The sequence below is a fragment of the Podarcis pityusensis genome (genome assembly GCF_964106645.2).
Source record: "Podarcis pityusensis genome assembly, chromosome: 3".
NCBI lineage: Eukaryota > Metazoa > Chordata > Lepidosauria > Squamata > Lacertidae > Podarcis > Podarcis pityusensis.
The window spans coordinates 98,942,426-99,003,373 of record NC_138026.1 but is presented as its reverse complement, the minus strand read 5'-3'; the positions used below and the strand labels follow the sequence as shown (position 1 = coordinate 99,003,373).

At 43.8% G+C, this 60,948-nt stretch overlaps 1 protein-coding gene across 1 annotated transcript; it reads left to right on the top strand.

Moving 5' to 3' along the window:
- The first annotated feature begins 5,583 nt into the window (after positions 1–5,583).
- Positions 5,584–34,112, top strand: SERTAD4 (SERTA domain containing 4). Its single transcript, XM_081000602.1, has 4 exons — positions 5,584–5,775; positions 19,937–20,192; positions 24,024–24,139; positions 29,901–34,112. The coding sequence occupies exons 2-4, from the start codon at positions 19,952–19,954 to the stop codon at positions 30,660–30,662; spliced, it is 1,119 nt and encodes a 372-aa protein (XP_080856728.1). The 5' UTR covers positions 5,584–5,775; positions 19,937–19,951; the 3' UTR covers positions 30,663–34,112.
- The last annotated feature ends 26,836 nt before the right edge of the window (positions 34,113–60,948 follow it).

Below are 60,948 nucleotides of genomic sequence, written 5' to 3'. Positions count from 1 at the left end.
GGTTCCCTACCTTCTTTCTGTCTTTATTAGTTTTATAATGCACATGGATAAGGTTCTGGAGAAAGGCATGTGTTGCATCTCCCATCATCGCAAGAACAGTGCTGTGCAATACAGGAAACTGGCAAGTGCTTAATTCACCCTTCATCTCCAGTCACTGCCTTGTCGTCTCTGAATGTTAATAAATAGTAAGAGGTGTGTTATTATCTAATAACTAGGGTGCCTTACACACACACCCGCCCAGGAATTGGAATTCATAAAGAACTCCTCAAATAATTCTCAGTGTCCTGGTGCTGAGGACAGCCTCCTGATTTACTGCAACATCCTGAAGAGCTTCTCCCTATGCCTCCCGCCTTGGAATTAATAATATTTGCACTCCAGTTTCTCTCTCTTTCCCTGCCTCCCTCTCTCCAGCTCTCTTGCAAGTGCCCACGCTGCATTGCAGCAAGATGTATTTGTGTTCTAACTTGCTTCTTCATCCCGGTTCAGTTCCCCACATGTCCTTCTGGCACCTGCCACTTTTTCTTCTCCATATTTGCCACTAGGGTCTTCCTGCCTCTCTATTTCTTATTAGTTTTAACCAGAGAATTGCCAGTCCATCTTAAATTATAGTGCTTATATGGTCCATCTTTTATTTCAATAAAAACCTGCATGTTATTCAATCTTTGTCTTTTAAGGTTTGGCCTGTTGTCCAGTTACTGGTATGTGTAATTTACCCCATGACTTTGAGCTGAAGACCCAACATATGTTTCTCTCATACATACACATTTCCCCAGCACATGTAAATGAGGACATGCAGCAGTAACCCCAAGGATCTGTGGTGGGACCTGTGTTATTTAATTTATAGGGGTCAGGGGTAAGCATTGGGGTGGCCAAGTCTGTGAATGACATCAAATGATTGAGGATGACGGAAACCAGTGAGCTGTGTAGAGCTCTGGAAGGGCCCTTCCCAAGTGGGTGGCTGCAGGAAATTGGGATTGTGGTAGATGAAACCCCGTGACCCAATGGGTAGCAGTGTCTCATAAGACAAACTCCATGCTGATCTTGAAAAAAGGCAAGGGACTGAAAATACGGCAGCTAAACTGTACACACTTGGGAGTGGGTCCTAGGGAATCTAACAGGACTTACTTCTGAGTAGACATTGAAAAACTGTACGGCAAAACAGCAAGCACAACAGTACCCCTATGCATGCTTATAACCATAATGTGACCACACTGAAATACTCTGTGCAACTCTGATCATTCCATCTCAAAATGCACATCACAGGGTTGTGAAATGTGCAGAAAAGGGAATCCCCAATGATCAAAGGATTGCAGCCTCTTTCCTGTGATGCAAGGTTAAGTGTCTGGGCCTGTTTGGCTTGGCGGGGGTGGGGGGGAGTATCTCAGGGAGTATCTAGCACAGATTTATTACACATCATATGGAGAAAGTTAATTTATTTCTTCGTCTCTCTGCTATATCAATGGAATCTTACTGCATCTCAGTAAAAATTAGATTTAGGACAGGCAATGGAATATATTTAGGATAGACAAAATAAAACATAGAATCATAGAACTGTAGTGTTGGAAGGGACCACAAGGGCCATCTAAGTCCAACCCCCTGCAACGCAGGAATCTTTCTGTCCAGCATGGGGCTCAAACACACAACCCTGCAGTTAAGAGTCTCCTGCTCTGCCAACCAAGCTGTCCAATACAGTGTATGGAATTCACTGCCGTTGGAGTTAGCAATGGGCACTGGCTTACAGAAGGCTTTAAAATGTGATTGGGCAAATTTAATGCCTATTAGCCAGAACTGCTAAATAGAACCTCCAGGTTCAGATGCGGCGTAGCAGTTGCCAGGAGAGACAAAGAACAGAGGATGCTCTTGCCTTGAATTCCTGGAAGCATCTGTCTGGTCACTTTAGGGGGAAAGGATGCTAGACTAAATGGCCTATTTGCCTCACCCATCAGGGTTCTTTTGTTGCTCTACTCTCATCTTTCTTGACTCAGGTGGTCAGCCTCATTTATTTCCCCTTTTCTCCAGGTAGAAGAGCAATGCCCTGCTGCAAATCCTTAATCTGCATGGAAAGTATATAAGCTGATTTGTGTATTATCCTCACTGTTTCAGTCATCCTGACCATGTCCAGAATACTCGTCATCCCAATATAGTGCAGCTGTTTTGAATAATCATCAGCCTGTTTCCTCGCATTCAGTGTTTTGTTTTGTTTTTATAGGTGAGCAGTAAGACTAAATTTCTGTTCTTTAAAGGGATTGTGTTGCAAAAGATATTTTACTTGAGACATCTGGAGCTATTTGCTCTGCAGGCAACTTACTTTAATGCGGTTGCTCTCTGTGTGAATTACACTGGATTACGTAGGTTGTTCTCTAGAAACTGGTGGCTCGATGGCTCTGCTCTGGGGCAGGGGGGATAGACTAAATGGTGTTTAGTCTATCCCAAGTGTACAGGTCTGAGAAGAAACACTTAGTCATGCTTCTCACTTAGAGGAAAATTGCATTATTAAAGATTGTAACTTGTTACAGTAGTGCAATTTTGGACTTGTATCTGTATGACAACATACACAACATGTCCATTTCAGTTGTGCAATTATAACTCTGAGCATAAATACGCACTGAACGGCAATACATCTTCCATTTTACGAAGACAACTGTCTAACACTAAAGGGAGATTCTTTTGAAATAAAATATGTTGAGAGATTCAGGGCAGACAAAACAAAGTACTACGCAGTGCATAGTTAAACAATGGAACTCACTCCCACTGGAGCCAGTGATGGCTGCCATCTTGGATGGCTTTAAAACATGGCTGGCCCAAGACATTTTGGCCCCTGAGGAGAACCACAAAATGGCACTCCCTCCTGCTACAATAGAAGAAGGGGGTGAAGCTCTACATCAGGAGCAAGCAGTGTGTGGGAGGATAAAGATCTTTATCAGGAGCAAGGGAGGAGGAATAAAATCATCCTTACCAGACAGCTGAAGTGGGGATCAAAGGCTGTCACGCGGGGGAAAGGGACCTGCTCTGAAGAACACTGGGTGGGTGCAGAGCCCAGGAGACCCCACAGAGCAGCCCCCACTATTTCCTCTCTTAAGTGTGGGAGGAGAGCAGCAATGTCTCCTATTCACTGAGGGGCTGCAATAGAGGTGGCATGGGGGGGGCTGCCAGGGAAGCGCCTCTAAGGAGTGAGCTGCAGCCATCGTTGCCACCTTGGTGGCAGCAGTGGACAATACATTCCTTTGCTGACTATGGATGCTGCCACCCGAGGTGGTCACCTCACCTCGTCCCATGGGTGGGCCAGTCCTGCTTTGAGAGAGGTTTAGACAAATTCATGGAGGGTAAAATCAAGTGGTGAAACTAATCCCTGATGCAAACTTTTATAATTCTATAAAATCAATGTACAAATGAGATAGGCATATTTGCAGATGCTAATTCCCCAAACTTGATATTTGCTCTGCTGTCTGATTTTTCCATCCTGTGTTTCAGACCCCTCCAGTGCCTGACTGAGCAGTACACTTGAGGCACTATATAAAAATGCATTGTTGCTAAATATTTCAAAACTTTAATTGTGACCTTGGAAAAATCCCTTACGTTTAACAACTCTAGGAACCCATCTATGCCAGAATGCTATAGTGGACTTTGGCAAGCTAGTCAATGTTTGCCTTTTTGATATTCATTTTCTTATTATTTTGTTATTGGTTTGTCTTCATGCTTGAAAAGCATAGTATAACCACATTTAAAGACCACATTTAAAGATACTAGATCATTGTATCTCCTTTCTCCTTATACTGTTGGCCCTATACTGTTGGTAAAACAGACTGAAAACTCACCTACTCTGTTGCATGATGTTATGATATATCTGATGCTATCATAGTTCAATGCATCTAAGAAAATGACTCCTAATCCTTAATATGCAGGAATCCTTAATGTGCTAATCTACATATTTTTGTAATGGGGTTGTGATATCATCATCATCATCAAATTAAATTTTTACACTACCTTTCATCAAAAGATCTCAGGGCAGTTCACAATTTTCATATAATTTACCCTTTGATTTAAATCAGTGTTTCCCAGAATTGGGTCTCCAACTGTTTTTGGACTTCAACTCCCATCAACCATAGCTAGCAAGACCAGTGGTCAGGGATGATGGGGACTGTAGTCTAAAAACAGCTGGAGACCCAAGTTTGGGAAACACTGGTTTAAAGTAATGAAACAAATGGTCTGCGAGTCATAATCACTATTGTATTAGCTGCAGTGCTTCATGCTTCTTGTTTTGTGGACTCCTGGATGATTTAGACTTGAGAAAACAAAGGTAGCTCAGAAATCAAACAGTTCAGTGACAAACCCCGGTGAAACCTTCCTTTGCGGGCCGAATATTTTGGAGATTTGTTGATCTTCCATATTTTTTTGGAACGGTTTTGGCTTGAAATATGTTTTAACCTGCCCAAAGCCCCCAGGATAAGAATTTTAAATTAGCACAACCTACACTGCGGGAAAATGCCTGTAGATTCCCCAGACTCGGAGCACATTTTGCCTCATCGTGCGTTCATTAGAGATGCAGCATGTATCAACGACGGCAATTAAACAGCAGGCAATCTGTGAAGTTCACCCTATAAATAACCAGAGTGAACTTCACCAGTTGCCCTTCACCCTAGTTTGCTATAATGGGCGGACCGCTTTCTGATAATAATGCAGCCCTACCTAGTAGCCTTCCCGCCAGAAAACCAAAAGGACCCACGTTGGGTTGGACCAGGCGTCGTCCTTCTTCTACCGCCTAACCCAGTGCCCAGTCTCCAGCAGGGAGCCGTGGCAATGGTGCAGGAAGCCGCCACGAGGTACAAAGCAGGGCATGAGGGTCTCCCTCAGCATCTGGCGTTGAAAGGTCTCCTGCTGCCTCACAGGCAGACGCAACGGCAGCCTCGAGCTCTCCTCCTCCTCCTCTCCAGATCGCGGCACCTGGCCTCCTCCTGCCTGGCCTCGCAGCAGCGCCTCATCTGTTTCCTATCAATGGCGCGCTGGCTCGGGGAGGATGAGAGGGCGGCAGGGCGGGAAACGCCAGGCTCTCCCCCTAAACAACAATGGCCTCCTTGAGGAGAGAGCAAATTAAGCCCTCAGCCCATGTGTGGCAGGAGGAGCCATTCAGCGGGGAAAGGGGGCGACAGAGGCTGACTGAGGGGGGATGGCGTGAGGGGGGGAGGGAAAGGTGGCTGCCCTTTCGCCTTAGCTGGACACGGAGCGGAGGAAGGCGAGAGAGAGAGAGAAAGAGGGTTTTATATTATATATTTTTTATTAAAGGTTTTCTTGAGGCGGGGAAAGGTTTCCTCACACTCTCACTCTCTCCCCGCTTTGCTTAGCCAGCCAGTTCCAGCGCCTCTCTCGCGTCTCTCCTATTCCTCTTCTAACCCTGGGGGCATCCTGAGGAGAGCACATAATATAGATATATATACGCGCGCGCGCACGCACAACATACAGTATAAGCGTGTATACACACACACACACATAATCTTTTACTATTCATTCAGGGGGGCATGAATGTGCAGAAACAGGACTGACTGGTTTCACGCGCTCCTTCGCTTTGGGAGCGAGCCTCTCTCTCTCTCTTCATTATCATCCACCACAACAGCCGCTTGCACACACTATAGCGAGGGCGGGAGGGAGGAGGCAGCCCTCGCACCCTCAGGAGCAGCAGCGGGCACTGAGGGCAAAGCCTGAGAGAGGCCGCCGGCGGGACCTGGAGCGAGGCAAGCGCAGCCGCAGCCGCTGCTCCCAAGCCACGCAAAGAGCCGCGGGGTAAGGAGAAGGTGTTGCGGTCTGGGTCGAGGGGTGAAGCGGCCGGCGTGGCCCCCGAAGCGCGTCTGGCGAGGAGGACGAGGAGGGGGGAAGGGGCTGGGGCGGCGGGGGACGCTGCTACTGCCGCCCAGGGTTAAAAGGGCGCCCCCGAGATGGACTCCGCTTTCGCTCCGGCGGCGCTGGCGCTCTCTCTCCCAGCGCAGGGATGGCTCTTCAGGCGCTGCCTTGGGCAGGGGGGAAGGAGATGGAGGAGGAGGAGGAGGCAGCTGAGGCGGGGAAGGCTGTGTGTGAGAGAAAGGGGGAGAGGGAGGGAGAGAGAGACCCTCCAAGCAGCTTGAGGAAGAGGAATAAGCTGAGGCTCAAAAGTGACCGCCTGAAGGAGGGACATGACGCAGCGGCTGTGGCTCTGGCGCCCTTTTCCTGAGGGGAAGGTGGGGCGGCCGGTGTGGGGGGGGAGGCAGATACTGAGGTGACCGGCGTGTGTTTGTGTGGGGTCTCCACCTTGGGAGGCGAGCTGCCTCTTCCCTGCAGCCAGCGCCGTGGCGACCTCTTCCCCAGCTTCTGCCCGGGGGGGGTGAGGGCGGGGAGAAAGGGGTGATGGTGGTGGTGGTGGAGGCGGCGGGAGCTAGCAACCTCTCGTCTTTTGAGGAAGGGTGAAAGTAGCGGGAAACCAGCCGCTCTCCTCCTCCTCCTCTGCCCTCGCAGCTCCCGCCCTCTCTCCCTCCTTCGCCGGAGCGCGCGCGCGCGCCGTGCCAAGCTCTCCATTAGGGAGAAGCTCCCGACTCTTTCCGCGGGGTTATAAATAACCGGGCCACTTGAGTTGTAATGACAAGGCGCCCCTTCGCCAGCCCTCCCTTGAAGCATCCTCCTCCTGATGGCTCTTTATGCTCCAGGGCGGATACAATGAGCAGGATCCCTTGGGGGGGGGTGGAGAGAGAGCTGCCGAGGAGTTGCTCCCCTCAGGCTCTCTGTGACTGGCTGGCAGAACCTCTCATGGCTAGAGGGGTAGGGGTGTGTGTGTGTGTGTGTGTGTGTGTGTCTGTGTGCAGTGATTAAGATACACGTGTATCTCGCCTCCCCGATGCACGTGTGAACACACAGCAATACCACAAACTGAATTCCTCCAGCAGGGATGTATGGAGGCGAACCCATTTTATGTGCTGGGTAAAACTCTTGGGCGGGGGGTGTCCACAGCCTTCAATGGGGTTTGGGGGGTGGGTAACAGTCGTGGCCAGGTGTGGGGAATGGTGGTCTGGTACAAATTTGCAGCTGGAATGCGCCGTTTGTGCAGGAAACCCATAGGGGGAAGAATAGCTGGCCAATGCAAACGCGCCAAGGGGCTGGATGTTTGCATTCAGAGGCGGATTTCTGAAGCAGACGACGGAAAAACAAGCAAGGCAGCGTACCGGAGGCGAAAGGCGCTGAGCTCATTTGGTCCACTTGCAAAAATGTGGACTGTATCAGCTGCCCGATCCCTTCCCCGTTTTCCCCTCCTCTAATGCAAGGAGCTCCAATACTGTGCCGTGTAAATAAATTCGGAGCGGAAGAAAACTCGGAAGCATCACTTTTCTTAATTCATCCCATGCGCAGCTATGCAAGGGTTATGGGTGTTTACCTGGTTTTTTACTTGAGCCCCCCTCCCCTGTCCACCTTTCGTCCTCGCCAATTTGAGGAGGTGTTTATCGGCAATATTTTGCTGCAGTGCTTCAGCGCAGGAAGATAAACGATCCCCATTTTCCCCGGTTGCCACAATGACTCAATCATTAAAAAAATTCCCAACTTGGAGCTGAAAACAGCAACTTAAGCAAAGACCCTGAGGTGGGGAGTTGGAGGGTGGGGAATACAGAAGTGGGAACATTAAAAAGTCACTTCAGCAGCTCCTATTTTCATTTGCAGTGCCTACTTTGAACTAGGAAGGGTTAGTGAGCTGCTGCAGACTTTTGCAAAGACTGGATTCAATTTTGGAAGCCTGTTGCCAATATTTGTGAGTCATTTCCTTGGAATCCTACCTTTGGTGTTTATTTCCCTTAGAAGGATTCTTGTAAAAGTATAATAATAGCTCTTAAACTTCATGGAAAGTAGCACAGGCTACAGTGAAGACAACTTGCTTTTTGCTTCAAAACACTTATTTTGGTTTTGTTTGCATTATTCAGTGGACAGAAGAGAAGGCGGCAATGTAATTAACCCATAAAACATCTAATTTATTGTACCAGTGACATTTGTGTACTGCTGCATTAGGGTTCAGAGTCAGTTGGAAAGGCAACCTTAATTGGTAGTTCTTTTTAAAAGAATAATTAAAGAATCAAGAGAACCATCTTGTGATTTTAGAGGTCTTTGTTAAGAGGAGTGGTTTGCTTTGTCAACCCACTCAGAGTTCCTTGACCCAATTTCTTTAAGTTTTATACCATTCCAGCACAATAACAATACGTATTAATTACAGCGATGTGAAAACTTAAGATGCACTATATAACGGCTAGAACTTTTCTCCCACTTGATATGCAGTTGTTTTGCAGGTTAGGTTATCTTAGGACTGTTTCCCACATAAATGTTCTGTGTTTTTATAGACTTCAAGCACATTGCTAGAAATACCTCCACGTGAAAATGTTACATGAAGATTAGTCATCCATGCAACTTTGGGTCCATGAAGTGTAGAAGCAGGGGGAATCTAGGATTATCTGGTCACAAATTAATCCAAGAACATGTAAGTGGTAAACAGAATGCTTTTAAAAATCTGAACTCAAAAGAGCATACTGAATCTAAAAAATATCAGCATTGCCATTAGTTTGGCTGTTAAAGTGAGGCAGTCAGCACTTGAGGCTTTGTTAACAGTCTTAGAGATCTATAAGCAACTTACTGTTCTCAAAGTACTGACAGGCTCTTGGCTAATATCTCACCATACCATAAACCAAATGGAGCCCAGCTTCCTAGATACAATGCATTTGCAAAAATCTTCATAATGTAAATTAATTCATGTTCCAAACTATCATAAAGAGGTGACTTTTCTATTCCACCTTCAGCAAGGAAGTAAATACTAGATACCAATGTTGTATTGAAAAACTAGAGTGATTTATAAAGAGCAATCTTCTTAATGCTTGCCCTGTCTCTCTTTCCTGATGTAAAACACACACACACACACACACACACACACACCCCTCAAATCTATTTCTTATGATTATTGATGTTATATCTTTTCCTAATGGTAGTTTGTAAGAAAACTGAATGGGAGTGATGCCAATTAGTTCAGCCCATTGCTTAATTATCACTTAATTAACCCCCCCAACATTTTAAAAAGAAAGTGCAGGAAATCAAGCTATTTAAAACAGCTGTTTCTAGGGATCCCAGAAGAGTAGTAATGAGATCCTGAGGCCATACTTTGGAATACTAGAAACACAAAATGCAGGTTCTTTTAAAAAAGAAAAAAAGAAAACCAAAAAAACACCCCAGAATGATTTGTTTTCTCAGTGAAACAAAATGATAGCCTCAAGAAAATAGTTTCAAGGCATCTATGGTATAAGATGAAAAAAGTAGTAGTGTATGTTTCACATGTGTGACCCCTCAGATCCAGTTCCTTTGATATCCAGAAAAAAATATGTAAGGGCTTGTATTTGAACCTGGAGAACACTGAAGGTAAAAGCAACATTGGCTGGACTCATAATGCAGTTCCATATATGGGGTGAGGTGGGGGGTAGGGGATCTGAGATATGCATATATTCAAAATAGAACAATATTTAGCCAGAAATGTGTTTTTGGTTGTTGTTGTTGTTTTTTTTGGGAAGCATAGCTGCTTTATCTGAATGAATGCTAGCACAGTACTTGTAAATTTAAAATATTAAGTAACATAATTTCATAAATAGCGAAAGATGGTGTTAAACACTTCTCTTCCAGAGAGGTTTATATGCTCATACAGCTCACTCACTGGCTTCATATTTTTTCTTGCACTAAAACCATCAACGGAACCAGTGAATCGTTTGTATTTCTTTTTTTGGGGTGGGGGAAATGAACAGCCGGGGGGGGGGCGGGGAACGAAGACAATGACACACTGGACTTCTTTAGAAGATCAGTAGTTTATTTTCTACTTCTTCTCCAGGATATTGAAGCATGAAGTTGTTGGCAACTAGATTGGTGATTCAATGTTCTAACTAGATTTTAACCCTCATGCTGGTTTTGGAACATAATACAAGTGTAATCCAGTCGTTATCTACATTTCCAGAGTAGTACTTAACAGGAATGAATTGAGTAATAATTATGTTGCCAGTCAGATCAGCACTGACATGGGAGAACTAAAGAACCTGTGTAACTTATCTTTCACATATGTCTACATTTGCCTTGCTTTCTTTCCTCTTTCACTTTACCATTTCCTCCATCTCTTTGTTCTTTTATCACCTCCTATTGGGCCATCTGCCACTAAAGGGTGAGCTTGCTCTTCTTCAGGCTGGCCTAGACAATGAAGTCACCTCTCACTTTTTAAAACTTGGACTAGTGCATAATAATACTGTACCTAGAGCTTTTAATTTTCCACCTTTCTCATATGAAACACATTTCTGTTGCAAAATGCACTTGGAGGGGCAACCTGCATTTTTTAATTATTGTTTTATAACTACTGTAAACACAAGGATTTGACAAACATTTCATATCCACTATTTCCCTCCCTTACCATGCTTTTGTTACTGCCACTCAACAACCATGGGGCTGTTCTAATGTGTCATTGGCTTAATGTTTCTTGTGGGTGACACTCTAGACATGGTGTTCTCAACTGGTTAGGAAGACTGGTGATCTGAAAATGGAAGATGTAATTGTCAGTTCACTTCCTGCTGACCATTCTCTTATACATGGATAGACCTATTAGGAGGGTCTGCCCCCAGAGATTGATGGATTCAGATCAATTGCTTAAAACCACCAGGGAGTTCCCAGTTAGCATGGCTGGTACTGTCAAAGCCTAACTCTCTCTGTGGGATATGGAGGTGACCCTGGCAATTGGCACAATCTTTCCTAAGCAATCTTTCTTGTCAAACAGAGCCTGTTCATCTTCCTGATTTATTCATCCCAATTTATTATTTATTACAAAGCAGTTTGGGGTGGGGGGTGGCTCGAATGCCAGCGACAGAAAATTTGAACTGGAGTCTGACCAAACACAGGTAAGAGCTCATTTTGAAGCTTGTTCTGTTGTGATGATAAAAGCCAAGAAGCAACACCTTTCAGCCTCCATTGCAGTGCCATCCAGTTGAGTTTTCCAAGTGGTTCAGGGCTTTTTCCACTTTGTATTGCAAAGTGATGTAAGTGGTCCCTCTGTGACTTCAAAGGTAAAAGTTGCTCATGTTCATCTTGACTTGGATGCTACTTTCCTGTAATCCATCCTATGGACATCTCCAGTACAGTGTATAGTCCTGATTTGTTGGATGAATTTATTGTTTAGGCCTGAAGATGGGGGGGGGGGAGGGGGAGGTACTTGGCCAATCACTTGTGTTCTCAACCTTTCCCTTACTGACTAGGTAAAAAAAGGTAAAGGACCCCTGGACGATTAAGTCCAGTCAAAGGAGACTATGGGGTTGCGGCACTCATCTCGCTTTCAGGCCGGGTCATGTGGCCAGAATGACTAAACTGCTTTCGGGTCAATGGAACACTGTGACAGAAGCCAGAGCACACAGAAATGCCGTTTACCTTCCCACCGCAGTGGTACCTATTTATCTACTTGCACTGGCGTGCTTTTGAACTGCTAGGTTGGCAGGAGCTGCGACAGAGCAACAGGAGCTCACTCTGTTCTGGGGATTCAAACCGCTGACCTTCTGATCGGAAAGCCCAAGAGGCTCAGTGGTTTAGACCACAGCTAACTAACATGTAGCAGGAGAGATCACTGGCTAAGTCTAGGAGGTAATTAATGACTTGTGTCTCCTTGAAAGAGGGGGTTACCTGGCTACCTTGAAGTGATTAGTGATGAGACCACTTCTAAATACCCCTACTTTGGACCTCAAGGATTTGAGTGACTTTTGGCTGTTAGCAAATCTTCTTTTCTCAGGCAATGTGCTTGAGTTGCCATACAATCCAGGCACTCAGATGAGACTGATTATCTGGATCCATTTCAGTCTGGCTTTGGGCCCACATTCTTCATCAAAACAGCCTTGGTCTCTCTGGTGGCTAATCTATGCCAGGAGTACAGGCAAAGTTTGATCTTGCTAATTCTCCTGAATAGGCTTCTGGACTGTGTCTGGGAAGAGGATTTGGGGCACAGAACTTCAGTGGTTCTGATTACCCCTCCTCACATTGGCTTCTTCTGACAATGAACCATGCATTGACCCCACGTTCTTCATCCTATCTCCAAAGATATAAATGGCAGATTTAAAAAACAAAACAAAAACTGAGATCCTCAGAAGGTGTGGTTCTGAAATCACTGCAAAATTCTACATTCATGTTGAATCGCATAATACATTGGATGTGAGATCAAGTAAAACCCTTGCCTGAAAGCAGTTTCCTGCAATGAATAGCCAAATTGATCATGTCTTTTTATTATTCATAGTGGATGCCACACCATGCCTGAAGTGCCTGAATTCAGGAGGAAATATAATAATACCAGGGTTCTCAGATTTCATACAGATTGTAAATAGTTACATCAGACACAGCTTCTTCCATTGTGATAGTACAGTGGTGCACAAGTAGAAATGGCAACCCAGGAAAGTGAGCTCAAGTACCTGCTAAAAGGAAATCAAGGTACCAAGAACAAACTAACATGAAAGATATAAGCATCCCTGGACTCTTGTGACACTTTAAAGACTAACAGATTTATTATGGCAAATGCCCGGTATACACTTTTTGGATAAAAGCCAACTTTACCACATGCAAGGTAAAAGTAAGGTACCCTTGACCGTTAGGTCCAGTCGTGGACGACTCTGGGGTTGTGGCGCTCATCTTGCTTTACTGGCCAAGGGAGCCAGCGTACAGCTTCTGGGTCATGTGGCCAGCATGACTAAGCTGCTGCTGGCGAACCAGAGCAGCGCATGGAAATGCCATTTACTTTCCCACTGGAGCAGTACCTATTTATCTACTTGCACTTCATGCTTTCAAACTGCTAGGTTGGCAGGAGCAGGGACCGAGCAACAGGAGCTCACCCTGTCGCAAGGATTCAAACCGCTGACCTTCTGACTGGCAAGCCCTAGGCTCTGTGGTTTAACCCACAGCGGTATGCCATAATAAATTCTGCTAGTCTTCAGGGTGCTAGAGTGTGTAAGTGTGTGTCTGGTGGACTGGGTGATGCAAGACAATTGTCTCCTTTCCTTTATGCCTAAAATAGAAGGCTGAAGCACCTACTAGTAACTAGCTTCAGTTTGTATCCATTCAGTACAGGCCCTGTGTCAGTTTAAGTGGCAGTCTGGAGTGCCCCCATGTAGATGGACAAAGGCACATAGATAGATACACTTTCCCATTGCTGCAGAATGTACCGTTTTGTGCAGCATCACAGTTTTGTACCTTATAGTGCTCCTCATTAGTCATGGTGTGTACTGTAAACATGCAAAAAATGAGAGGTCACATCCACACCACATGCTTAACGCAATTGGCATCTCTCAAAGAATACAGGGAACTGTAGTTAAGAATGCTTGGAATTATAGCTCTGTGGGGAATAAACTACTGTTCCCAGCATTCTCTTGGGGAAGCCATGTGTTTTAAATATATAGTGTGGATGTGATACCCAACCCCCCCCCCCCAACTCTAAATGAATTGAGAAGACCCTCCCTGCTTAAAAAACAACAACACCTACTGGTGCTCTTGACATATCCATAGTAATACATAGTTTTCAGAATTCAGCACAATTATCTTTGATTATTCAGTGACTAATCCCACAAACCCACATTTCTAATTATCCAGACATTGTGGATCATTTCCAGGCCACTTGGATGAGTAAGGTTATAATCCATCCTCAGTGTTAGAAACTGAGATATTCAAGCCAGGAGCTGAATGGCACCTTAAACCTAGGTTACAGACGCAACAATGGAATGTCTAGGCGTGCTTTTTTAAATAACAAGAATACAAAGCTGAAAATGAATGAACTGCAGCTAAAATATTATGTACATTTTTCACATGGTCCAGTCCATCCCCTGCCCACCCCCCTAATATTCTTAAGAGAGGCTCTTCTCCAGTCTTCAGAGAGTAGCTGGAAGTGGAGAGGCAGAAAAAGGTCCTCCTTTCCTTCCACTCTTCAATTTTATTCTGAAATCTTAGGCACAGTACTGTGCCCAGAACTCAGAAACTGCTCACGCTAATGAAACTCCCTGTCGCAAAATGCGCCTAGAACAATGGGAGTTTTGAATGCTGTCCATCTCTGCCTTTCTCTCACCAGCTTCTTATTTTGTGAAGACACTATCTCACATGGTACCCAACTGTATGTCACCTAATAAAATGATGCATCACCATTATGTTTTGTTGATCATATTTTAATGCATTTGAGTCTGCAGCTGGCTTTAGGGTCCTGGTGGGCTGGGAGGAAGATTATAAATTTAAAATAATATAAATTAATGGCTAGAACTGTCAAACTGTTACAAATAAATATTCTTCCATCCAGCTATGTAAATCTCATTGCATTTTCTTATAAGCACAGGTAAGCATAATGGCTTTATACAACTAAGAAATCAAAGAGTTTCAGAATTAGCAATACCACATGCTGTTTCCACAGAATATAGGGTAACTAATGAGGCCCTGCCAATACCAAGCATTGCTTCCACCTTTACTTTTTGGCCTTTAGGGATTTTAGTCAGATTTGCAGCATTATTGTAACAAGCATTTTAAATTTAACTTCTGTTTTAGTGGCATTCTGGAAATGCATAAAGACCCTTTTTCATTGACATTGTGAATGGCATCATTACAGTTCTCTCATTAGCATCATAATGACTCCAAAGGAATAGTGAGTGAAAATGGAGTAGTTGCTGAAGGAATAGTGAGCAAATGGAACAGTATAGCACTGCATAGTAGCCTCTTACAGAGCAGAGCTGCATAAATGCAAGAGGAGTCTGACATTTTAACCTTCAGGCTGCTTTGGATGCCTCAGGGTGTTCTCTTAATGCATGCATTCGGCTGGCAACAGGGAAAATCTGTGGTAGCCTAAGGATTAAGAGCTGGATTTAATAACAAATAAAAAAATAAAAATGGTCTGGTTTCCATACCACACAAAGCTTTGCAAACAGATTTTGAAGCCTGGATCTAGCCACAAATCAAGGCTTTATGTTACACTTTTTTGCAGAAAATATGTAGTGCACTGACTTCCCACCCCTTCATTACAAATAAGGATAGCGGTGCATTACCAGTAAATAACTAAATGTCAAGAACTATGGAGCTGATGTCTTATAACAACTTTCTATATGACACACTAATGGAAATCTTTAGGAGCAATAAGTAGCTTCCATCATTCTCTTTCTTTGTCACATGCCTAAAAGCCTAAAATTTAATCCCATGCTGCATCCCAACAAGAGACAGAATGTTGGTCACTGATTGGCAGATGAAGGGATTGGCTTAGTCTTCAAAGGTGTCTGCTGAATTCTACAGAACAAAGTATGTGGACTGTGATTGTCCCTAGGCATGGCTAAGAGGAAAAAGCTGCACCCCAGTTGCCCAACAGTATCTTTCAATGCACCCCTTTACGTTCTCAGTATACAGGTGCTGTGTTCAAATACACTTAATCATAATAATAGATGTTTTGGCAGTATATAATAATTACTGTGAATCTTATGGCTGAAAAACATCTCTATAGCTTAGTTGGTAGAGCGTGAGACTCTTAATTTGAGGGTCGTGGGTTTGAGCCTCAAGTTGAGCAGAAATATTCCTGCATTGCAGGGGTTGGTCTACATGACCCCCATGATACCTTCCAACTCTATGATTCTATAATCTGGTCAATTTCTTAGTTTAGATTCTGCTTCCTGGAAATACCTGGTGGACCATTGTGGCAACCTGGTCCTGGACCAAGTAAGCTCTTCATCTGATCCAGAAGGGTTCCGTGTGGGGTTTAACAAATCATGACACTTTACTACAATTATTTCATAAATATAGAATTTGATCCACCAGGCACAGTCTTGAGAAGACTTATTTGCAATAATGTATTAAATATGTTGCAATATGGTGGTTCAGGTTGCCTTCTGATTCCATGACACCTTGGTAACTTGAATGGTGCAAGCAGTGACTTGCGCTTCCAAAATTGCAATGTATTTGCAAATGGGACTGGGCCTTCAAGCTCTGCCATGTTTCCTGGGCAAAACCCCTTGCAGGCTTATTTTTAGGTAAGTTTGACATAAGGATCTAAGATCAGGTTCTGCTCACTGGTTTGGCACGCCAGCACTTGTTGCTGAAAAGCTTTTTGGAATAGCTGATCTATGGACAGTCTCTGGGACCTCTCCCTTTCTGGCACTAGCCAAACAAAGCAAGAGAATTTGTGCAGTGCAACTGAAGTATGTTAAATTGGGGGTTTTGCTAATCAGCCATGCAAAGAGCTGCTGCTGTTTCACTGCTCAGAAGACAGGTTAGAAAAACGTGTGGAGTTACCCTGGGAATCTAGTGCTCAATCTTTTGCATTTGTTTATGCAGCAGCCTTTAGCAGTGGGCAATTAAAATAATATTTTCTGGTGGTTTTTGTGTGTGAAATCAGTAGTGGTTGTAGACACTCCTGGAAATAAGAATTGGTTTCTTGGATGCACAACATTCTGTACCCTTAATTGGGAGGAAGTCCCAGTGAAATGAAAAGGCCTTGCTTGCTTATGAGTGAGCATGCATTGATTGCGATGTGAATTTTCTACCTAGTAGAAATTTAAGTAGTTCATGCTGGCTTCTAAAAACTCTTCCTTAGGAACAACATGGCACTCTGTGTAAGTTAGTATGATAAAGTGGGACAGTGTGCACAACAGCAAATTGATATGTGACAACAATCTGCAGACTGCAAAAAAATCACAACGAAGATAAATGTAACGAATTGAGCAAAGTTTGGCACTGAAGATTTCTCAGTGTTTACTTAGCAAAGAACTAAAAAGCCGGAAGCACTGGAGCAGCAGAGGTGTTCTAACATGTATAGATTCTGAAACTCTCCACTGTTTTGGATTAATCTATGTGTGCAAAAAGCTACTGTATGCAAAATGTTATTGTAACACCCACCCCCGGTATTTCTGAATACCACCTTTTGCAATCTTCCATAATATTTCTCTTTCACCTCCTCACTAAGGCTGCAGTACCATGCACATTTACTGGGAAGAAGTCCCATTGAATTCAGTAGGAGTGTGCCAAGTTACAGCAGCAATCAAACAATTTAGAGGAATGGAATCTCAGTGTGTTGCCTACAAAATGTGTGTGCTTGAGAGGTAAAAAAGGACCCCTGGATGGTTAAGTCCAGTCAAATTCAACTATGGAATGTAGCGCTCACCTCTACTTTCAGGCCAAGGGACAGCTTTTCTGGGTCATGTGGCCAGCATGACTGAACCGCTTCTGGTGCACGGAGCACCGTGATGAGTGCCAGAGCACATGGAAACACCATTTACCTTCCCGCTGCAGCTGGTATGCTTTCAAACTGCTAGTTGGCAGCCCGTCACTTGGATTTGAACTGCTGACCTTACGATCAGCAAGCCCAAGAGCCTCAGTGGTTTAGACCACAGCGCCATTCATGCCCTTTGTGCTAGAGAGCTGTAATGCAAGGCATAAGATCTTTATTAGGCCTGATGCAGCAAGGGCAACGCATGTATGAAGTAAAATAGGTCTCTATGCATTTATCCATCTGGACTCCACTCTTCTTTATGATGTTCACTATAGCTCAGTTGGTAGAGCATGAGACCCTTAATCTCGGGGTTGTGAGTTCAAGCCTCACATTGGGTGAAAGATTCCTGCATTGCCATGGGGTTGGACTAGATGATCCTCATGGTCCCTTCCAACTCTACAATTCTGCGATTCTGTGGTTTGTGTTTGAAAAGCCATACTGCTTTTATATTGTCAGTGTCAGCTTTGAAGACTGACCATCATGAAAAAACCTTTGCATTCAACAGCAGTGTTTTAGAGAGTGTGTGTGGATCTAGCCACTTCACAAATGGGGTCACATAGCAATAATTGGTTCAGTGAGGGAGATACAGCAGCTTCAAATGTGGTTGCCTCTGTTTTCACCATTAATGAATTGGCTCCCTTGTATGACTTTATTTAAAATTTACGTAAGACAAATAGTAAACCCCCCAAAATGTGGATCTCTCTTGCAGGAAATTTAGTGATACTTAAGTTCTATTGAAATCAGTGTGGATCAAGTTAGTGGTGAGTAGCTTAAGCCTCATCAATTTCAAAGGGGCTTAACTGTGACTAATTTGCTGGGGGTAGTTAGAGTGAGGATGGACTTCCCTAAGAAAGAAAGGAATATATTTCAGACGCATAGCTTCCAAATGCAGAGTTATGCAACAGAATCCATGGATAAATGACAATTTTGCAGTCTGCTAGACAACAGAATAGGTTAAGGAGCCCCGCTGCTAAATCCGGAGCACTTAAGTAGCCTTTCCACATTTTTCATCCAGAAGCCGGTGGAAATATTGCAAGGCTTGATCTGTTAACCATTTGGATCTGGGAATTTCAAAAAGGTGGTCCTTCGCTTTTGGCCCCAGCGCTATGTGCAACTGCAATTCCTCCTCTCACTCAGTTGAAACAGCAAGGGGCTTCTCCAACCAGTCTCGAATATTTTTTTGTTTCTTATTGTTCTAAGTCTTGACCTCCTGCTTCATCAATCCTGTCCAGACAGACTTTAATTTGTAACATGCTGCTGGCTATCCATTCCCTTTCCAACTTCTGCCTCCCCCACCCCCCACCCCCGAATTTGGAGGACCCTGTTATCTTCCTGCAGCGGTCCTGACTTGAGAAATATATGGAAAGAAAACAAAAATTCTTGTTTCTAGGAGAGCGCAGGGGAAGATGGGGGAGGCGCCTGGCTTTTGTGCCAAAGAGTAGGTGAATTAGTGTAGAAAGTGCATTGTGATGCGGTTTGCCTGCCTCTTTCAGAAAGTTCTCTCTCTCTTTCCCTCTTTCGCTCTCTCGCTGCTTTGGGACTGGATGGAGAGCTCACACAGCCTGGCTCCGGCCCCGGAGTCCCTGCTCCTGTTTAATATTCTACTTGCTCCACTGATGTTGTGCTTGGCTCCTGTGGGACTGCAACTCACGGCTTGAAACCGGAGCCAATTTTCTGTCTTAATCTCCGTGTTTTGACTGGAGGCAGATCCAGTTAAGCCCAATCGGGGCTGGTGGAAACAACTACCTAAGAGTCTCGCTCTGTTTCGCTTGGGGAAGGAAAAAAGAAGGGAGGAGGAGTAGGAGGAGTGGGGAAAGAAAGGGGGGGGGGAAATAAAGGAAGGGGGGGGGGAAGAAAAGCCAGCCTGCCTGCTTGCCTGCCACACATAAGAAACACATGCAGGCAATGTCGTTGGCGAGGTCGCTGTGTTTGCGCGAGTGAGACCGGCAGAGTATGCGGAGAGAATAAAGTGATCGTCTGGCAATCTGCGAGCATCCCTTGGATCGGTTTGTTGGCACTTTCTTCTTTCGGGAAAGGAAGAGGGGATCGCCGCTGAGCCGGAGCGCAGAGAGCAGCGGCGAAGGGATCTGGGGGGCAGCCAGTCAGCAAGCAAGCAAGAGGCGGCGGGGAGGGGTGGGGTGGGGAGAAGACTTGCCTTTCCGAGTGGAAGGGGCTGCGGCGGTGCTCCGAGCTCACTTACCTGGAAGTAAGGGCCCCCGGAATCCGCGGCACTTACTTCCAAGCAAGTGCGTTTGGAGAGGGGCGCGCGGAGAAGGTCAGCTCTTGGGTCTGGTGCCCCCCCCCCCCCGCGCGCTCCTTCAGCAGGAGCGTGTGTGGTCCCAGGGCAGCTGGGAGTGTGAGCCAGAATCCGTGCCAAGCGAAGACAAGGAAGGCGAAGGGGGAATGCTCCCGAGCGCGTGAAACCTGGAGCGCGTGAGTGCGAGAGGGCAAAACCTGGGTGAGAAAAGGCAAAGCAAGAGGCTGGGGTGGAGAGAGAGAGAGGATCCCTCGGTGGCAGCGGCAGATGCCAGGCAGACTGCGGGGCGCAGGCACGCAATGGCCGCTGCTGCCGCTCGGGCAAGGCAGGGCAGGGCAGGGCAAGGGGCGGGCGGCTGCTTGCCTGCCTGCCTGACCTGACGGGTCGCGCTCTACCTTTGTCTCCACTTGCAGATCGGAGGCGCCGCGATGACTCTGGTGCTGCCCCTGAGCAGCTTCTGCGAGCCCATTGTCTCCTCCGAAGGAGCCGCCGAGTTCCAGCCGCTGTGGGAGTCGCGCTGTTGCAGCAAGAGCAGCCCCGCCTCGGATGCGGCCGCCGCCGCCAGCAGCAGCAGCAGCAACAACAGCAGCCCGGGCCAAGCGCAGCCGCTGTCGCCGCCGCCGCCGAGCAACGACAGCAGGGCAGCGGCTGGGCAGCCCCCGGCGCCAGGTAAGGAGGTGGCTCAGGGCTTGCAGTCGGTTGCATCAGCATCAAACCACCATCTCCGGCTTCTTTCTCCAAAATCACAACAGTGGTGTGTGTGTTAAGTCAGTAAGCATCCAAGTCAGTAGTCATCCTCGGATGCTTACACGAAAGAGATGTGGGCAATATATGGCCTCCCCCCTGAGCGCGCGCCGTGTTATCCTCAGAACAACCCCTCGAGGTAGGTCAGGGAGGGACTGAGGGCTCAAGGTCACCCAGTGAATCCTGTGCTGAATAAGGGTCTAAATGCCCACCTTGTCCAGTATCCTCTTTCCAACAGGGGCAAACAAGATGTTCCTGGAAAGCTGGTGGCCAGGTCTGAAGATAAGAACCTCCCATTGTTGTTGTTCTCTGGTACACAAGAAGGACTCTATCTCTGCACTTGAAGGCTTTGTTCAGTTATCAGGGCTGCTCCTGCCGCTCTGCTCTGTAAGGAGAAGTGTCAGGGCAAAGGCATTTGTGCAGGAATCTTTTGCGGCCACTTAGAACTGCCTTAAAGGATTAGCATTTTAGTTATCTGGGGAGGCTAGTTTTGCACCACCTGCTCCAATGCACTTTTGCAGGTGTTAAGATCTCACTCTGAGCTCCTCCGGTGCGGGAGATAAGTGTGGGACAAAGACTGAAGGTGCCCTGACTCAAACCAGAGGAAATAGATGCTTTGCAGTGGCTGGCTTTGAAAAGAAAAGAAAAAAATCAAAGAGACTCACCAAATCCCAGAGCTTGCTTTTGGTGATACAGAGGAGTCCCAGAGCATAAGAGGGAATAATAAAGACAAAAGAGTGTCTTTGGGGCATAGTCCTCACAGAGAGAAGATGAAGCGACAAATCTGTCTCTAGATGATGCTACTTCAGGCTAGGGGTAGGAATTAACATGATTGATGCTCCTCTATACAAGGTAACACACACACACACACACACACACACACAGAGAGAGAGAAAGAGAGAGAGAGAGAGAGGGAGAGAGAGAGACTCCAGGTAGATAATCTGGGATGCCATTCAGATCAACTGTAGGTCATTGCTCTCCCTGACATGCCTCTTTTTGGTAGGACTTTATTTTTTGGCCCCAGGGAGTGGTGAATGGACATGAACTTAATCACAAGAGGTCCTACCTGCAGCCTGAAGTGATATGGTCTAGAGATGATTTTACTACCTCATCATGCATCTGAGAACCAGTCTTCTGTATTTGCAGTCTCTTAGTGCACACAGAGTATCCTTTCCACATCGCTGAAGGCCTTACACATTATGTCAATTGGGTGGCTGTCAATATATATTATTTTAAAATGTAGACCTAGGCATGGCTTGTGGGAGATTTCCACTGAGGCTGCAGTGCACAGGGCAGGGGAGGTCTAACCTTTTTCTCCCCAAGTGCACTCCTGGAGGAGGGAAAATCCCTTCACTGCAAAAAGACATAGAAAAAAGTTTCCATTGATGCACATGAAAATCCAGTCCCTGCTCCTACATACCTAGGATTAAATTGCCACCCCCCATATGCCTGCAAGCTGCACAATTAATATAACATGTAACATGTAGGCCCTAGGTTTCCGCAACATCCTATCTGCAATCTGAGTTCAGGACAAAACTTTATGGATTTCAGGGACAACGCTATGATTTATAGGAAGATTTGAATACATCATGGTCCCATGGTCTAGACCAGCCTTTGCTAACCTGGTGCCCTCCAGATGTTTTGGACTACAACCCCCCCAGCCCCATCCAGTTGTCAGAAGTTGGTCTAGATGAGAAGTTGGTCTAGATAATCCCCTCTCGTTCTATTCTTATGCACACAACAAGAGAAGTATGGAACTGCTTGTGGAATTGTGGTTTATTCTAGCCAAAGTTACTTAAAACAAATCAGGGTCGGACAGATCCAGTTTTGTTGAATAATTCTGCTTAAAATTAAAACTCCTCAGATGTTGATGTACATGTGGAGCTGTGGATAGTTATGAAATAAAATTGGAAGCTTTTAAGGCACCACCTCTTGAATACAAAGAAGGTTGCAAGGAGTGCATGAGCCCAAAATTACCCAAAGAGATCGTTCCTGATCACTTAGCCATGGTTTAGATGATCATCTAAACTTGGATACACTAGGCTAGTGTTTCTCAAACTTGAGTCTCCAACTGTTGTTGGACTACGACTCCCATCATCCCTAGCTAGCAGGTTAGGGATGATGGGAGCTGTAGTCCAACAACAGCTAGAGACTCAAGTTTGAGAAACACTCTGCTAGGCCTTACTTACAAGTAACTATAGATGTGAAGGGCAAATTGTGTTTCCTTCAGCGTGTTTAGAGACACTGAGCCTGCATATGCACCATACAGTTAAAGCACACACACCCTCAAAAGGATCCTGGGAACTGTAATTTACCCCTCACAGAGCTACAGTTCCCAGCACCCTTAACATACTATAGTTTCCAGGATTCTTGGTGTGGGTGTGTGCACTTTTAATATATGGTGCGTATGCAGCCCTAGTCTGCTTTGCTTTGAAATGCCATTCTTTGGCTATCTAAAAAGGCCTGGTTCTAAATATATTTGAGAAAAAGCCGGGGGGGGGGGAGGTTAAGATTAAAATTCTAAATTGATAACAGTAACTGTAGACTAGCTAGTTTTCAATACTGGTGATTGCTTAAATGTTTTTATATTTTGCCTGCAGCCATTGCATGAGCTTGTTGGCTAACTGTCAGTACAGTCTTTTTTAATAAATTAACTAACTAACTAACTAACTAACTAACTAACTAAGTCACTAACTAACATGCCACATGTAGACTTGGGGGTGTTCTGCTGCAAAGGAAACTAGATGCCACCCGGTTTGTCTTGCACATCATTTATTGGAGGTTGAAATTAACACTAGGAGGAAAATGCAATAAACCCCAAACAGGTGGCCATATTAAGTGCTAGGCAGTAATTAAAATTTCACTCTCAATGGTAGCATATGGTTTGATTGGAGTATTGTGACCCAGGCTAGATTACAGTATCCATTGGTCTCAAAAGAGCTCAAAGTAATTACATTTTTGGCTACCTGTTCCAAATAACTTCCTTTCTATTGGGCTTAAAGGGCACCATCCCAAGTTGGTTATTACAGCAAATTATGCTTATTTGATAAATAAATTACAAATTGGATTTGTCTTCCCATGAGCCCAGCATTTTTTTCTTGCCAGAGGAGGGTGATGTAAGTGTACTGTTGTTAAGAATTGAATTTTTTTGGGGGTAGGGGTGACTTTAAAAAGCTCTGGCACTTTAGTTATTAAAATCAAATTCTTGATTAACGTAGCATTAATTTTCACAGGTAGCAGCCCACTTAACTACATCCATTAATAATTCCCCTTCCCAATAATTTGGAGAGTTGTCTCAGCCTTTTCCAAGAAAGTTAAGCCAAACTTATAAATCTTTAGCAACTAATACTTATGCCACCAATGCATTAAACTTAATCAGCCCTGTCTAATTCCTCGAACTACTACAGAGTGTGGTCATGAACGTTGCAGTTTTTCAAATGGCTTGAACAGACAGAATGAATGTTTCCTTGAAGTCAAGTATGCAGAGGGTGCTTAAGCTCATGTGACAACTGTGCTTAAATAAACAGACTTGTTTCCTAAACGGTCTTGCAGCACAACCCTTCATTGCCTACAGCTTTTTCTCACAAAAACTATTATTAAACCGAATTTCTGTTTTGTTAATGCTATATAAGCATATAAAGAAATATGTAGTAGAGTTCTGATGCACTGGGGAAGAAACGGATAAGGCTTTTCTTCTACTTTTTTGGAGTGGGGGGACCTCAGACAGATTGCTACATGCTATTTATTTTCTCACAGGATCTCACCACAGAGGAATTTCAAATCCTGTAACAACATCCAAGATCACGTACTTTAAAAGGAAATATGTGGAAGAGGAGGACTTCCACCCCCCACTCAGCAGCTGTACACCTAAAGTAAGTTTCAGAGAGCAATCTTTAGGAATCTGCCTTGAAGCCAAATGCAACATACATGTGGATCCCAGCTAGCAATCAACCCAATATGGACGTAACCCATGTGTGTGCCTTCAGACTCTACTGTGTTCCACTGCTTGTATCTGAAAATACTCCACCTGGGTTACGTCCATATTTCAGTTCCTGTTTCTTTCTTTCTTTTTTGTTTTGTTTTAAATATATCTGTATCTGCTTTCCCTCCACTTGCACTCAACTAGTATGATGAATGGAATAGCTGTCACTTTTGCTTTTTTTACAACAATCAGATATAGACACCCTGAATGCTTATACAGTCGTATCTTGGTTGACGAACGCCTTGCGAGTCAAACGTTTTGGCTTCCAAACGCCGCAATTCCGGAAGTGAGTGTTCCAGTTTGCGAACATTCTTTGGAACCCGAACATCCGACACAGCTTCTGATTGACTGCAGGAGCTTCCTGCAGCCAATTGGAAGCCATGCCTTGGTTTCTGAATGTTTTGGAAGTAGAACGGACTTCTGGAATGGATTCTGTTCGACTTTCGAGGTACGACTGTATACCCAATGAGTCTTGGAGCACATTTCCTTTTTGTAATGCATTTCATTTCATTTATTGCCTATATTTCATTTTCCCGTTCCCGGGAAGAACCCAAAGTGGTCCATAGCAAGCACCTCTGTTAAGACAACATATCAGAATAATCAATATATTAAAACATAGCACATGTAAAAATATACCAAAAATTAAAGTCACATACATCTCTAAACAATAGTACAGCAAACCTATTAAATCCATACAAATTAATTCAATAATAAGGTTCCTCCTTCATGTCACCATTCAGTGTCTCCATACTTAGCTTTGTGTGTACACAGAAGGGAGCTACTTCTCTGTGGGATGATCCCATGTCTCTGAACAATGCATCTGAATAGTCTTCCAGCCATGTGCTCTAAACTTCCATGCTCTCAGGTTCATGCTGGATGAGGCAGATGAAACCTGGCTTGGCCCTCACTGGGACACTCCTGGCATTCTTCTTGCTGCTCCCGATCTGCTGGATGGCAAATGCCCATGGTGTCCAAGGGAAACAGGAGTAAACCAGGAGTAAAACAGAACAAACAGCTGTGTCCCTGGCTTCCACCTTTGCAATCCACCACTGCTACCACTCCAAATTCTGCTGCATTGCATGTTCTTCCTCCCCCACAATACTGAATCCCCATTACCTAGCAGATAAAGATGGTGGTAGCCAAAGACATTTTGGAGGCTGGGGCAAAGCATACAAATGTCACCTTGTTCAATGGCATGAAATATATATATAATAGCCAACAAAACAATTGAGAATTTGCTGTTATTTAATGCTGCCCCCAAATCTACCACCTGATGTAGGCTGCTTCGCCTGGCCTAAATTGTAGGATGAAACTTGGGCAAAATATCCTGGGTAAGGACTGACTGATCCCATTTAGATAAATCTGGGAAATGCCTGGTCCAGATTTTACTGATGGTGAGGGAAGGAATGGGATGGAAGCATGGGAAGATCCTGAATCCAGATGTCCAGATGCCAGATGTCCAAGCTAAATCTCAACTCAGCCAAAAACACATTGGACAGCCTTAACCTTCAGCTGCAGCTCCTTGCACCTAACTAGAGCCCACCTTAAGGGGTTGTTGTAAGAATCATGAGAGCCAGTTTACATCTTAGAATGGCTGTGCATTGGTGGACAGGAAGCAATTGCAGACGGAAGGAAGTTTACAAAAAGGGTTTTTTCCCATCACTTTCTCCCCAGTGTCCTGCTCTGAGCCCCTTGAAAGCTTTTCTCGAGGGTCAATGAATCCTCTTGAAGAATAGGAATAGGGTTTGCGGACCCTGCTGAGGAGGGAGCAGAATTCACCCATAACTGATCAGAGTAGAGCCAGCTTCTATGACTTTTAGTATATATTTTGTCTTTTTTATGCTGCGAACTGCCCTGAGATCTATGGACAAAGGGTGGTATACAAATTTAATTGATATTGATAATGATAATAATTCTCCTTCCATAGCATCCAGTTGTGCCCCTTCTGCTATTGTTCAAGGGTTAGGTGTTTATTTATTGTGACAGGCCATTGCTTTACACTTTACTCTGCTGAAGGCTCAGCAATTCAGATAGCCACAATAACATTAAAAAGCAACTTTGTTTTCCATTTACATACTATTTTTCATTGGGACACGTAGCAAATGCTGCTGTTGTTGCGGTCCTTGTTACTATATCCCACAAATTCCATTTGTGACAAAACGTCTGCAAAGGGAAGTTTTAATGTAATATGTAGCTTTGCTTCACCATACTCATAAAACTCCAGAGCAAGAAAAAAACAACAAACCACCACCACATATACCTGTTTCCTGTTCCTGATGGCATTAGCTGAAATATGAAATGTTTGAGATACAATGGACTAAAAAACTGAAACAAAAACATGTGACTTTGTTCCCCAAAAGCAGATTTACAGAATAGCTCATCATAGTGAATGAAAAAAAATATGGAATACTGTATAATTAAAAGTGCCACTGTAAAGGAATAGTCCTGAAGATCACTCCCAGTGGATATCAAACTTTCTAGTTTCTGAATCATAGTAGGTGTCAGTATTAGGAAAGCAGTGTTTTACAGAATACTCACTGTTTAGATATACAGTTCTTACCTAATTTATTGTTCACTCCCACTCCTCATGAGATCAGGTAGCAATTTTGCAGACCTTGCAACTTAGATCTTTCTTTTCAGCCTACTGAAAATATACTACGGAGAGCAAATTAATGTATAAGAGCATTGCAAGCTTGCCATATTGCCCAGACATCTGGAAAATTAAGCTTTAAGCCCAGGGGAATGTTGGATTCTATGCTTCATGTGCATCATGACCTTTTTGCTAAGTAAGGTTGCCAAATGTGATGGTGATTTTTGTAAAGCAGATAGTTTTCCACTGGGAACTGGACAGAGACCAGCAGATAGTTTCGCAGAAAGCTTTGCAGCCTGCCAGATATTTGTTGGTTTCTAGTCATGGCAATAGTGACTGCAATTGAGCCAGGGACTATGAGAAGTCTTTAAAAAAACCAAAAAACCCCACCACTGAGTGCATACAATGAACTTCTTGTATAAAACTGTGTTTATTTCAGAAACAATATTTCTGAAGCAGGGTAACTAATTACTTCATCTTTTTTTCACTTATAGCGTGCTTTTTTTTGCATTGCATATTTCCCCTAGAAATAGCCGTTTGTTAGAAATTAATAATGAATTCCATTTCAAAGTGGGATAGTGCAAAGCCTGGAACTAGTTTCTAAAGCACCAGAAGTGTCGTCAAGATGCACAGAAGGTTTTGCTCAAAGGGAAAGGATGCTGCATTGTTTTGAGAGAGGCTATGAGAAAAATGGACCGTTGGAAAATAGCCTTATTATCTCCATAGGAAAGATTTTTCCTCTCTGCCAAAATTCTTTGGCCACAAGGGAAAATCGGAACAAGAAAAACAAGACACAGAGAGGAATATCCTTTTCTTCTCATACAATATTTGCGTATGTTTTGGTTTATCTTAATCTATCAAGAGAGGAAGAAAGGAGGCAATTGTGCCAAGAGCAAATCTATGGGCTGGTAGCCCACGCTTCCTTCACCAAGGCTTCTGAACTTGAAGAAATTCTCTGGAGCTTTCCCCACTCTAGCCTGCTGCATAAAGAAATAGATGACATCACTTCCTGTTTTCTGTATCTGCTTCTGCTCCTATGCAAATAGCAAGAAGCCGCTTCACAAAACAGGAAGTGACAGTGTACCTTCAGGTGGCAGGAAGAAAACAGGGCAGGGGCTAATGACCACCAGAGACAACAGCAGCAGATGATGGGGCAGAAGGTTGCAGCAGGAAACAGGCACAGTGACAGAACCTGTCACAGAATTTTGGATTTGATGTCCTGCTTTATCACTACCCGAAGGAGTCTCAAAGCGGCTAACAATCTCCTTTCCCTTCCTCCCCCACAACAAACACTCTGTGAGGTGAGTGGGGCTGAGAGACTTCAGAGAGAAGTGTGACTAGCCTAAGGTCACCTAGCAGTTGCATGTGGAGGAGCAGGGATGTGAACCCAGTTCACCAGATTACAAGTCCACCGCTCTTAACCACTACACCATGCTGCCTCTCACAGCTGACACCAGTTGCCACATTACTTTTTCTTTCTTTTTTTAATACAATTTGTTTTTTGTGGGTTAAGGAGGTTGGGTATGCTGCTCAGTGAAGCACCAATGGAGATTCAAGGCATATCCATCACCATCCTTTCCCTGGAATGCTTCTTGGATCCCTCTAGAAAACCATTGGGGAAGGGACTGCAGTGAAAAGGGGAACGTGGCAAAAGCAATCTTCCCGCTTTTCCAGCATGAATTCCTGCGGGATTGCTGTCCCTTTGGCAAACAGAAGGACAGCTCTATGTCTTATGATAGGAACATATAGATACCTAAGGGTTGCTGAGTTCATAGTATCAGAATTGTAGTGCTGGGTGGGACCCCAAGGACCAGCTAGTTCAGCCGTCTGCAATGCAGGAATCTGAACTAGACCATACACAACAGACAGCCTCTGCTTAACCTCTGCTTAAAAAACTCCAAGGAAGGAGAGTCTCTTGAGAGTCTGTTATGGATATGAAATTAGCCTGTGTATTATAAGGAAAGAAGCTTTTTTCCAGATAAAAACATCTCTGGTTAAATTAACCCTCTGGTTAATTCACGTTCCTGCAAATCTCATTTGTGTCATTTCTTCATTAGAAATATTTTTTCCCCTGCCATGGAAGCTAACGATTGTTGGAGGAAGTATGGTACTGCTCAAAAGTACAGATAATTTTTGGTTTGTTTCAGTTTTTCCCCTTTCTGCATATACACTATTCTCCACAAGGACACAGTTTGGCTCAAGAAGATTCCTCACAGCTGAACTAACATTGAAAAATGTCAATATCCCAGCACCGGAACACAGGAACATAGGAAGCTGCCTTATTATAATTCAGACTGTTGGTTCATCCAGCTCAGGACACTGCCCGGCAGCAGCTGTCCAGGGTTTCAGACAGAAGTCTTTCCCCAGTGCTACCTGGAGATGCCTGGGATTGAACCTGGGACCTTCTGCATGCAAAAGAGATGCTCTACCATTAGGCTACAGCCCTTCTCCTGGGACCATATGGTCTCGATTCCTTCAGATCTTGGCTATTGACTAACTAGCTTTCCTGGGCTGCACTTTGGTAATGACAAGCCCACTAATCAGCTACTGTACTGGTTTGGGGGAGTTGAATGTGCTAGAGGGCAGGGCAGAGAGGTCTTAAAACAGGCATGTTCAAAGTCCGTTTCAGGGACCTAATCCGGTCTGCTGGTGCAATCTCTGCCCCTGTGGCAGTTTATTTCCTGGGGGGAAATCAACAACTTTGGGGTAAAATTGTAAAACTTTAATCCTAAAAAAAAAGGTCAATAACTATGGTCGGCCCTCATGCATGTTCACTTCATTAAATCTGGCCCTCTTTGAAAAAAGTTTGGGCACCCCTGTCTTAAAATAAATATGACTGCCCTAAGTGTTAAATGATGGTCAGACAGGTAGAATCTCAACAACATGTTTCAGCTGACCTGCATTACACCCATCTTAATAATAATAATAATAATAATAATAATAATAATAATAATTTATTTATACCCCACTGATCTGGCTGGGTTTCCCCAGCCACTCTGGGCGGCTCCCAACAGAATATTAATAATTTGTTGTTGTTATCCCCTCTCTCTTTCATCTGTAGACGATATCCGTCTTTGAGGAGCGGGCGCATATCCTTTACATGTCTTTGGAAAAACTGAAGTACATTGACGACCCCGAAGTCTACTTAAGGAGATCCGTCCTCATAAACAATTTAATGAAGAGAATTCATGGGGAAATTATCATGCAAAACAACTGGTGCTTCCCTGCTTGCTCCTTTGGGGGGGCCTCTGCCCAGGAGTGGTTTGTTTCTCATGACTGTCCTTATAGAAAACGCCTTCGGATGGCAAGGGAGGACTGCGAAAAGATCCACACCTGCTGTTTTTACCAAGAATGCAGCAGCCACTATTTAAGTTTGCCATTGTCTGCTAATTCTGCAATGGGAAATTCCTCCTCCTCTTCCTCCTCCTCCTCCTCTTCCTCCTCCTCCTCTTCCTCCTCCTCCTCCTCTTCGATATCTATGCCAAGTTGTTCCTGGGGTGTTGGCAGCACCCCAGTTTACCGGAGCGATGATCAGATACACATCAATGAAATTTTCATTACTAATGCTGGGCTGCATGGGAACCAGGACAAGACCGTATTAACCAATGAGAAAGGAAGCCACGATATAGAACGAGACCGTGCCTCAGATTGGGAGCCTATGAAAAGCGACCATGGCATTGCATGTAAAAGCAAATGTTATGATTATTTTGAGACGGGGCGTGCTGACAAGAGCAACATGAACGAATCTTGGAAGAAATCCTTACGAAAAAGGGAATGCTTACCAGGTGGCAAAATATGTTGCAGTAAAGGAAGTAAAATATGAACCACCTTCCTAATAACTGCAGTTCTAAAGCACGCACAAGCATGTTGAATTTATCGAACAATATTTCATTCCGGATGAATTTTTCTGATAGTTTTATACAGCCAATACAATCATATCACAAGCTTCATGGATAGTTTAAAAGACTTGGCAGCAGAGTGCGTTGGAGTGTATGTATGTATGGTCTGCATCGCAGAGCTATTGATACATATATGGAATCTTCATAAAGAGCTCAGTTGAATTGCAATGTGTATTTTAGCTTTTGTCGCTGAGGAAAACCAATAAACCAGACGGAGAAAACACACAACCCTTTTCACCTAGTCCCCTGGGGAGTCTGACATGTATTAAGAGGAATCTCCTTTGTGCGTATCAATTAATTATATATCTGATAAACAAATTATTACCAGCAAAGGGGGAGGTCTACTTCTTGCCCAAGAATAATGGCCGTGAGAAAGACTAGGGAGAGTTGAAGAAGAAAACACCCATATCGTTATCTAGTATTGATACCATTCAGATGTATTTATGTGTCTGGTTCAACTGACCCAACTGGTTGCAATAAGACCTTTTATGGAATCTTAATCAGAAGCAAACAGTTCCAGCACATGCACAGTTTTAAGCTAAGCTGCAAGAATGAGTGAGCCTTATGGTGGTTTGTTGCTATAAAGGGCAGAATTTCTTTGGTGCCTTACTTTTTAATCTTAATTTTTCCAGGGTGAAAATTAAGTTGTTGTTGTTTTTTAAAAAACAAACAAACAAACGAAAACAAAAACAGCTTCAGCAGGGATGTAACCTAAACAGGAAATAAAATAATAATAACAGGGTGGATCAAATATTATTAGAAACCTGTATCCTTTGAAATACTGTGTTTGATTTCCTATTCAAATGCATCTATTCTTCGTTTTTGCTCAATTGCTTTTTGATTTGCCATAGTTAGGAAGGACTGAAGAAGAAGAAGAAACAATAGAGAGATGTCTCTTGTAAACAAGCATTAGCTGCTTGAACATTTCTATGGCAACTGTCTGTTGCTGTGATTTTTCCCTTTTTTTTCCTGGTATAATGAAGTTCATGAACCAGTGGCATGCTTTATACTTTATTCTGTTTCACATCATTTTCTCTCTTTAAAATTGTAAAGAGCATGTACTGGGGTTTCATATAACTTTAGGGTTTTTTTATTTTGGGGAAGAAAAGCACAATGTTACTAAATGATGTGGTGATATAAGATTTTATCTGAAATGAATGTAAGGGTTTTATTTTTATTTTTTAAAGATTATCTTGGAGAAACAGGGGGGATAATCTTCAATTGTAAGAAGCACATTTTGTTCATTTTCAGGTGTCTTCAATTTAAAACTCACATTTTGAGCAGGATCTGGCTGAAGTTCAGCCTGTTTGAATCCCACACGTAACAGGGGGAGGGTTAGGCACACCATGAATTTTGCCCCACTGAAATCGCCAAGATATTTTGATTGCTGAAAGAACCAACCAACCAGATGGGGGGGAAAACACTCAACTCTTTACATTTATCCTCCCCACAGGAGAGCAAGACCTGAATTAAGAGCAATCTTAATTTTAGCACAACGCTTAACTTTGACTGAATCTTGCCCTTGTTTTTGTTTAGGGGCAAATGAAGAGCTTCCTTTAACTGAGACTTAATCTATGTTTCAGTCACCACAGAATTCCAAATTATCAGCAGGGTGTATTCAATTGTAACCTCCCGCCACACACCCCACACAAAAGAAAGAGGGGGGTGTTTGATCTTCAAGGCCTGTTTGCTGTTCCCTTAAACCTCTGTTTTTTATTCCCAGTGCAATAGCCACATGGATTACTCAAATAACTATGGGCACTTCCAGATTGTGCTATTTTCAAGTGGGATTCAATCATGTACCAGCAAATTCAGGTTGTGCTGTTGATTTAACCTGCAAATCCCCCACATGCAAATTCAGACTTTTTGTGATATGGAAAGTGATGGGGAAATGTGCTGGAAAACGTCTAACCTACCCGTAAACAAATTGGGATGAAGTCACAATAAATAGGTCATTGGAAAGTGACTTCCATAGTATCTCTCAAATCTCTCATTCGTCACCCTACAGTCTACAGGTTGCAGACAAAGGGCCAAGTGAGGCTAACTAAGTATTCAGCAGCTCCTGTTCCCCTATGGGCACACTTTTGATGCAGTTCTCAGCCAGGATGTGAGGGGAAGGACTTCTGCCAGAGGGCTGCTGCCAGCCAGAGCACACAATATTTGGCAAGGTGGATACAGTGTCTGGCACGGTATAAGGCACTTCCTATGCTCAGGTTTGACCTGAGAACCATCCGACCTCATTGCAGATATGGAAGGTCCATTGTAGCTACTCAAAATAGATCCCAGGGATTATCTGTATGGTGGTGGCCTAGGTACCTGCAACTAGCAACCAGTGAGAATTTCCCCTTGTTTTCTTTTAACAATGGAACTGGGAGCTCACTGTAGGGACAAAGCTGAAAATGTGATAGGGATTTTAAACCAATTTGAAATATGTAGGATTCAGGAATGTGAGTGGGCAGTGCAGTGGGTGACCTTGCAGTGCCCTTGTCTGTTTGTGACACCCATGGGCCACCAGGTTAGCCAAGCTGTTATGCTTCCACATCTGCTGCAAGCCAGAGCTGAGCAGGGGAAGGAGGATAATATGGGTGGATTTTAACAGGGGTTCCAAATCTGGGAACATGGGACTAGTCATAGAACTACACAAGCAAGCAGATGGGGCAGGTGAGGGACACTCCAATAGCTGGGAAGGGATGCAAAGCAGGAAGCTCAACATCTTAGGAGCCAGCCATGAAGAACCAAGTCCTTGACCAGGGACAACTTCATTACGGATTTCAGTGTTTTCCTTTGTTCTGCTCCACCCACCCTCCTGCATTCTTTTTAAAACACCTAGGTGAGATTGCACAGTAGACCAACACATTCTGTTGTCATCGTTAACAGCTTGTCATTTGCATAAGGTATGATTGTGTTGAAGATATTTCTACCTTTCTTGGGTGTATTTCTTGGAAATACAAAGACAAAATTCTGCAGAGAATTAAATATAATCTTTATCTATGCCAAAAGTAAGAAATTTGCAAGGATGATCAATTCTAATATTTTTTTTTTAAATTATCCTACCTTATTTCTCCAAGACAAAAGCATTTTTAAAAATTGCTATCAATATTAAATATAGGTCTCATTCATACAGTGTATGAGTAGGATCATTTAGTCATTTGTCCACATGGACCATTTTTTTAATTGCTGATTTTTCTTGTGTTTATATTCAGTTGAGAATAGAAAAATCTGTTCTTTTCCAGTATATGTCAAACATCTGATGTTTTAAGCTTAGATATTTAGGTACTTGTATACTAAGTGGTGTTGTAGTAAAGTGAGTTTTTTTTCTTGATATATATTTATTAAAATGATTAAAAAAATCATTTTGATTTAAAACCTTTAAATGTGGTGGTTGTTTATTTCGCCATCGAGAAACAGCATTTATGTGAAATGTTTCTGTGGGCAAAATATATGGCTGATTCTGTTCCTTTTGGCTAGATCAACCCAAGGATTAAATTTCAGATCACTTTGGTATGTCAATCTATTATGCCCACTTTATATATTGATAAATGCCTCTTGCAGTTTGCAAGCACTGAGACTTTCCTGCTAAAACGGATAATCCCTCTTTCCCTTTTCCTTAATCTGATAATTGTTGACAACATGTGTACATGAAAATTGCCCTGGATTTGGACAGCAAATTCCCATCTTCTAATGTGAGGCTGCTTTGCAATTCCCACAGCTCAACAATGTGTCCCCATTTTGCTTTTCCCCATGTGGGAATGAAGGCCAAAATCAGTGGTGCATCTTGGGGTTTCAAATTTCAGTGCAACACCAAAATTCAGCACCCCTTTGAACTGGTTGTGCTCCCCTAAATCCACCTCTGCCACTCTTACGAAGCAGAATTAATGCTGTTGTTTCTTTAAATTTCATGGGGAAGATGTCAGACATTTCCAGTACTGTAACTGGAAGCCTCATTCTGATGAACTGCTCACTTCATTAATGGGGCTAAACCAGCGAGGCCTACCCCTGATCACACATACGCTGCCTGGCCCCAACTGTGCACAGATAGCAGAGTCCGGGCCAGCCAGATTTTGTGATATTACGGGCAGAACTAGCTGGCAAAGCCCCATTCCACAGCTTACACTTCAACAGAAGGTGTGAGTAGTTTGCCGGAACAGGGCTAAATTATCTTGGACTACATGATTATGGGTACCGAGATTCTGCCCGGATGAGGAAATGCACGCAAATTGGGATGGTTCTAGATGGCCCATGAGTGGTTTTGAACTCATGGAATCTCCTGTTCATGGAAGAGGGGGGAGGCAAATCCATTTCTGCAGGTGGCAACCTCCACTGGATTAGCAACCTTTTTATAAACTAAGGTCCTCTGACATTCAGGAAAGGAGACTCCATTCCCTCTGAATTGGATTGGCAGAACAAAACGTTAGAATATGCAGAATTAGCAAGATTGACAGCAAGATTCAGAGATTATACAGACCAAATATTTAACAGAGAGTGGGACATTTACAGAGTACACCTAAAAGAACAATGTAAAAATCTAAATTCTTTGACAGGCCTGGATTGACTTTTGAATGAAATAAGAGAATTTTACAAAACCAATACAACCAAAACAACTTAGGAGAGAGAAAGTTAAGTGAGTAGTCAAAAATATAATTTAGGAACCACAATGGGGGGATTGGAAATCATGATGGAATTAGTTATGTATGAATCTAATTTTTTTTTGGTAATAAGTATCGATTTTGGATTGTTTTTGTTGATTGTTTTGTGTTGTTTTGTTTTTAAAACCAATAAAACATAAAAAAGACATCCAGGAAAATGCCAAGGCGTACGTGCTAGTGAGACTGAATTTGCTGCCATTGGCAGTACTGCAGAAGAGATTCCATAAAATACCACTTGCAGAGAGACTATGCCCCTGTGAACAGAATCCTATAGAATCAGTCATGCAGGTTCTATTGCACTGCCCCTTGTATCAGACAATTCAATCTAAGTTCATCAAGCAGTTGGTTGGTAGCAGGGCATGGCAGTCAGATGAATGTAAGGTAGACTTCCTAATGTTTATGCAGATGGAGATAGTAGCCAGGTTTCTGCAACATGCCACGAGGATTCGTGAATGTTATACAAGAGTATTTTAATTTGTTAGATGCGGATTTTTTTGAGTGATTTTACTGTACGCCTCCTCCTCTCATGTGGAAAAAGACTTCCACATACATTGTTGTTGTTTAGTCAGTTAGTCGTGTCCAACTCTTTGTGACCCCATGGACCAGAGCATGCCAGGCACTCCTGTCTTCTACTGCCTCCCCGAGTTTCGTCAAATTCTTGTTGGTCGCTTCTATAACACTGTCCAACCATCTCATCCTCTGTAGTCCCCTTCTCCTTGTGCCCTCAATCTTACCAAACACCAGAGTTTTTTCCAGGGAGTCTTCTCTTCTTATGAGGTGGCCAAAGTATTTGAGCCTCAGCTTCAGGATCTGCCCTTCCCGTGAGCACTCATCCACAACTGGCACCCACATACATATCACCAACTAAATTAAGAACTTCAGGCGTAAGCCAGATATGCATCCCCAGGCAGGTACCACCTACACTCACTTCAGTACTTTCAGTGAGATGTGTTCAAGGATACACATTGATAAATGTATCCTCAATTCTATCCTGGAATATCTAATCCCTCATGACCCTTGGGGTCCCTTCCAACTCTATGATTTTATGATAAAACCAATTATTACTTTTGACCAGGGTTGGACTTAACCTTAAAGGTTAAGGATTTCCTTAACCTTAAAGGTTAAGAAGAACCTTAAAGATTCTGATATCTTCTTTAGTAAGTGAAGCCAACACATCTTTATATAGAAAGATGAACACAGACAGACAGACAGACAGACAGACAGACATTTCATTCATTCATTCAAATCATTGGAAGAACATCCAAAGAGGTGTGGGGGGGGGGTCTTCCTCAATTCTGACTTGCAAATTATTGATGTACAACAAAATCCTCACTTGAACATTTTCAGTGCAATCCTATGCTTGCTTACTCTGATGTAAATCCTGCTGGAAAAATTACAAAGGAGAGCTGGGCCTAAGCAGAAAATCTTATGGGGAATGGTGGAAGAAAGTGGGTTAACAAAAACAGATTAATTTTTGATTTTTAGAAATTTAAAGAAAGGGAAGAAAGGAGGGAAGGGAGTTCACTGTATTCACTGAGGGTAGGACAACAAGCCATAGGTTCTAATTCTGAGATGTGTGTTAAAATTAAACATTGGGGAATACTTTTTAAATGTCTGAGCATATCAGCAACACAGTAAGTAGCACAGGGGTACAGTGGTGTCTTATATCCTTGGAGGTTTTCAAGAAAAAAGAGCGTGCAGGCAACTAGAAAGGCTGTGAAGGATGTCCTGCTGGGCAGAAATTAATCCCTATATGTAAAGTTGATTGGTTCCCCTCCCCTAATATTTTTACTGGGGGGAAACTAAAAATAGAACATTTAATAAAATAATATGTGCCTAAGGGGAAAGGATTATAGGACAAGATTGTCCAAAGCTGCTTGTCAGAAAGTGGGCTCTAGCTAGCATTATGGATGGGTGGATGGATATCCCACCTTTTCCCCAAAGACACAAGGCAGCATTCAACGGTTTCTGCAGGCAGCAGGTTAAATCAAGGATAAGCATATTGTTAATGGGTCCTGCCATTTCTTGAAGCCTAATGAGGTAGAACTTTTACATTTCCAAGGCCACATACCACTTTGAGTTGGGGAAGTAATGAAGAAGAAGAAGAAGAAGAGTTTGGATTTGATATCCCGCCTTTCACTCCCTTTAAGGAGTCTCAAAGCGGCTAACATTCTCCTTTCCCTTCCTCCCCCACAACAAACACTCTGTGAGGTGAGTGGGGCTGAGAGACTTCAAGGAAGTGTGACTGGCCCAAGGTCACCCAGCAGCTGCATGTGGAGGAGCGGAGACGCGAACCCGGTTCCCCAGATTACGAGACTACCGCTCTTAACCACTACACCACACTGCCATCTATCACAGGAGCTTGGCATCAGGGCCACCTGCCCATGAGGCAAGGTGAGGTGACCGCCTCATGCTGCAGGATCCCCAGGGACAGCAGATCCTGATGTTGATCTTCCTTTCCCCTTTATTCCTGATGTAGATGTTTCCTCACCTGTTCTTCTGTGGTGGTGGGTAGGGGACACCTTTTTGGGGTTGCTTCAGGTGCCAAAATTTGCTGGGCCAACCTTGCTTAGTATACGGACCTCCTCCAAGTAACACAAAGCCCATTAATTGTTATATTTACAATCCCAGAATGGAGTAGGCCTGACGAGAGTACTCAGACTTGCCTTCTAGCGTGTCAGGGAAACAAGGCGATACTGCGCAGGGGGGGAAACAAGAATGGAGGCCAGGGGAAGGAAAGACCCATGCCTGTATTTATTACAACAGACTGCTTTGCAAGCTTACCAAATGGAATTTGGAACTTTCAAATGAGTGCATTGGTTACAATTCACAGACCCAATTTCACCCCTTCAATTCTCTTTCAATAAGTAAATTCCAGGGACAGTAGCGGGTCTCCTCAAACAACCACTCTCTGAAGCCATTTCCGTCATTTCCCTAAGCTTGTGGACCCCTTCCCTGCAGCTCTTTGGCCAGCATGACAACTTCTTTCTGACGTACTTGAAATTAAATCTGATGATTTTACCTTAAAGTTGCATTGGCTAGCCCTCGGCTTGCTTCCTTTTGAATTTGTATTTGAGTTGGCTGCTTGCTGTTTTTCTTTTCTTTTAAAGAAGCTTAGAAGCTCTGTACAGCTCTTGTTAATTTCGTTTCATCTGCAAGTTAGCTCTCACAGTGATGCTGCTTGGGCTTTTTTCTGTCCTCGGTCCACAGTCGTGGCATTAAACTGAAAACTCTGGAACAGTAGGCATTAGACACACCAACTCAGAGTATTCCCTTTTGTTTGTTGTAGCAAATGTAAACTTTAAATAAAAATGGAGGGCCCCTGATGGATTCACTTTGCTTCAGATAGTTCTGCAACTGAGAAATGGGTCAGCAGTTAACACATAAATGTAAAAGCCAGATAAGACTGCAAAATCATTCTGCAAAATTATTCAAAAATGACACAATTGTTAGCTCGTTGCAATGATTTTCTAGAAGTATGCTTGCAGTATCTACAGGCCAGGGTGGATGGCATCTGTAGTCCCAAACATCTGGACTGCACCAGGTTGGGGAAGGCTGATATATGTTGTGAAGAGGTTGAATCAAAGAGGCATCTAGACAAACTCTTCCACGAAGCTATAAAAATGTGAAGGTTTTACAAGCCATCATCTATAATTAGTCAGATCAGGAATATTTCAGACATACACCATTTCCAGTCATCCTTTTATAAAAATAGAGTATCACTTCTGTTGCTGAGGCAGATGGAAAGAATTGACTGTACTATAGTACACAGAGATTCCCTTGTGATGTTGCAAACTATCTCTCTGAGGTCCAGTTTTATTTTAATGTAAACACACCCCTGGCAGTCTGCCCAGATCTTCTGAAGCAGTTAATCCAGCTCAGATTAATTCTGAGAATGTGAGAGATGCATCCAAGACCATCTAAGGCTCGGTATTGGCCCCTGTGAACTGAACAGCTATAAATGCTGGGCATGCGGAAGCTCATTAGGATGTCAAGATGGGATCTCCAAGGCTTTCCAAAGAATAGATAATGCTGTGACAGCAAGGCCTGGATGAACTAATTGTCACATAAGCAGCCTCTGGTAAGATTTGCAATGTCTCAGATCAGATTTCCAGGCCCAGCCAGCTCATCATGCAGTCACATCTTGGTTTAGGAGTAGCCATACACTACTATTCCTCCTTTCCAGGATGCTGCGTTAGTTGATCATTCACAACACTGATCACATTCCTTTTACATCTAACAGGGACTCCATGGACCAGGAACCTCAGAACCAGAAGCAGCTAGCTTTCCAGCAGGTGGGTCACTGAGGCTTACCAGGAGGGGCAAGGAAGTGGAGAGGCTGGTGCAGTTCAAATGCACTGGCAGGAACCTCAGATTAAGTCCACTGGTACCTTTGCACTGTACCAAACTCCCCACTGCTTCACCCCTCGCCCTTTTTCCTTACTGGAAAGCAACAGTGACCCACCTGTCAGGAAGCTAGTGCAGCAGCTCCTTCCCACATATATGATCTAGTTGAGATCCCTGCATTACAGGGAGTTGGGGGAGAAGACTGTTGGGGGTCCCTTTCAATTCTACAATTCTATGATTAAGCAAGGCTCTGGACCCATCTGCCACTGCATGTTGGTTCTTCAAGGCCATTGTACAAAATGAGGCACAAAAATCTGAGGTAAGGGAATATAGCTAGGCTGCAAAGGGACCAAGAGATCGGGGGTGGAGAACCTTTAGCCTATGGGGGTCAAATTTGGCCTATGAAGCTGTTTCCCTCAAAACGTAATTTGTGATGTCAGGCATGGAGCAGCCAGAGGCGTGACAGCAGACGCGGAACAAGGAGACTTAAAGTGTGCTCCTGATTGTGTGTTGGCAAGGGGAAGTAGGCCTTGGCTGCCAAGTGTGGGCCCATGAGGCTAGCTTCTGGCGTGCAGAACCGAAAAAGGTTCCCCACCATGGCTAATAGCAAATTATTCTCTAAGTACATAGTATGGAGGAAGGGGATAGAAAAGCACAATATTACACTAGAACTCCTGGATGTCCAATGAAGCTGGATGTTGGAACCTGCAGGGGACATGAAAGAGAGGTATTCTTCACGCAGCGCATAGTTAAACTATGGGATTTGCACCCAGTGGTGGTGTTAAAAGAGGATTGGGCAAATTCGTGGAGGATAAGGCTATCAACGGCTGTGCTCTGCCTTCATAGCTGTAAGCTGTAATGTTGCTGGATTCTACGCTCTGGTAACTGTGGGAGGGAAAAGTGTTCTTGTGCTTTGGTGCTGCTTGTGAGTTTCCCACAGGCATCTGGTGGGAACAGGATGCTACACTGGATGAGCCATTGGCCTGATCCAGTAGCCTCTTCTTCTATTCTTATGCTTAAGTGCCTAGCTAGTATTTGGGCAGCCCTGATAAAGATGATTTGGTTGGTCCTAATAAAGTGATTGCCCAACTGTGGATTTTGAGTATTTTCTTTATGAACCACCTTAACTACCTTTGCTTTTTTATTTTTTATTTATATTTTTTAAAAAACAACTTTACAAACATTGCTTGTTTCATTCTTTTTGGTTGTTCCTTTTCATCAGAAAATGTTTTTTTTCAGCTACTCGGAGCTATTAGATGCACTTAGGGCCAATTCACACATGATATGTGTAGCACTCGATATCTCAGCTGACACACACCACTTCATTCATCGTCGAATGTGCAAATTGCTTCCATTGAAAAGTTTTGTGTTTGGCATAGTATGAAAGCACCATTTGATCTGGAACGGCTGCAAATCATCATATTATGGCGTGTTTATTGATAGATGCAGTTTTTGTGTGTGTGTGTGTGTGTATGCATGTGTGAAATCTTCACAGGGGTTTCTGAATATAAGTTCTTGTTCAGAACTGTCTTGCTGTCTTGATGCCAATAATGCTGTTGGAACTTTCATCTGTGTGAAGGCAAAGAAAGGATGTTACCTGCTGCTAGTTCGAGCTTTCATGGACAAATCTCCTTTTCTGAATGGTATTCTATATAGCTGCTGTAGGGAAGAAGGAAGGGCAATAGCTGTGTTATAGTGGACATACTCGGCACATAAATAGTTCTAAATTCAATCCCTGGCATCTTTAGGTAGGGATGGAAAGCTTCCCATTCAGAATTCTGCAAAGCTCCTGCCAGTCAGTCAGATCTCCTGAAGGTCCGGTTTGGTCCACCCTAAACTTTATGCACATATTTATTTATTATATTTATTATCCCACCTTTACCTTCCAAGGATCTCAAGGTAGCACACATGGTGCCTCCCCCCCTTCTCCCCATTTAATCCCCACAGCAACCCTGTGGGGTAGGTTAGGCCGAGAGACGGTGACCGGTTCAAGATCACCCAGTGAGCTTCATGGCTGAGCGATGATTCGAACCCTGGTCTCCCAGTCCGAGTCCGACACTCTAACCATTATGCTACACTGGGTCTTTCTCAGACTAAGGACCACATAAGCCCCTCTGGGCAGACAGCTGGGATTGGGGCACGTGACAGTGGTAGGTGGGGCCAGAGGGAATTTTGAACAAAGCAATGGATGCAAATGCAAACAGATGCAAATTTGTTACTGCTTTCACTTTCAGGGATGGCCTCTCTCCCTCCTAGTAGCAGCAGCTGCACAGTCCATCATGCTTTGGTCCCCTTTAATCAATCTGGTTCCACTGGATCCAAGTCCACTTTCGGATTGCAGAAATCGCTGCACATGTGGGGAATTAATTGTTTGAATCCAGTCGGAGGACCTGCAATTTTAGAAGTAGCAGAATCTTTAAGAGAAGGTGAAGAAGGCTGCCCTCTTCCCCTCCTCCCAACCCGCTTCGCTCCTTTTTAATGGGCTGGCTGGCTCTTGGCTATGATTGCAGGGCAGCTTGAAGCAGCTGGCAAGCGATTATTAGCATAACAAAGAACTGTATAACAGCATTGTTCTATGCACTTGCAAGCTTTCAAAATATCTTGAATCTGATGTGTGCGTTTTTACACACAGTTGAGTTCCATTTAGAACTGGGCAAAGTTAAAGTGCGCTTTTGGACATTCGTGGAATGAAAATTATAGCTTTGCCACATTGCCACAGTCTGGCAGTGAGAGATTCTTCTGCACATATCTGCAGACCATTGTTACACACACACACATGAGTGACATATGCATCTGAACAGATACTTTCTCCATACGTCAAATTTCAATACTTCTTTACTGTTCTAAAAGGAAGTATCGGTGCTGGCACTGAAACCTAAGAGTTACACACTCAGATTTGGAACTCCTGCCTGGTGTGTGTGTGTGTGTGTCTATTTACACATTTTGAGGCTCAGGCCAGACATTCAGAGCAGTTTTGAAGGTTGAACCTGGTTTAAATTCAGCCAAGCTCAAAGAGTGAATCCGGATAATCTATTTGCATGATTGTAAGCTCATCTTGAGCAAGCTCCCCTACCCACAGGCAAATATTACTTTCAGGTGTTCAGAAAACTTCCTGGAAACGAGACCTCAAATCTACGTTAAGTTTCATATAAGGAGTGTGACAATCTGAGTCACCATTTTCACCAGCGTTATGGCTATGCTTTCCACCACAATCAAGGGAAGTTGAAATACTTGCAGAAATGTGTAGCCATTTCTGAACTCCTTATGGATTATCCTGTGGTCCTATTGAGATACCTGCTGGATGGTTGTTGGAGGGAGTTCCTAATTTTAGGCTTCATAAGGTTATAAGATTGTAAGTTGCCCCTGAGATGTCCCTGCCTCATGCCACCAGGCCACCATCTTCACCTACTGTTGGCACTATGAGCAGGGCCTCCCTTGTTAACACAGGGATCAGCAAACTTTTTCAGCAGGGGTCCGGTCCACCGTCCTCAGACGTTGGGGGGGGAGGCAGACTATATTTTGGAAAAAAAATGAACGAATTCCTATGCCCCACAAATAACCCAGAGATGCATTTTAAATAAAAGCACACATTCTACTCATGTAAAAACACAATCCGGGCTGGATTGAGAAGACAATTGGGCCGGATCCGGCCCCCGGGCCTTAGTTTGCCTACCCATGGGTTAACATATGGTCCAGAAGTTCTGATGGAGGAACACCTTTATGTTCTCAGGTCAGTGTGTGTGTGTGTGTGTGTCCACAAAATCCTGAGCTGACACCATGAGTGCCTTTTCTCAACACAGAGAGGCAGTGATAGGAAAAGAGAGAAAAAGCTGCACTTGCTATGCTTTTGCCAGTCATGAAGCTTTTTGATGCACAAAAGCACTGCCAGGAAGAAAACCTCAGCAACAGCAAACACAGAGCATCATGAAACAAAGCCCAGTTGGTGGTTAGGGTGATGCAGGCCTCTGCTTTGGTACTTGGCTATTAGGTATAGGAAAGAAATTTGATTCGGTTCACATTTGATTCAGTTCGCCCAATTTGTACAAAACAATAGTCAGCATTTGAATGTTGCACTTCTCCAAATCTTGCCTATACTGCTTTCTCCAAATGCATATAGCAAAGTGTGCAGGATACATGCATATATTAGTGCAAATAGCATATGAAAATGCATCATATACAGGGTCAAATGTCTTGCAAAAATGTTTATATTTGGTAGAACTGTGTACAAGGTGAGCATAGTAGGAGAAATTGGCACCAAAACGGTCTCCTAATTTTCATGAGGATTTCCCCCCCGTAAAAACTCACAAACCAGCACGTGGAAATGTGGAGAACCGAACCTAAGAGTGGAGAAACGAGAAACCCAGACTGACGAATTTACCCACCCCTATCAGCCAAAGTTGGGCATGGAGCCAAGCCTAAAGCAGGTACCGTTGAAGGCCTGGCAGTGCATGAGGCTACCTATCAGACTTGCCTATGGGAATTGCTAGGTAATGGGAATCTAGGTTATTCTCTGTCAAGACAGCTGCTAAGGGAAATTACATCTACCAGGATTTAGAGACGCTGCAGGAAATGAAGTGAGAGAAGCAGAGCGATCAATGGCACAGCTTCGCGAAGCTGATCCTCCCCTGGGTCCAACGCCTGTCAGATATGTTTGCTGCACACAGATGCTTCATGCTTTCAGAATGAGGGATTTAAAAGTTAAACCCTCGTCGGAGACTTTTCTCTCCTGCCCCAGATCAAGAGTCCCTGACAGGGCAGGAAAAAAGTAAATCCCAGATTAGGCGACAAGTTCTGTCAGCCCCCCTAGGATGTGCGTGTGGCAGCGGGGGTGGCGGGGGAAGGAGGCTGCCTCAGCCTTGTCACCCCCTCATATTAGTTATTCTTGTCAAGCTGAAAGACGCCTAGCCAAAATGGTCCCCGCGGAAGGGCAACACGCAGGCATGCTTGAGTTCGTAGCGCAAGAGGCACAACCTCCCCTTTGCAAAACACACACACACACACACATATATACATACCTTATTAATTTATTCCTGAATTTATAATCCACACTTTCATAAAATTATAGCACAGCAGAGTGCTGCATCAACAGAAGATCCATTAACACATTGTTAAAAACATCAATGAATACTGATCGGTTAAAAAGAGAAAATTCACATTGCAAAGGCCTGCCTAAACAATATAGTTTTCAAAAGACGCCTGGCATAAGGGAGGGATCCTTCTTGATGAACCTCTACTCCTAGGGAGTCTCACAGGGCAGGGCCTGCCACACAGAAGGACACACTGAAGTCTGTTGAAGGACAAACAACCAAAGCCAAGCCAATGGGGAGCCACCATATCAGAGCCACCATGTCAAATATGGCACCATATCAGTGCCATATCAGCAGATCTCAGCAACTGAGGTGGAGCCTAAGCAATCAGGTTGTCCCTACACATAAACACCCACCATTCATTTATATCTATATATTTTTTAAAAAACGGAATACGTGGCACATCATTTTCATAATGCACATGTAGGTGGAGAACAATCTTAGCTCCATTTCCTGAGTAGAAAAGTAATGTCTTTTATTAATTCCAGCAGAAGTCCCATGTGCTGATGGTGGAATCCCTTGCCCACCATGTCTGTTAGCTCATTGGATAAAAGCGGACCAATGAGCTGCATCCTCATCGTCAGTCGTTCCCGAGAAAGCCACCCACATATTCAGTCATCTTCGAAGCTCCGATTCTGTTAGTCAGTTTCTGTGCTGAAGGCAGTAAAATGCAATTTTGGTTATTGATCTGATTTTACTTTCTCATTGGTGTAATTTGATGTATTTCATCCCCCCCCAGATGTTTTTGGGTGCCCCTTTGTTTACATGTTAGAAAAGCAGAGTAAAAAAATCCTACGGACACACTTACACACACATTCTCTGACTGATAGGTGATCCTTGTGTAGCCAAAACACATGAGAGGTAGCTAATAGCAAGCTTAGGGGAATCCCAAGGTTTGCAGAACACTTTTTTAAAAAGAAAAGAAAGCTAAGCGGGGTGTAACCCTTAAACAGCCCACTGACGGCTGAGCTTAGTAGCCACAGAATGCTGGCTGACTGTTGTTGGGGAGGTGGGAGCAATGGAATGGAGTATCCTGGGAAAGGGTACGAAGCCTGAACAGGAGCACTCCACACTGCAAGCTTTTGTTGCAGGCCCCCAGTTATATCCAATCAAAATTAAAATGGGGGAAACTGTATATATTCTCAGGATGTGAGTTTGTACCCAAAGGCAGCTGCGCCAAGTTGGTTCATCTGTCATCTTCCAGTTACATACACAGAAATAACAGAAGATGTGCACAACGCGCATTTGTGAAGGCTGATTATTATGATGACATGGCTCCCCAAATCAACACAGACTGTGGAAACTTCACACTGGACTTCAAGCATCTGGCGTTGTGTGCCTCCCCATTCTTCCTCCAGACTCTGGGTCCTTGGTTTCCAAAAGAGATGCAAAAGCTGCTCTCATCAGAAAAGAGATTTGGGGAGCCATGTCATCAGCTGGTGTTGGTCCACTGTGCTTCACTGTGTCCAGGGTCAACACAGCCGTCTACCAGGAGATTTTGGAGCACTTCATGCTTCCTTCCGCAGACGAGCTTTATGGGGATGCTGACTTCATTTTCCAGCAAGACTTTGGCACCTGCCCACACTGCCAAAAGTACCAAAACCTGGTTCAATGCCCATGGGATTACTGTGCTTGATTGGCCAACAAACTCGCCTGACCTGAACCCCCATAGAGAATCTATGGGGCATTGCCAAGAGACAGATGGGAGACATGAGACCGAGCAATGCAGAAGAGCAGAAGGCTGCTATTGAAGCATCCTGGTCTTCCATAACACCTCAGCAGTGCCACAGGCTGATAGCATCCATGCCACACTGCATTGAGGCAGTAATTGATGCAAAAGGGGCCCAAACCAAGTACTGAGTACATATGCATGCTTCTACTTCTCAGAGGTCCAATATTGCTCTATTTGCAATCCTTGTTTTGCTGGTTTCATTTAATATTCTAATTTTCTGAGATTGTTAATTTGGGGTTTTCATCAGCTGTACGCCTTGATCATCACAGTTATAACAAATAAAGGCTTGGCATATCTCACTTTGCATGTCATGAGTCTATCTCATATATTAGTTTCACCTTTTAAGATGAATTACTGAAATAAATGAACTTTTCCATGATATTCTAATTTTCCGAGTTTCACCTGTATATAGCCTTGCAAACAATTGCTCTCTTGTGCTTGACCCTACCCAGCCATTTTCAATACTTGAAGTGTTCTGTCTCTCACCCATCCATGCTTCAAGTTGGGCCTCTCCACATAATCCCCCCTAACTCGGGCAGGAGCTGCGTCTGACAGGTGGCCCGAGTGAAGAATTCCAAGCATCAAGGCTAGCCACTATTCAGCAACAATAACCTGAGTCAACTCATGGATTTTCAAAACAAAACCCCACACACCTCAAGACTGCAGAAGAGTGGCAGTTTGATGGAATTTGTGAAAGCTGTTTTGTTTGAGCCATTTAAACGAGACTGGACAAGAAAGTGGAGAAATCTACCCTAACGAACACTTCCGCACCTGCCCTCAGGGAGGGACAACCTGACCTAATAGCTCTTTTCTAACGTTAATCTCTGTGATCTCGCAGTTAATCATCACCTGTGAAATCCTTGCTCTGAGGGAATGAGATAATTTCTCCTGTGGCCAAAACATTTGTTAAATCTTTGTCTCATGAGAGGAGCTGAACATTCAGCAACAAAAAAACAAAAGCCTGGGTGTTTCTGAACAATGCCAAAACCACTGTGAGCGCCTCTGAAGTAAATCTGCGCTGTCTTATTCTAGATTTGCACCCACCTTGGAGCACCTCCCAGTTTCTCTCTTCTTGATCTTAAGAGATGCTTTTATACGTGGAAGTTTGACGAGTGAATAAAATATGCCAGAACTTTTACATTCTTCTTTGAAAGAGACCCAGGCTATATTCCACCATTAGAAAAATTCACATCACAACTGTTTTAAAACTATATGAAAATGACTTTTTCAGACTGTTACACTGCAGTCTGAAATGGTTTTGACCAGGAGGGGGAAAAAACTTTATTACTGGATTCTGTTAAACATATAAACTGGTCTTTGGCAATTAAAACTGGGCTGCAACTTGGCCACTCAATTCAACCAGCCTTTGGTGAGTCAAGTCTCTCAAATTAGTAATAGCATTGACAAGACTGATTCCACATGGCAAATTTTATTGAAAGAGGTAATGTGTGTTAATGGGGGGAGGGGGTATGTGAAACGACCAGTTAATGCGATCCAGGCTGCAAGCGACCCATTTGCAAAAAATAAGTGAAATTTAACAAATGTAGGTGCAGCAATCGAAGCAGGATTTGAACTCTGTACTTTGAGTGTTGCTTTTCTCAGCAACAACTTTACTGTTAATGACCCACCAAGCCTCACCACAAGCTAAATATTGTTGTTGGGCTTTGTATTTGGTTTGTGCTTTTGTTTAGGTTTTTTTTTCTTTTGGCAACTTCAGATCCAAAGCAGAGCAAGAAATGTAGGGTAAATGTAAAATAACACACATGTCTGGAGGATTAGTTGTCTCTTGTCCAGAAATGCCACACCTCGTAATTAGAGAGGCTGTTAGTCTGTGGCATAGGAATGTGTAGGGTGTGGGCCCTTTCAGATTTACAGGCTTCGGGATTTATGAAAGAGCCTGAGTCCTCCTGGAGTTGCAGAGTTGGCAGGGCTGCTGTTTTAACTTCAGTAGAGCTTAGAAGCTCCAGCAGCTCTCTTGGAAAATGGGGGAGCAAAGCACCTTCTTGCCAATCCCCACTCACCTGGGAGTAAGTTCCTATGACACTTAAAGGGACTTCTGAATGGATGGTTATAGGAGAACAGAATTACACTAGTACCTTGGGTTACAGATGCTTCAGGTTACAGACTCCGCTAACCCGGAAGTAGTACCTCAGGTTAAGAACTTTGCTTCAGGATGAGAATAGAAATCATGCGGCGGCAGTGGGAGGCCCCATTAACTAAAGTGGTACCTCAGGTTAAGAACCATTTCAGGTTAAGAACGGACCTCCAGAACGAATTAAGTTCTTAACCTGAGGTACCACTGTATTCCCATAATTAATCCCAAAGAGGTTTTTTTTAAAAAAATGCTTTCATATGTCATTTCCTAAATTTTTGGAGGATGCCTCAGTCTCTCTCTCTCCCCACCCCCACCCCAGCAGCAGGGCTTCTGTGTCTTTAAGGCAAGTAGAAATTTAGCAGCTGAAGCTTTTCACATCACATTAGCTCCCTGCTGGGTAAAGCTTTACCAGTTGAATCCATGCCTGTTTTACAAATACTACAGGATTCCTGTTTATATGTGTTGATGCTGCTGCTTTATTGGTTTGGGGTGGCACATTCATTTTAATTATATTCGTTGTGTGGCACTCCCCACCCTCCAGCTGCCAAGGAGATAAGTAACTATACAACTTTTAGAAGACATCTGAAGGCAGCTCTGTACAGTGGTACCTTGGGTTACATACACTTCAGGTTACAGACGCTTCAGGTTACAGACTCCACTAACCCAGAAATAGTACCTCGGGTTAAGAACTTTGCTTCAGGATGAGAACAGAAATTGCACGGTGGCAGAAGTGGGAGACACCATTAGCTAAAGTGGTGCTTCAGGTTAAGAACAGTTTCAGGTTAAGAACGGACCTCCAGAACGAATTAAGTTCTTAACCCGAGGTACCACTGTATAAGGAAGTTTATTTTTAATGTTTAATGTTTTATTATGTTTTTATATATGTTGGAAGGTGCCCAGAGTGGCTGGGGCAACCCAGTCAGATGGGTGGGGTATGAGAATAATAATTAATAATAATAATTAATAATAATAATAATAATAATAATAATAATAATAATAATAATTCAATAGGTCACTCATATTTTCTTTGGAGAAATGTTGGCAGGTATGACAGAGTGCATATGTGCAGAGTGCCTTTCCCTTAGCCCTGAATAATAATGGCCAGTCCCTGCACGTCTGAAATTACAGAGAAGGATTTCAGGGTAGCCATTTCCAGGCAAGCTTGAGCCCCACAACCTCACATTTTAAGAAATGGTGCTTTGCGGCCTGTGATAGATTTTTTACTGAACAAACCATTGCCTCAGTGCCAGCTATGTGCTGCTCATAATTGATTAGTATGAAAGCATTTTTAGTTTAAAATAAATCTCATGAAATCTGCCTGCAAGCTGCCCCAGCCTCTTCTGGAGCAGTGTTATGCTTTGTGCGTTCTCGTTTGCCTCGAATGCAGCCTGATCCTTGTGTAATAATTCCATGGGAAAATCCAGCACTGACTGCATAACTGATTTGGCATGGCACTGGGCTTTAATTGCTTTCAGGTTTTGCTTGCAAAGGCCAAGAAACCCAAGCCCCACATAGCGCTGCGCTGCTCTCCCTCTGCAAAGAGCGTCTCTGCGGAATAGAAGTGAGTGCTGCGCACACTCAAAACGAAGAGGGAGGCTTTTCAAAAGCCCAGCAGATGTCTGACTGATGGCCCATGTGGCAAATCAATGCTTTATTAAGCCAGATTCTGTTACCAAGCTGAAGTATTTCCCCTGGAAGCAGGCTTTCTTCCAAGGCTGGACTTTGACCTAGCAGGCTTCGGTTAAGAACTCCGATCCAGCACGGCCCCACTGAAAGGATCCAACAAGTTGCTTTTTCTCAGCTTTGGTTTCATATCTCTTAAATAGGAATTGCAATTAAAAGGTGGCCCCTTTCTTGCAAACTGGGTTAAAGGTGGGTTGTAGCACCTAAACACTTATTGGTTTATTAAATTTGTATACTGCCCTCCATCCGCAGGTCTCAGGGCGGTTCACAACATAAAAACACAATATAAAAAGCACAAAATACATAATAAAAAGAATAACAACAATAAAACAATAATCCACCTTCCCACAACATATTTAAAAGTGCATTGGATGTTAATCAGCCCAAGGCCTAGTTGAAGACAAAGGTTTTTGCTCAACACTTAAAGGTGTATAACGAAGGTACCAGCCGAACCTTCCTGGGGAGAACATTCCACAAATTGATCGGAGTGTAATCGTTTGTCGGATATTTCACTTCTCTGGATTTTGTGATGGAATTCTATGTTAAAGAAAAATTGAGGGGGGGGGGGGAATATGTATTCAATGTTGGTATTTTGAGATCCAGAATACTTACTTAAATTTGAATTTTTAAAGATTAGTGTGGGAATTAGTTGGAAGAGACTTTTGAACAAACACCTGCCAAACTGACAAGGGCTTAGAATAATAGAACTGTAGAGTTGGAAGCGAACCCAAGGATCATCTAGTCCAACCTCCTGCAGTGCAGAAATCCTGCCCTATGTGGACTCAAACCACCAACAGCCAGACACACTAACCCATTGTACCCCAGAGGTGCCTGAATGGAAACAGTCTGATTCATTCATTGCTAGTCTCTCATATTCTTACTTGCCATGCATATAACATATAGTGCCTAGAATTTAGGCTGCAATCCTAGACGTTCCTTCTTAGGAAAGTGCCCGTCTGAATGGACCACCAAACCCAGCATTCTGTTCTCACAGTAGACAACCAGAGGCCAGTGGGAAGCTGACAAGCAGGACCAGGGTGCAACAGCACTCTTGCCTCCTCTGGTTTCCAGCAGCTGCCATTACTGTCCCCAACTGTGGAGGCACAGCTTAGCCATCATGGTGAGTAGCCATCAATAGCTTTTCTCCAAACTGTTCTAAGAACCAGTATGGTACATTGGTCTGACTTGGTATAAAGCAGCTTCTTACATTCCATTTGCTTCAACAGCAGTTGCGTTCCTTTGTTCCCTTGTGCATGAACCAAAAGGTGTGATAACATGAGGAATTTCTCCTTGTGACTTTAATTTTAAGAGTCTTCCGCATGGCCCAGTTAATCTGAAAACAGCATCTTCCAGGAAACTACATTTTGGTTAATGGGATGCTTGACATCTGCAGCCTAGCAGAGGTCTGCCAACTGTGTATTTGGGGCCTGGCAATGTACATCCAGATGAAGCCCACCGTCGCCCAATCACAATGTGCCCATTTCCCCAGTCTCCAGAGTTGTAAGTCTGACAACAGAGTAGCACTCAACCACTGGCACATTATTATTATTTTTTATAAAAACCAACCAACAAACAAGTTGGAACGCTGATCAAATAGTGGATGGTTTTGTTTCACTGACCTACTTAATTAAAAAAGCAGTTTCTAAAAATGGAAACGCTGTTTGATTTAATATGAAGATGGAGCTGTGTTTTTCCAACATCTGTGTCCAGAAAGGAAGAAAAATCCTGTTTTTACTGGCCTTCCTCCATCAGTCTTTTTTTCATTTCGTGTCTAAAGCACAGTAAGTTACATAAACATTCCATTTCTTTCCATAAATTGGCTCCAGTTTCTGAACAATAGAGTCACTGTGAAGAGGAGAAAAACCACAGACACACCCCACAACTGCTGGTCACACAGCCAAAGAGAACTAAAGAGACATTCTTTGAAAGTACCAAAAAGGAAATCCATGGTCTTAAGGCAAGACCTTTTAATGTTATACTTGGAAGTGTTCCTTCTTTCCCCCTACTTGGCTTTCTTCATCTTTGGCTGTCTAGTGCAGAATGCTTGACAGTGCAAAAGAAAGAAAGAAAGAAAGGAGGAAGGAAAGAGGGCCTGGAGACAGAATATTATTCTCTTTTAAAATGTGTTGATAATAGCTGTCAGTATTCACTAACTTCTGAGTGGGGAGTGCCAGAAATTTCAAGCACCTCACAATATGGGGAAACGATTATGAGCGGATTTAGTGCAAACAACACTGTTGAGGCTGCCCCTAACTGGCTGCCCATAATATTTTAGCTGTGGAAAATAGATAAGCTGTGTTTGAAACATGAAATATTAGCAGTGTATAATGACAGCGAAGGCAAAGTAAGCCAGAGTCGTATGATTTTCAATAGAGCGGCGTTAAGAGAATAGTTAGGAAAGAAATAAAGATCTTTTCTGCAGCCATTTTTATATACTACTACTACTACGAATAACAACAATAAAGTTTATATTATTATCATGATCACCATAATTTAAAAGTGCATAAAGTAGTAGGAATCTACAACTAAAGGTCTTAAGGACAAATCCAGTTTTCTGCTATTTAACAAATTGTTGGTAATAGTCTCTCCTTTTAAAAATCCATAATGAATAGTCACTCTCTCGTAACATTTCTCAATGCTACCTTATTAAAAATTGTTCAGGGTCTAATTAGAAAGTTACCACCAGCTGTTTGTAAGGAAAACTATCTCATGAAGGCTGACTACGTGTTCTGTAGCCTACTCTCTAAAGGCAATATTCTCTGCTGCCCAATATTCTCTCACCCCTGCTTCCTAGCATTTGCCTCCTGAGGTGGTTGCATCACTCCGTGCAAATATTTTTAAAAGAGGGTTAAATATGCTTTGAGATCAGCAGTTGATGAGCTCTTGGAGGAAGAGTGAGGGTGAACAGAGAGTGATGATGACGAGGAAGAGCAGCAGCAGCAAGGAGGGACAGAAGGCTCTGATGATGGACCTCAGAAATAGGCCTCATCAGATGCCATCCTGTGGCACCAGCTGGGGTGAGCAGCGTGGAAGTATAATGAGATTTCTGGAATCAACTCCAGCAAAGGTCCCGATGCTGTTTGCTGTTGTCTGGGTAAATGCAGCCTCAGGGCTGGGGCACACTTTAAATCCACCACATGGAAACCATTTTAAATTGCTCTATGTGGGGACTGTGACCACATGGTGAGCAGGTTGTGTGTGTGTGTGTGCGCGCACACGCACACCCAGAGATTGACCATGTGGATGAAGTCTAGATGAAATTCTCTCCAAGCCACTTTTTTATTTTATTATGGAGGGCACAAATTGTGGTGGTAGGGAGGAAATTGCCCGATCCATGTGGTGAGCTGCTGCACGCGAGCGTGTTTGGACAGCTGCAGCGTGGAGTGATTTAAAGTAGCCTCCACAACACAAGCTTTTGCCCACATTTAGTGCTGACTTGTAGATTAAAGGCCTATTAAAGGGTTTGCTAAACTGAAATAACTGTTCCGTGACAGGAAAAGAACTACTCTCAGAGATAGGGAGTGGGACAGGAAGGGTGTTTGTAAACCTAACTCATTTACATTTGAATTTTTCTGTAACTTTCACAATTCTGTCTATGCTATGCTAGAATTATTTTTGAAAGGAAAGGGGGCTAAGAGCTAGAGGGAGGATAGGCACACATACCACAGACCCTCCAAGCATCCCTATTTTCCAGGGACAGTCCCTGATTTACAGAAACTATCCCGGTTTCATTTGATCCCTAAATGTCCCACTTTTCCTTAGGATGTCCCTATTCTCCTCAGAAAAAATGTTGGCGGGTATTGAGTTATGCAGCCCCTGAGCCAAGGAGATAAGTAACTATGCAACCTTTAGAAGACACCTGAAGGCACCCATGTAGAGGGAAGTTTTTTTTAATGCTTGATGTTTTATTATGCTTTTATATATGTTTGGAACTGCCCAGAGTAATGCAGTCAGATGGGCGGGGCATAAATAATAAAATGATGATGATGGAATAGGACGTCCCTATTGGAGAAATGTTGGAGGGACATGATACCAGTCTCTATTTCTTTCGGTTTCTCATTTTCCCAATCTTAAATTCAGTTAGCCACATTCCCACACCAGCATTTTAGCATGCATTCTTCTTAATACGCTCAGGCCTGTATCCAACGTAGTGCTCAGTAGCCATCCCCTCTGTGCAAGGATTTACCCCATGCACAATGAGCACATTAAAATCTGAACCATCCTCAAGTCTCTCTTCAGGTGTTATAGAAGATCGTACCCACCAACCCCTGCCTCCTCCATCTCCAACTTTGCAACGTCTGAAGGGGGATTGCAAGCTTGTTTGCCTAGACAATGCATACGTATTCAGGTACTGAACTTGTGACAGATGAACATCTGTTGCATTTTAGACAGTTATCCTGGGTTTAAAAACTCTGCACTCAGTCTTACCTCCAATTAAATATTTAAATGCACACATTTAAATATATCCCTCAGGGTCTGGGAGATCCTCTGTTCAAATCAAGAAGCAACTGGCCTACCAGTCTCAGAAGCATCTTCAGTCTTTTGTCAGACAATGCAAGATGGCATGCTATAATAAGAGAACAGAAACTCTGGCTGCTCTCTCTCTCTCTCGCCACACTCTCTCTCAGTGAGGATCACTGCCTCATGTCTTCTGTGTAGGGTCCTTCTCCTTCTCCGACCCTCCCCATGGCAAACATTTTGGGAAAATGCCACAATATATGAAGGTATGGGACACAACAGCAGGGAACTTTCCCAGAATAATGGAAGTGATATTAAAAACACCTTTAACGGAGGCAAGTTCAACCCCCTGTTAGGACTCACATTTGTAGTAAGCAAGAAGGTTAATGTGTTCTCTACTGCTTGCCTAATTGCTTCTTTATCCGTGATATCCAACTTTCCAGCCCCTGAGTTAGTGTCTGAAGCCAAAATTATCTGGACCTCGCACAGAACTTTAAGCTGTGGGAAAGCGCAGCTCAAAATGGCTGTTATTGTTTTCCGGTAACCTTATACTTAGCGTTTAATATCCTCAGCAATTTACAGAATGCTCAGGATTCCATTTTGGCTCTTTCGGCTTGGGAAATCCCAGGCTAGACTTCAGTTACCTTTTTTTTCCTCCTCCTTTTTTGCTGTAACACTGTAAGATCAAATGCTACAAAAGAATAAATGTGCTAAGCACAACACACCTCAATATGTTTGCAGAAATTGCTTTTCTCCGTCCTCCTTTGTATTTTAAAAGACACATTTTAATTACTGAGGCAGATGAAAAGAACAGAAACTATGTTGCTTGCTTCACTGACTGCTCTGTTAAGCAGCATGTTAAATCTATTAACGTGAAATCCAAGATGCTAAAAGGGCGGTACGAACCGTACAAATGGAACAAAGGACTAGTGAACTTAGTCTGCAGTCCTAGGCACATTTTCCTAAGTGCAAGCCCCATTGAACTATATGGGACTTGCTTTCAGGTAAACGGGCATAGGGCTGTACTTTTGCTGTCAATGTTTTGATTTCCAAAAGTGACTTGTGAGCAAAAAGAAACAACAAACAGAAGAGGCTCTGTTCTGTTCATGGAATGTTCATGGTCTGTGATGTTGCCATACAGTTCAGGAACATTTAATTTTACATTAGTAAAGAAGGTTTTGAAGAAGAAGAAATCACACTTCTATTCCCAAGCTTGGTAACAGTTATAGATACAACAAAACCAATACCATAATACAGGTAAAAAGTATATTGTAACACACATTTTTGTCTCTCCTGCCCCATTTCTAAAACTGAAGTGGTATTTTAAGGGACAGGAATCAGTTATTCACCATGGGCCTTTGCTTAAGCCAGTCTTCCCCAACCTGGTGCCCTCCAGATGTTTTGGGCTGGTGATGATGGGAGCCATAATTTAATCTTATGAACAGACGTGTGTTGGGGGGGGGGTTGCTTGTGTAATAGTGGGCTTCTGTGAGGAGAACAATCATAGAATTGTAGAGTTGGAAGGGACCCCAGGGTCATCTAGTCCAACCCCCTGAAATGCAGGAATCTCAGCTAAAGCATCCATGACAGATGACCATCCAACCTCTGCTTAAAAACCTCCAAGGAAGGAGAGTCCACAACCTCCCAAGGGAGACCGTTCTGCTGTCAAACAGCTCTTACTGTCAGAACGTTGTTCCTGATGTTTAGTCGGAATCTCCTTTCTTGCAACTTGAAGCCATTGGTTTGAGTCCTCCAGGGCAGGATAAAACAAGCCTGCTCCCTCCTTCATGTGACAGCCCTTGTGATATATGAAGATGGCTATCATATCTCCTCTCAGTCTCCTCTTTTCCAAGCTAAACATACCTAGCTCCCTCAACTGTTCCTCATAAGGCTTGGTTTCCAGTCCCTCGATCACCTTGGTTGCCCTCCTCCGCACACGTTCCAGCTTGTCAACATCCCTCTTAATTTGTGGTACCCGGAATTGGACACAGTATTCCAGGTGTGGTCTGACCAAGGCAGAGCAGAGCTGTGCTATTACTTCCCTTGATCAGGACATGTCTCACTGCTCACAGATAATATGACGTCACATGATTTTTGATGGTGCTTCCCAGTTCCTTCTGCGATTGGTCATCAGCCCTTGCCAGTGGAGGCCTGGGATGGAGGTAACACCTAGCAGGTGCTATTGCAGGCATAGTTTTACACTGTAGTAGCTGTTGGGGTTGCAGGAAAGGAAACTATCACAATATTATCCAAATGAAGTGATGTGGAAGGAAGTGGCTGCCTGAATTGGCAGAGACCCTGAGGCACTGCCTCTGAGGTGTGAATTGTCCCATTAATTTTAATGCATGCTAACTCAGATGGCAGCTCTTTAGATTAGCATGGCCCTGGTTAACTGTTTCACTCCTCTCAAATAATGCACGGCAGAAAAAGGGGTGCAAAGGAGAGTGACAAAAGAGATCCACAAGCAACAAATTAGGGGCCATGAAAGACACAGGATTAATGTGTTCACCCATAAAATTATTCTGAGGGAAAACAACAATTAATAGCAGTAACTCAGTAACAATATCATGCTTATTGTAGATTAAATTTGGCCTCTGGAGGAGGCATCTGGCGGCCCATAATTTGCACGCATCTGTTAACTGTGGGCTGTGTGGTTTTGGGCCCACAAAAATTTATAACAGCAGCAGCAGCAGCAGCAGCAGCAACAACAACAATTTATTATTTATACCCCGCCCATCTGGCTGGGTTTCCCCAGCCACTCGGGGCGGCTCCCAACAGAATATTAAAAACACAATAAAACATCAAACATTAAAAACTTCCCTAAACAGGGCTGCCTTCAGATGTCTTCTAAATGGCAGATAGTTGTTTATTTCCTTGACATCTGATGGGAGGGCGTTCCACAGGGCAGGCACCACTACTGAGAAGGCCCTCTGCCTGGTTCTCTGTAACCTCACTTCTCACAGTGAGCGAACTAGCAGAAGACCCTTGGCACTGGACCTCAGTGTCTGGGCTGAACAATGGGGCTGGAGACACTCCTTCAGGTATACTGAACTGTGGCTGTTTAGGGCTTTAAAGGTCAGCACAAAAACAAGCACAATAAGCACAAAAGAGAATTTTATTGTTCTGAGTCAGTCCATGGTTTTCCTTGGCCCCATGTGACATTAGGGCACACCCACAAATTGCCAGCTTTCAATAATAGGGTGACTAGTGTGCCAAATTAGGGAATACCTCTAAAGTCTATATGGTAAACTATCACTATGCCTGATAGCTAGGTTGCTGCACAAATGTGACACTTCTCCCACAGGAGCTGTGCTGATTCTTGATTTCTTTGGAGCCCACTTTAAGATTTTATTTTTGACTGATAAGGCCCTAAACAACTTGGGACCTGCTTACCTGAAAGAGAGCATCTTCTTCAATATGAAACTGCCTGTTCACTAAGAGCTTTGGATGAAGTCATAGTCTGATTTGGTCCACCGGGCAACTATGAGAAACAGGGCATTCTCAGTGGTGGCACCTACGTAATGGAACAGTCTCCCTCCCAGGCATCTGTCAAGCATCCTCAGTAGTTTGCTTTCGCTGGCAGTTAAAAACATTGTTTCCCTGAGCATTTGCCAGATCTTTATTTTTTCCTGCTCAGTGATTCCCTGTCTGCTGTTTTATTGTATTTTTCCTGGCACGAGGTAAATGTCTTTGGCCAGAGCCAGAATTTCCAATGACTTTAAAGTAGTTTGTGTGGTCCAAGTAAGAAAGAATTGTGTTCTTACTGTTATCTAGATGAGTGGTAAGAGGTAGTCTACTAAGTATTTTAATTTTCTCTATGATTACCCCTTTCCTACCATGTGAATATATTTTGTAAGGGCTTAATATGCTTACTTTCATAAATTTGCAGGGGTTTTGTTTTTGCACAAGTGGGGAAAATTCTTTAGAGGGCTGGAATGCGCTCAGATATGTTGTTATAACTGGCAGCAGTAGAATTCAAGTTTTTACAAATTACTTTTTTATTGTTCTCCACAGACCCTCCTCACCTGCCACTGCCAGTTATGCAAGCAACAGACACAACAAAACCTTCAGAAATGCCTGCTGGGGTGGTTCCCCTCCTGCAACTTGGTGTGAAAATACCAGGGATTTGGGGATTTTGAGTTAATTTATCTTGGTGCAAACATGCTGGAATTACATACCATTTAGCAAAACAGAAATTTCCCCAAGTGCAAATACTTTGCAAAAAGTCTAGTAAAACAGAAGCTGGGTTTCAAATGGCTTGAAGAGGTGGCGTGAAAGTAGAGGAACCATCGAGCTGTATAATATTAACAATGAGTATCGCATTCCGTTTAAGTTGAGGCATAGTGAGTGTATCATATCATATTGCACTCGTGGAGTGGTACGTACACACACACACACACACACAGAGAGAGAGAGAGAGAGAGAGAGAGCTTTTATAAAGGGCATTGGGCAATCTGGTCCTAGGAATCAGTTGCAGAAGTATGCAGAGATTTGCATGCCTGAATGTTAAACCTGAGCCTTTTCCAGTCAGCAAGGCAGGCAGAGTCAGTGAATTTCCCCCCTTCTGATTGCCAATAAATTAACCTTAATGCTATTAAATATGGTCTGGGCTTGTTCGTGCTAGCCTCCCACACTCTGCTTCTAAGAGTGCAATCTCCCAGGGGGCGTCTGGTTGGTTAGTGTTGAAAGAACAGAAGGTTGGGGTAGTTTGAAACTTTAGTCTGAGCTAGCAAAGCAGTTCTTATGCTGTTAGGAATCAAAATAGCACACAAGATGCTACACAAAGGAGCCTGAAGAAACCTTTCCCTTCCTCTCTCTTCCCACCATTGCCCTTCACACACCCCTTTGTCAGTTTGGGTGAATTGCCAGACAAGCTACTGTAAGTAGATGCTTCTGCAATAGCCATGGAACTAGCAGAAGCCAGAACCAGCATACGAGGAGGAAAAATGTCAGAAATAATTTCTGGATTTTTGCACTTCCTGAAAAAGAAACAAACTGAAAGACAGCTATACATCAAATGGTACAGTTCTCCGGATTTTGCAATGCAGTTCTCCTGCCCAAAAATGGCTGGTTCCAGAGGGCTGCTATCTGCCTGTACAGATGGGCGAAAGGATGGTCACTTGGCAGCAACCTCCTTTGGCCATGCCAGACCCCCTCTCTAGGGTGGGCCTTGCCTGCGAGGCCAATCAGGGCAGGGGCATGGGGGATGGGTGCTGCCTGCTCCTGCTATGCTTAAGAGGATATCATAACTCTTTGCTGACTGTTATGGGATTTTTCACCCACCCACCCAGTCCATTAGGGGCCCTCTCATTGGGGGAGCGGGCAGGTTGGTGTAAGGACCTTGCTATGGTTTACTTGGTCACCATATTTGGGGCCAGGGATGAATTTTCTCCTGCGAGCTAATTGGCCAGCTTGCAGGTTTCCACCTACCTAATGGCAACCATTGCAACATTGGTGGATAAGGCATTGGACTGGATCTTTAGCCCAGGAGAGGTGACTCTGTCTGGGAGTCCACACAGGGACCGATGGGCCAAAACACCTCTCCAAATGGTGGCCTATGCAGGATCACAGCACCTGATCCGTGTTGGGGGTGACTCTGCAGCACACGGTTGACCCCACTTGGTTCTTATTGGGGAGCATGCAAGCTGCCTGGTGCTGCGTGCATGCCCAATGCATCAGCCAAACCTATTCTTACCTGTAATCAATAAAGTTGTGGTCTAGTTCAACCCAATACCAATCTCCTGTGTGCATTTCCTTGGTCTTCCCTGCACTGGCTGCAGACATCATGCATCTGTGGCAGCAAAGGTTGTCCCTTGAGACAGATGCCCAAAACCCATATTAGGGCAGTAAAAGTAAAGGACCCCTGGACAGTTAAGTCCAGTCAAAGGCAACTATGGTGTGCAGCGCTCATCTTGCTTTTCAGGCTGAGGGAGCTGATGTTTGTCCACAGACAGGTGTCTGGGTCATGTGGCCAGAATGACTAAACCACTTCTGGCGCAACAGAACAGTGTGACAGAATCCAGAGTGCACAAAAACGCCATTTACCTTCCTGCCATGATGGTACCTATTTATCTACTTGCACTGGTGTGCTTTCGAACTGCTAGGTTGGCAGGAGCTGGGACAGAGCAATGGGAGCTCACCCCGTCTTGGGATTCAAACTGC

Coding starts and splice junctions, on each gene's coding strand:
- SERTAD4 (XM_081000602.1), top strand. CDS start 19,952: ATGACTCTGGTGCTGCCCCTGAGCAGCTTCTGCGAGCCCATTGTCTCC. Junction 20,193..24,023: donor TGGGCAGCCCCCGGCGCCAG/GTAAGGAGGTGG, acceptor ATTTTCTCACAG/GATCTCACCACAGAGGAATT. Junction 24,140..29,900: donor TCAGCAGCTGTACACCTAAA/GTAAGTTTCAGA, acceptor TTTCATCTGTAG/ACGATATCCGTCTTTGAGGA.